Source organism: Humulus lupulus, chromosome 9 (assembly GCF_963169125.1).
Source record: "Humulus lupulus chromosome 9, drHumLupu1.1, whole genome shotgun sequence".
In the NCBI taxonomy this organism is placed as follows: Eukaryota; Viridiplantae; Streptophyta; class Magnoliopsida; order Rosales; family Cannabaceae; genus Humulus; species Humulus lupulus.
The window spans coordinates 151,611,665-151,683,753 of NC_084801.1; the positions used below are offsets into that span (position 1 = coordinate 151,611,665).

Sequence of the window (72,089 nt, forward strand, 5' to 3'; positions counted from 1 at the left end):
AGACTTTGATGAAACATTTGCACCTGTTGCAAGACTTGAATCAATTAGATTATTATTGTCTATTGCTTGCTTGATTGGTTTCAGGTTATTCCAAATGGATGTCAAATCCGCATTTCTCAATGGGATCTTGAATGAAGAGGTATATGTTAAACAACCCAAAGGGTTTGAAGATCCCCATGCACCTGATCATGTTTACAAATTGGAGAAAGCTCTATATGGTTTGAAGCAAGCCCCTCGGGCTTGGTATGAGAGACTCTCGCAATTTCTTGTTTCTCATGGATACAAAAGGGGTGGAGTAGATAAAACTTTGTTTATCAAAAATATTAAATCTAACATAATTATTGCTCAGATTTATGTTGATGATATTGTGTTTGGTTCTACTTCTGACAATGAGGTGCAGGTATTTGTGAAACAAATGAAAAAGGTATTTGAAATGAGCATGGTGGGAGAATTGACCTACTTCTTAGGTTTGCAAGTCAAGCAGTTAGATGAAGGCACATTTATTTCTCAAAGCAAATATGCTAAGAACTTGGTGAAAAAGTTTGGCCTAGAAAGTTCAAAGATTCCCAAAACACCAATGGGAACGACTGTGAAGCTATCCAAAGATGAAAATGGTGTCAAAGTTGATCCTACATTGTATAGGAGCATGATTGGTAGTCTTCTTTATCTCACCCCTAGTCGACCTAATTTAAGTTATAGTGTTGGTGTGTGTGCCAGGTACCAAGGAAATCCCATGGAGTCTCATGTTACAGCTGTCAAAAGAATCATTCGATATGTTCATGGGACTGCTGATTATGGTATTTGGTATTCAAAAGAAACTAACCCTAATCTAGTGTGCTTTAGTGATGCTGATTGGGCAGGTAACACTGATGACAGAAAAAGCACTGGTGGAGGATGTTTCTTCTTAGGAAATAATCTAGTCTCTGGCACAGCAAGAAACAGAATTCTATTTCTCTCTCAACTGCTGAGGCCGAATACATTGCGGCAGGAAGTTGTTGTGCACAACTTTTATGGATGAAGCAAATGATGATGGATTATGGGTTTGATCTTGACACTTTAACTATTTTTTGTGATAATACAAGTGCAATCAATATTTCAAAAAATCCTGTGCAACATTCCCGTACTAAACATATTGATATTCGACATCATTTCATAAGAGAATTAGTTGAAAATAAAGTTCTTGTCTTGGAATATATTGAAACACATAAACAAATTGCTGATATTTTCACTAAAGCTCTTGATTCGGTTCGCTTTGATTTCCTCCGAAAATCTTTGGGGGTTTGTTCTCTTTAAATTGTCTTGTTATAGTGTTATCCGCTTGATCAAATGTGTGTTATTTAAGTTTAAGAAAATTGTCAATCAATTTGAAAATTTTGTTGTGTGTCAAGCTGGATAATATGACTTGTGTTTATGAACCTCTGGTTGTATATTCTTGAGAGAAATTTAATCAATTCCTCCTAGGCATATTCGAGTAAATTAATCAATGTTTAATGTTTGAGCTTCCTTTCGTGTAGCATTGTTTCAAGCTCCTGTGAAAGAATAGAGCTACCTACATCAGTGTGTGAAAGCCGTCTTTTGAGTAAGTTGGAACTTTGTAATTCAGGGTTATGAAGAGGATACGCTACCATAGAAAAGGGCTACCACTGGTGTAGTGTGACAACGTCTTCATGGGTTACAATTATTTTTAATTTCGAAAAAGACTTATTTGTCATTGGGCAATGTTCCCTTGCATACACTATCACACACTTGTGCTTGAAACAATGCAATAATAAAAAAAAAAATTGTACACAGTTTATAAAAAATAAAAAATGTGTGTGTAAGTCTCATACATGTTGATTGATTCACTTAAGAATATGTGCTTGTGACTGAATTGTGGTTTATTTCTCTCGAATATTCTTTCTATTTTTTATTTTCACAAGTGTTCTTACCCATGGCATACACTAACACTTATTTTCATTTGCTTGATTTTATTCTTATCAGGATGACTCACATTGATCAAAGCAGAATTTTTTGGTTGATTTTCATTTTTGTGCATATATATAAAATGAAAATAAAAAAAATATAATAATAAAATCTTGTCAAGGAAATTCATGGTGGACCGAAACATTGTGGTAATTTTGTGAAATTATGCATTTAATTTGTGTGATTTAATATATTCTTTGTCTCCAAGGAATTTATTTTGTCATTTTTCTTAATTTGGAATACCATGATTTGTATCTTTATTGTTTTGTACCTTCTTTAGAATTGTTTGTTTTTAAAAACAAAAAGGGAAAAGGTCAATAGGCAGATCGTGTGGGGTTAATTTTTTTTTTTTGTTACCTTTTTTGGATTAGGATTTTATAAATACTCTATTTTTATAAAATAAAATTTAAAAAAAAAAAGGTAAGTTGTATGAAGATTGTGTGTATTAAAGGTTGTTTCCTTTTATTGTTTAATTAATTTTTTTTTTTAAAAAGGAAACCTTTTATTGCCGTGGGTGTACAAATTGGGTAAGTGTTGTATTTAAAAAAGCTTGCCATTGCCCTATTTCTTCTCACCCACGATCTCTCTAAGTCACTTCTTCTTCTTCTAATTTTTTCTTCTCATTTTTTGTAAGTGCTTTCTATTTTTCAGAGAAAAAAAATGGTGAGAACTCGTGGTGCTTCCTCTAAGAAGATCCCTGCTTCTCAATCCCGAAAGGTGCCATCTCCTTCGCCTCCTCCATCTGTGTCAACGGCGCCTCCATCTGTTCCAGCAGCTGCCACATCTGTTGGGAAATCTTGCAAATCCAAGGCATGCAATAAGGTGTTCTCTCTCTCTCTTGAACACCCCATGGTGTTTCCAGATATCTCAGCAGACATTGTCGATGTTGCACCACCATCTGAAGTGGTGGTGCCCTCTCGAGCCAAGGACCCATCTCCTCTTCCGATTGATTCGTCTCTGACGGCTAGGGCAAAATCAAAATCTGTTTCATCTTCTTCCAAAGCTGCTGCTGTTGGGTTACTCAAACTGCCCTTGAAGCTGAGCCAGTCCAAGAAAACTTCTGGGGCTCCCAAAAGGAAATTGGGATTTGACACGTCTGCTTCCCCCTTGACTGCTGCCAAGAAAAGATTGAAGGCTCATCCCCCTTCTCTGTCTTCCTCCAAATCTGACCCTGAGGAAGAAAAGTTGGAATCTGAAGCAACTCGTGATACCACATTGTCTAATGAAATGGTTCCTGACAATGCAGAATCAGAGGCTGAGTCTGATGAGCCAGAAAAAGAAGACATTGTCCCCTCTGAACAAGAAGTCGAATCTGACTCAGAACCAAGTGCAACTCCTTTGTCATCCAAGGCTAAAGGAAAGAGACCAATTTCTGATCCAACACCTTCTCCAAAATGTTCAGGTGTAAATTTCAAACCTTATTCTTCAACTTTTTGTTATAATGATAATGCTCGTGATATGGTTCTCTATGCTCAAAGGAAATTTATCATTGAGAGAAATTATGTCTTGAGTGATCATCGACCTTATGGTGTGCTAACAATGCTTCAAGATCGAAAATGGACAGGTTCTTTGGTTAAATTTACTGGTTTTGTGGATAGAATAGTCAAGGAATTCTATGCCAATCTTACTAATGAAATTATTGAACCTAAATCTTCTCTGTATAATAAAGTGTTTGTTAGGGGCCATTGGTTCTTTTTTTCTCCTCAAGACATTGCCCTTGCATTTCATCTTCCCCTTGATGTCGAGGATGATGATGATGTTGCCTCTCTTGACAAGGATACGGTTATCACTCAATTGGTAGGGCAAAAAATGGTATGGCCATCTAATACAGTCATCTCGGTCTCTAATCTCACCTACACTTATGTTGTCCTCCATAAGTTTGCCACAACGAATTGGAAGCCCACTTCTCACACCGCCACTATCTCTTTTGATATGGCTTCATTTTTGTACAAGGTGGGGACCGATCTTGGTATAAATTTGGCTTTGGTTATTCATGATCAAATCATTGGTTTTCGCAAAGGTAATAGGAAAAACATGAATCTTCCTTTTCCTCAAGTTATTTATAAAGTGTTGAGTATGCAGAAAAAAGATCTTCAACGTGATCAAGAAGATTTGGTGGATCCCACTACTGCTGCTTCCTACAAGGCCTCTGCTCCTCCTTCTGAAGCCACTGATGTTCCATCAACCAAGAAAGTCAAGCCCCAATCTTTGAAGTTTGCCTCGGATGACATTCCTCATGCGTCCTCCTCTGTTGCCACAGATTCCGGACTTGTTGCAACAGAAATAGCTGTTGTTCGAGCCTCTGTTGATTCCTTGGCTGCTCGAGTGATGTCAATTGAAGAACTGCAACATTCTGTGTTGGAGGCTATTCAATCTCTATCCAAAGATCCAATCGCTTAGTTTTATTTATTGAACATTGATACTCTCTTTTGTTCTTTTGCTTGATTGTTCTTTGGCTTTTTTGAAAGACACAAAGGGGCAGAGTAGATACTTCCAAAAACCTGCTTGTTTGTTGTTTTGTTTAACTCTGGACCTTCTTATTTTGAGGGGGAGTTAAGTCTAGTTTCTTTACATGTTTGTTATAAGTTAATGCATGTTTTCAGGGGGAGTTCTTTCTCTTTACTTATCACTAACATTTGTGTTGCAGGTTTTTTAATTAATTTTGTCTATCAAATTGCCAAAGGGGGAGATTGTAAAATCCTTTATTGGCATATTTGACAATATTGACAAAATTAATTAAAGGAGTATTTTCGAAATGGGTAGTTTCCTATTTTGTTGTGATATGTCTTTCTATAATCAAATTATTTTATATATGTTAATAAAATAAATATATAATTTCCAATAAAAGAATATCTTTTCTTGAAATGGAAATTATTGGTATTTATTTTATTTTTTGATCTGATTTATTTGTCCAGAAATCGTGTACAGCTTGCAGAGATAATGTATATATTGTTTCCTTATTTATTTAGGGAAACTGGGTTTAAAAACTGTCCAAGTTCAATGAATCTGTTTGAACGGATTGCCAGTCTGTTTGAACAGATTCTGACTTTCCTGTTTTGGAAGATTTTCCATTTATTGGCTGATTGGTTTCTGATTTGTTTTCCACGACCTAAAGGGGTTCTGAAAAGTATATAATCATCCTTAGGTCGTTGGTTTTTGATCATCTCTCTTAGTGTATTATTTTCCAAATATTTTTCAAGTTTTAGAGAGACTTTTTATTATGTGAAGAACTTGAGTCCAGCAAGTTCTTAGTGGTTTATTACAGTGTACTTCTATATTGTTTTCTTTGTGTTAATTGTGCAGGTTGAACAGACTTGGACATTGGTCATCAAGCTTCGGGAGAAGTTTTGTTCGTGAGTCACTTTTCGGGAGGAAAAGTTCAAGTGTTATGATTTGAAGGGAGTTCAAGATCTTAGCACTTCAGAGATTTGATTAGGAGTTTAGATTACAACAATTGCGACAAATTCAAGAGGGAGTCTTTATTTGTATAAGTCAATTTGGTTTTGTAATCGTTTAGATATTCTTATAATAAATTTCATTCTCTGGGCATGGCCTCGTGGACTAGTAGCAATCTGCAAAGATTGCTTATACCACGTAAAAATTCGTGTATTCTTTACCTTATGTTCGTTTATATCTTCTGGTCACAAACTGTTTAAACATATCTCGTTTCTGTTCAAACAGTCTTTGTGTCTGTTTTAACATTTCTGTAACAGTTCAACAATTAATTATTTAATTTTAATAATTAAGTTGGTAATCATAAAAAACAGAATTTCAAGTTACAATAAAGTAAAAGAACTTACCATATAGCTTATTAGCACAATTAGTATAGTTATTTCTTTTTGGTAATATAACTGATTCTATGATGTTTATGATACCGTTTTGTAACGTCCTGGATAGCCAAGACCGTTACACTGTGTACTTGTAAAGGTGCATGACTCGCTAATCAAGTCATTAATTTGAAAACGTGTCCCTAAACATGTAAGATCTATGGTTTAAAAGGTTTTGGTCTCAAAAGACTCATTTCATATAATTAAACTGTAGTAACGTGGGATCCCATACAAAACGAAGTTAAAGAAAGTTTACAGACTCCCAAAAATACATGAAGACCCACTAGCCATACTAAGGCCAAAACAGACAGTCTTTAGGTTCCGTGTCCTTGCTTAGATCTCAACCGTGGCGGCCGAGCACCTGGCTATGTACATTCCGCTCGCTGAGCTCTCCAGTCATGGCTGATCTAACTTGCCCTTGCCTTTACCTGCACCATGTAGCACCCGTGAGCCAAGGCCCAGCAAGAAAACATCACAGATAACTCAGACAATAACAACAGGCAAATAGCTCAGTAAGCATGTATACTTATCAGATATTCCACAACAGATAATCAGCATATACAATTCAAACTAAGACACATTCTATTTCATATAACGTTCATATCACATAATATTCAGGGCCGACGACTTAGGCCGCACCCTCTGTTTAACCCACTGACTCTAGCCCGCTTAAACCAAGCTCAGTGCATAATAAGTTGTCCTCGGCTACCAGTGGCCGAGCCGCGCCCTGTGCGCTAGTGAGATCCTTGGCACCCTTAGGCCGTTGGTCCACTAAATGGCTTGCATGGCATAATACCATATTTTCAAGCTTCTACAATAGGAAGCCCTTAGTCCCGTCACATATATATTCAACCGGGTGCAGTTTTCTTACCTTCAGTCTGTACGATTATCGAATTACGAGCAACGCCCCTCAAGCACGATTCATTCCCGAGCCTAAGCTTTTATCACCTAGCCACAACCAAAGCATAGGGTTTTATAAATAATCAAATATAGGTTCCCAATTACAAAACTAACTCCCGAGACTCCTAATTCCACCAAGTACGGTGGTGAAACCAAACCCAAGCACCCAAGACCACTCTCCCATGTTTAAAACCCTCAAAATCCCAAGTGTGCAACCAAGGGCTGCGGCCCCCAAAGCCTAGCCGAGGCCCTGCCCCAAAACAGAAACTAACCCTACTCTGAGCCACACACGCGCCGCGGCCCTTGCCTTGTGCGCCGCGCCGCGCCCCCCCTTGGCCGAACCTCCTTGCCTTCTTTGCATGCTAGGGCCGCGGCGCTCTAGAACAGAGCCGCGGCCCTCCCCTTCGAACCAAGTTTTTTCACCATTCTAGAGCTCAAAACCTTACCTTAAACCATCCCAAAACTCCCCAACTCTTAACCAATTAATTCCCAACCTCTTTAGCATGATCTAAACAGCATAATCCCCAATAAAACACAGCCTAACACACTCCAATCTCCTCCTTTCAATTTCTGAAACCCAAGTGCTACAAACACCCAAACCAGCCACCTAAACTCAATTTTAACCTCTAAACCAGAAGTTAAAACTCACCTCTGCTGTAGAACCACTTCACCAAGCTGTAGCCAAGTCAAGTCTCCAAATTCCCTTCTTTAATTCTGCCTTAAAACACCAAAACTGACTTGTTTCAACACTCAATTACAGTCCAGAATTCTAACCATAGAGAAGAGAATTAAGAGCTTACCTTAACCCTGTTTTGGTGCTTGATAAATCCCTGAGCTAGACCTTCAATTTCTCACCTCAAATCCCAGAATTCCAGCTTGTTTCCCTTTAATTCTCTGAGTTTTCTTCCCTTGGTTTTCCCCTTTGCTTTCCTTAAGCGTGAGAGAGAGAGCTGAGTCTAAATTAATTCGGTTTATATTTTTCTTCTAAAGGCTTCCTTAAGTCTGTCTCACGTGTTATGCTAATCCCGAGGCTCGGGGTGCCGGAACCGTCCCCGAGGCCAAAATGGTAAAATCCCTCATTATTCCCGCCTAGACATCTTAACCTCAAATATATCTCCATATATTTATTTTCATGTCCCGATAACCCAAATCACTACCCGTTATCTAAAAATATCCCCGATTTCTCCAAAGTCATAACTTAAACCCCATTGTGACTTTTCCCGCTATCTGACCCTAGAATCGTCTTGAGTCGTGCTCAACGAACTTGTCCACATAATGATGTGGTTCTCACATATATCACATATCATATTACCACATAATACAATCAATTATCATATAAACAGTATTAAACACATAATTATTCATTAAATCACCATTATTCCAGTAATGCCCTCCTGGCACACTAATCAAGGCCCTTAAGCCTTATTAGCGAATTTGGGTCGTTACACGTTTGGTTTTCCTAAAGATTTTTTAGAAACTTGATGAAATTTCTCTATAAAAAAAGCTCATTTAGAATACCATCTTGTAACTTTTAAATATGAAATAACAAAATGTTCTATAATAACCCATGGAGTTGGTTGGTATATTGAATTTTGTTTAAGTTTAAAGTTTGGTTAATAAACTATAAAATAAACAAAACTATTGCTTTTGATTCCGATCATCTTTACTATCGACGGTGAAAAAACGTATGTTTTCCATATATCAAAATAATCATCTTGAACAGTAGATCACGATGATACTACTCTTGAGCCCAAACAACCAGCGGTGTAGCTAGAAAAAAAAATTAAAGTGAAGGAGAAGATAAAGAAAAGAGAGAAGGAATAAACGTTATAATTTTTTTATATTTACTAAATGAGTAGCGATTGTACATTTAATCATATGTAGTATTGTCAGATTTTCTATTTTAAATATAAAACATTATTTTAATTTAAAAAACCACAAAATAAGCTATGAACAATTTTCTAGTATGAGAGACTACATTGTAAACAAAACTTCTCATTGGCTATGCGCTACCACGCAAGTACTACGAGTATGCACTGAAAGCGTATCGCACTTTAGACTTGCCCTACGGATATAGTTTTTAAACATTACATGTTACAATCCCTAATTCTATCAAAGTAACCCCGAAGTCGGGCACCGTCCTCCGACACATCTTCTTCAAGAGATTGCATAATTGATTATGCTATTCTTTAATTCTTACAACACATCATGCGGTATATACTGGGAGAAAAATATTGTCAAACAACTCACACAGAAGGGTACCTGATATACCACATATGCCTGTGTGTATGTGTAAAAAATGAATATGATTCTATTTAAACCCATGAGCTCATGGTAACAAATCCATGAGACCCAACCACCTATGCTAAAAGTGTTTGGGTTAATGTCGATTTATATATCTCTTCTATATAGTGTATGGATAACATAAATTTTTGGTTTTAATAGTTTTTTATTTTTTTAATGTTAATTTTAATAGAATATTTTTATATTTAATAGTATTTTGTAAACAATACTTAAACTTAAATAAAATAAAATAAATAATTATAAAAATTAAAATATGATATTTTTTAGATATTTTACCATGATGATTATTTAAAAATAGTAAATAATTAAACAAATTAAAATATGATATTTTTTAGATATTTTACAAGGATAATTATTTAAAATAATAAATAATCAAACAAATTAAAATAGGATATTTTTTAGATATTTTACAAGGGTAATTATTTAAAAATAATAAAATCATATGTTTTATTGGGGTCGTTTAGTAAAAAATTTATTTTTGAATTTTTTAAACACAAAAATAGAAATATTATTTTATTTTTGTTTCTTTATTTTTAAAAAATAAAATACGTTTGGTAATTATTTTTGTTTTTTGTTTTTAAAAACAAAAAATAATAAACTTTTTTCATAACTTTTATTTTTATTTTTTGTTTAACAATACGATGTGTTGATTTGAAGAAAAGAAGAAAAATTGAAAACAGTTTAAAAATAAATTTGAAAGTGAAAAATTTATATTTTCAAAATTTTAATAAAATTTAAAAAAATAATAAATAAAAATAAAGTTACCAAACACATTTTATCTTTAATTTTTAAATTTTTAATTAATTAAATAAAAAACTATTTTTTTAAGTGTTACCAAACAACACCTTAACTTAAATAAAATTTAATTAAACTTAAATTCACTAAGAGAATAATATCATATTAAACATATAATATAATCTACTGTCAATTAGCAACAAATTGTTTTTTTTTTTTAAAAAACTAGCAAGAAACATAAATTCAACATCCACGTATAATATTTAATATTACATTAAACATATAATATATAATTTGTTGGTGTCACTCCCAAATTCAAAAACTAGAACAAACATTAACTTAAAAAAAATTATTTAATTAAAACAGGATATTTATTTGAAATTTATATGACATTAATATAAATTTAATAAAAATAATTAATAAATTATATAAATAAAACTACAAAAATGTGCATTGGAAGTTACTTGTATCTAGTATATATATGGATGCACTCATAATGGTTACTACCTATGGATGGTTACTTTGATATTAACCATTAGATTAAGATCAATGGTCTATATTTATAGTTTTTAATTAAAATTTCTAAAAATAAATTGTGATTTTTTCAAATTTTTAGAAGAGTGACCTGATGACATGTCGGTCACATAATTATTAAATTAAAGAATTAAAAAAATCTTATCTAAACATTATATAGGAAATTTGCATTATATATTAATAAAAAAATTAACTCAAGTAGAGCGTGACGTTCCTCCTTCTCTCTGCCATGGCGCGGCGATGTAAGGTGGTGCAGAAGCTCCCTTCATCCACTGAAAATCCGACTGTCTTGCCTCCGTCCGGATTGGATTGTGAGAATGATGCTGTTGAGACTGTGCCCTCAGAGACCCCTGTGAAATCAGGTAAGGAGGCGTTTGATCCTTCTCAGGTAAACCAGTCTACTCCTGAAGTAAGATCCTCTTCGTGGGCGGAGGAGGTAGAGACCCAGTCTTTTCAAGAAGCTGCGAAGGCAACCTAGTCCCGATTTAAGGAATCGCTGCCTCTACAGGGGGGTACAAAATTGCAATTCAAGGAACCTCTTCAGAAGGATGGTCAAAAAATTGCTCAACTGGACATTGAGGAAATTGCAGTAGAAGATTCATTCTGGAAATCTGCATTGATTTGTGTGGTCATTGGAGCCAACCCGCCCTTACCTATTTTTGAAGGTTTCATCAATCGAATCTGGGGGAAACTTGGGATTGAACGAGTGGCAAGAATGAATTCAGGTTTTACTATGGTCAAATTCAGAGATGAGGCTACTCGTGACTTGGTTCTAGAATCAAGGGTAGTTCATTTTGACAAGAAGCCAGTTATCTTACGGCCATGGAAAACTGATTTCGACTCTTTGAAATCGATTAAATCAATACCAGTTTGGATCAGACTTCCCGATCAAGGTTTACAGTACTGGGGAACCAATTGTTTGAGTGCATTGGTTAGCACAATTGGGAAACCAATAATGATAGATAAGATTACCAAAGACAGGTCGATGATAAAGTTTGCTCGGATTCTAGTAGACATGGAGATATCAGAATCTCTACCTAAATACATTAGTTATATCAATGAGAGAGGTCAAGTAGTGGACCTATTGATTGACTATGAGTGGCTGCCTACGAAGTGTTCTCAGTGTAAAAAGCTAGGGCATACAGCTTCTTCTTGCAAATTTGTGGAAAGAGTGGTTTGGAGAAAGAAGGAGGTCATGACAGCTCCTGTACATGGATGTGTTGTTCATAAAGAATCTGATAGTCTTCCGAATCCAGTCCAGGCAATTTCAGCTCAGACTCATTCAAAGGAGGCAGCGGAATCCCACCATGTGAAACTTCCAAAGGATCAAGGATGGGCATACCCGAAAAAACCAGGTACTCAGAAATCGAAAAACCCAGCAACAGCTCAGAATACAAGTAATACTTTCAGTGTTCTCCAAGAACAGATATGGAAGTCACTGCCACCACCATAGGACACCTTAGGGTCAAGACTTCAAAGCCTAGTGTCGCGCACCTCCCATACTTTTCATTGTGCGGTATTGCTCTCATATACTTTTGTCATATTTAATTTTTTTTATCTATATATATATATATGTTTGTGTTTGTTATCTTGGACTCCTTGTTTGAATTTGATTTTGTTTAGCAAGTTTCGTGATATAGTTTTCTTGATCTGCTGTCCATATATTATTTTCATTTTATCAATTTTTCTGGGTTATTTTCTTATGATGTATCGAAGATATTGAATATTGATAATGAAATTTCTTTGAGTGTACGATTTTAATCTTCACTATCATCCTCATTTTCATTGGATTTGTAGGCATTATTTCAATTTAGTAATGCAAAGATAGCATCGTTAGCAAGAAATGGCTTGATGGAGGGAGCATATCTAGGTATCATTTAGTGAGATTTGGGAGGTATCTGAATTACTAGTGCAAGCATTTTGACTATGCGGATTGCAAAAGAAAATTAAGAGCTTAGAAGACTTCTTTGAAGAATTGAAAGAAACCAAAGAAGAAAAAGGAAAGCTCTATACTACAATTATGTATGTTGTTTTAGTCAACTTTTCTAAATATAATTACATACGTTTTATTTGTTATGTGTATTATGTAGATGTTTTGTATACATAAATTTATATTGTAATGAGAAAGAAAAAAAACATTTAATGAAAATATTATTTTTATTGTTATTGTTGTTTATTTTGGGTATTTTTACTTTTTTGTTTTCCATTATAAATTTCGAAATTGTATGAATTTGAGATATTTTGGGACTTATGCATTAAAAAAGTAATAATAAAAAAAATTTCTTATTGGTCAAATATCTCATTAAGGAATAGAATATATTTTTTTAAAGACAACCAAAATAATATCTATTATTTAATATAATTAATAAATTGACAATAATCATTAAGTCAATATTAGATTAGGGTAGAGAATAAGTAATTATTTAATTATCATTTCCAAATAAGAAGGTTTTCAATATTAAATTACTACTAATTAATATAAATATTACTAATTAATTTCAAAATTATGGGAAATTTTCAATAAATTTATTCTTTTTAATTTTTATTTGGAAATTTGAACTTAAAGGTTTATTTTAGAGAAAATTTTAAAAGTTAATAGAGCACATAGATTGTGTGGTTGAGAATTTAAAATTACAATTTATAATAACACACTAATTTAAAAATTCGAAAATAGGGTTCTTAGGGTAAAAATGGAAAATAAATGGTAAAAAAACAGTATGTTGGGTAATTTCTCTTCTTATTAATTAAAATATTAAGTGTTACCAAAATAAACTTTTGTTGTGAAAAAAATATTAAAGAATTTATAAGTTAAATACCACAGACTAAAAAATATTAAGAATTTTTTACAACAAATGCTATGAAAATAGTGAGATGCAATGAATTAAAATTCACTGAGAAAGCACAATACAATATAGAATCTTATTAGGTGACAAAACATTTACAATGTAACCAATCAATACTTATTTTTCTTGATTCTCAAATACAGAATGTAGAAGGAAAATGATACCAAAAAAGAAAAAAATATATATATTTCAAAATTCAAATGAAACCGACACTGGTGTTAGAATATACAGGTAACTATGGTAACTATCCACACAAAAATGGAGTGAAGCCAGTTTTTCTACATCTATCAACTATAGTAGAATCTATAAATTACCATAAAGTTATAGAGGGGTTCTAAGGCACTTATTAGTCTACTCAGTGTAGACCATTCGAGTGAGTAGCATTTCTATATCTATACTTATATGTTTGATTAATTAATAGTATGAGTTAACATGCTTCCCATTTAGTTTTGGGAAAGGATCTTACTTGCCTAAAAACCATAACTTTGTTGTTGCGAGCAAACTACCCTTTTACAAGATTATTGTGTATCAATATAGCCACAATGCACACAAAAGAATGCATATGATGATAAAATAGCCTACCGGATTAGCCATCAGCTATAGGTAATACATTGACAGAGAAAGGTTTTAGAGAGTTTTCATTAGCAAAATATAAAAGACAAAAGTACCTCATCCAGGTTCATGTATATCTTAAGCTATTTTAATGCTTTTACAATTATTTCCAACTTCAGTTGGTGTTCTTTAATTGGGTCCTTTTGTCTTTGGAGTAAGTAATTGTTTCGTAAGCATAACAGAAATTAATCTGGAAAAAGTCTTCCAACAAAATTCTCAATCAAATTAGAAAATTTGGGAAGTCACTTGAAAATTTACATTTTCTTTATAAATCTTTGGTAAACTTGGAGTTCTAGCTTCTCAAGAACGAGATATACACCTAATCTCAGGAACATGATAATATTCATACAAAATTTAAATGGACACTAAAATCAATGGCAACAAAAGAAAATTATATAATTAAATTTCACGAAAGTATTAGTGTTAAACAATATAATATTTAGTCTTGGATAGTGATTATGATTTTGGTCCAATTTGGTTTTTTTTCTCTTTTTCTATTTCTAAATTGAATAAAGAAAAACAATTTCAACAATTAAGTAGTTAAGTAAAAGATGTATAGTTTATGAAACTCTAATTTTCTAAACTTGTCATTTTTAAAAATCATGTTAATTTCCAAAAATAGCTTCTCTCTCATTGGTTAGGGTCACTATTCCTTATAGAAAAACAAATGTGAATTTAATGAGAAACAAAAAGAAACAAGAGAATCTTGACAAAAAAGAAAATTACTTGTTGGTAAATTGTTATACTAAGTCACTATTTTGTCATGTCATTATGATTGTTGGTAACCATTCATAGATAGTAACTATTAAAAAATTGTCCACATATATTTAAATTTACGTTTGTAGAAAATAACATTTTTATTTTTTACATTTAAAAAACGATGTAAAGGTTTTTTAAAAGAAAAAAAAATAGCATCGATGTAAGGGCTAGTATTTTTTCTATCATGAAAAAAATTATAGTGAGAGAGAACAAAATCTTTAACAATCTTTTACAAGTTGGCAATTGTTAAAGTACGTCAATTCTCTAGCTATATATTCATATATATATATATATATAGGCCAACGATGCCAAACCGCATAACATATAAGCGGAATGGCTTCCGCTCCTCTACTTTATTATACAAATATTATATATCAATTATTTTAATATAAAAGTGTTATGTAGGTGTTGTCCACAAGTACACTTCTGTGTACTATTTTGACAATTGATTTATAAGGTGAAGGTCTTTTTTTATTTTAATATACAATTTCAACTCATAATAACCAGTTTTGGTTACCGGTTGGATTTTTTTATATTAAAAAAATTAATTGAATAGGGATATAAATGTCTTTCCATATAAAATTAGTATGTTGAAATTGTTACTATGCATACAATGTAATAGCCAATTGCACATTATTTACAAAATTTAGCACAGAGATTTAATAAAAGTTACACAATTGTTACTCCAGGATTCACATTGATATATTTTTTTTTTTGTTGCTAGAACTCATGGCCTTCAACATTTATATTAATTTTTTTTACTTGAAAGATGATTAACAACAATTTATTTAGCTTTTTATAATTTTGGGAAATACATGGTTAAATTATTTTCTTAATAATGAGATTTTTTATTGTAAGCTTATTGTTTTAAAATTTAAAATTCTAGTTATTTAAAATACAATGTTAAAAATCATATAGGAATTTGGGTTATTTAAAAAAAAAAAAAATTTAGTTTATATTGTATGCAATATATTTATGAAACACATAGTGCTTAAATTTGACAAATCATTACACGCGACCGAGGCACTCATTAGGGTGATTACACAAGATCTGGACTTGTTTCGATTCACCGAGACACAAGTTCAAATCAGAAGTCCGACGCTGGACTCGTTCGGATGCGCCAAGCCATGCATTAGTGTGATTAACACCCTTTCAACGCTTTTTTGGGTGCATCGACTTCCATGCAAATCATTACGTGTGACCGAGGCACTCGTTAGGGTGATTACACAAGATTTGGACTTGTTTCGATTCACCAAGACACAGGTTTGGGTCAGAAGTCCGGCGTTGGACTCGCTCAGATGCACCGAATCACACATTAGTGTGATTAACACCGTCTCGACGCTCTTTCGGGTACACCGACTTCCATGCAAATCATTACGGGTGACCGAGACACTCGTTAGGGTGATTACACAAGATTTGGACTCGTTTCGACTCACCAAGACATGGGTTCGGGTCAGGAGTACCAAGCTAGACTCGTTCGGATGCACCAAGTCACACATTAGTGTGATTAACACCCTTTCGGCACTCTTTCAGATGCATCGACTACTATGCAAATCATTACAGACGACCGAGGCACTCCTTAGGGTGATTACACAAGATCTGGACTTGTTTCGATTCACCGAGACACGGGTTCGGGTCAAAAAGTCCGGCGTTAGACTCGTTCGGATGCACCGAGTCACGCATTTGTGTGATTAACACCCTTTTGACGCTCTTTTGGGTGCACCGACTTCCACGCAAATCATTATGGGAGACCAAGGCCCTCGTTAGGGTGGTTACACAAGATCTGGACTCGTTTCGACTCACCAAGACACGCGTTCAGGTCAGGAGTACCGAGCTAGACTAGTTCGGATGCACCGAGTCATGCATTAGTGTGATTAACATCGTCTCGGCGCTCATTCGAGTACACAGACTTCCATGCAAATCATTACGGGTGACCGAGGCACTTGTTAGGGTGATTACACAATATCTAGATTCGTTTCGCTTCACCGAGAAACGGGTTCGAGTCAGAAGTTCATCGCTGGACTCGTTCGGATGCACAGAGTCATGCATTAGTGTGATTAATACCCTTTCAGCGCTCTTTCGGGTGCACCGAATTCCATGAAAATCATTACAGCCCAACCAAGCACTACAACAAATGCAGGTAGTTACGGTGAGGTCATTAGCGGCGGGCTCAGTCCGCCGCCATTGTAGAGGTTATTAGCGGCGGACTATGCTATTCCGCCGCTAATAATATTTAATAAAAGTAAAATATAAATATGGATATTTATATTTTATTAGCGGCGGATATACGATTATTAGCGGCGGACAGTCCGCCGCCAATACCCATAATAAAAAGCCCGAGAATTTTTCATTTATTATTAGCGGCGGGTAATTACTATTATTAGCCGCGAACTACCCGCCGCTAATAATATTAGCCGCGGGTATTTACTATTATTAGCCGCGGACGGCCGCCGCTATTATTATTAGCGGGGGTAATTACTGTTATTAGCCGCGGACTACCCGCCGCTAATAATAATATTAGCCGCGGGGGAATAATAATAGCAGCGGGCCCCGCCGCTAATTCTCTTGAGCAGTTTAAATTTTCCATGCATCGCTTCTTCTTCCCTCGCGTCTCTCATCCCTTCATCAACCGTTCTCTCTTCTTCATCTCCAACGATTCTTCACAGTTGCAGAGAAGAATACATCCGAGACAAGTAAGTTTCTTGATAAAACTTAAACCATTTTCTTCTTCGTTGAGTTCTTCAATATGATTATGAGTCTTACATCTTCTCTTAATCATTCTTAGTCTCATTGTCTCTGTTCTTGCTTTCTCTGTCAAATATGTCCAGGTTCAGGGCTCTCTGCTCGCACTGCAATCTGATTCTCTCTGGTTTAGCTGCTTTCTACAAAGGTAAGCAAGCAAACTCCATTTCCATTTTCATATTCTAATTCTCAGATTAATTTGTCTCTGTTCTTGCTTTTGCCATGGAAAATGTGTTGATATTTGCTTACTTTTTACGTTCATATTTCTTGTTCCACGTATTAGTGTTAGATTTTTTATTTGGTGCTTCTTAGATTTGTTTTTAAATTTTGCTCATATATGTTAGTGAGACAGCTATTGACAGATTTAGGAAATGTCTTATTCTCCTATCTCTTGCACTATATTTACAAAAAGAAGACAGGAAAAAAAAAAGTTTTTGGATTGAGATTGTGTGTGTTGTTTAAGGTCGGGGGATTGAGATTGTGGGTGGACCGGGGGCATGGGTTTGGGGTTGTGATGTCAGGAGGTTTCGAGGTTGGGGTTGTGGCTGAGTGATGAGGTTGGTAGGGTATTAGATTATTATCTGTAAATTTTGTGTATAAGGTTTTAAATATTGTATTGTGGAAATATTAATTATATTTCATAAAAGTATAAAAAATTAAGAATAAATATAGAAATTGATAATTATATTTCATAAAAGTATAAAAAATTAAGAATAAATAATTATATATATAATAAATTATTTGTTGATTAATTTTTAATAATTTAATGAATTAAATAATAAAAGTTTGATATAATATTATCTAAATAAATAATTTAATTTAATTTGTTTATTGAATAATATTGTTAAATATAAATTACATGAATATAGAAATTGATAATAATATTTAATAAAAGTATAAAAAAAATAAGAATAAATAATTATATAAATAATAATTTAATTTTTTATTAATTTTTCATAATTTAATTTATTAAATTATAAAAGTTTGATATATTATTATTTAATTAAATAATTTAATTTAATTTGTTTATTGAATAATATTGTTTAATATAAATTACATTAATATAAAAATTGATAATTATATTTAATAAAATTATAAAAAATTATGAATAAATAATAATTTATTTTTAATTATTTTTTATTAATTTAATTAATTAAATAATATCTAATTAAATTATATAATTTAATTTGTTTATTGAATAACATTATCCAATATTAAATAGTTATAAATTACATGAATATAGAAATTGATAATTATATTTAATAAAAGTATAAAAAATTATGAATAAATAATTATATAAATAATAACTTATTTATTGATTAATTTTTAATAATTTAATGAATTAAATAATAAAAGTTTGATATAATATTATCTAAATAAATAATTCAATTTAATTTGTTTATTGAATAATATTATCTAATATTAAATAGTTATAAATTACATGTAAATAGAAATTGATAATAATATTTAATAAAAGTAGAAAAAATTAAGAATAAATAATTATTTAAATAATAATTTAATTTTTGATTAATTTTTAATAATTTAATGAATTAAATAATAAAAGTTTGATATAATATTATCTAAATAAATAATTTAATTTAATTTCTATTCATGTCAAGTTTTTATTTCATATATTTGTTGGTAGCTTTCATTTATATCAGCAATAATAAATTTCTTTATATTTTTTTTTATGTAACTTATCCATATCATATTTTATACTTTCATAAACTTAATTCCTAGAATTTAGTTACTCAATGTAATTGATTTTATTATTTTAATTTAAATCAAACAAGTGCATGCATTTTAAGCACTTGCAAAAGTTAGATTAATAAATTGACTAAAATAAATATACTTGTTTATGTCATTGTTGTAAGTGGTATAGAAACACTTGTTTTATACTAGCTACTTTTGTGCTCTCTCCTTTAATCATCTTCAATGGTGAATAATGGTGTATTTTATACTAGCTACTTAGTTTTATATTATTTTGGTTTGAATTTTTTTCGTGTATCTTTTGGTATTAATTTTTTTTTTATCAGGACAGCGACACACCCACGACCCCGACACACACACGACCTTGGCACACCCTCAACAGGTGTGGATATATTTTTTGTAATTAATATCTTTTGTATTTTTTGAATAATTTATTTTGTATTTGTTTAGTGTATAATATTTGAGTTTTGAGTCCTTTAGTTAGTATCCTTGGTATGCAAATCTTGACATCTATTGTTAAGATATATGTGTTTGTTCTTACTTTATTTTTTAATCTTGGTATGTAAAAAATTATAGGACTGTTTTGGTTAAAAATAAAATTTAAGTGATAATTTAAATTAATTTATAAAATATAATAATAGATGATTTATTATTAAGTAAAATATAGTGTTTTTGTTAATATTGAATAAAGAAGATTTAAACTTGATCAATCAGATTATTAGCACCCATATTTTCTTTATCACCATTTTATTAATTATATAATATTAATTAAACTAAGTGCTAGAAAAATATACAAATTCAATTAAAATTAATTTAAATTTTAAAATATTTTTTTAATGTTTGAATCATTTTTAAATTTTAGTAATAAATTTTGAATTATTTTTTATTTTTAAAAAAATTGTAATTATTTTTTAAATTAAAATTGAAACAAACTAATTATATCACGTCTGTGTTACTCCATTGCCATTATTAACGGCCACACCAAATTTTTTGATCTACTTGTTAATTATTGTAAAAAAAAAATGTATTTAGTCAAATAAGTGAAAGCTTTTATACTACTAACTAACTTTCACCGCAACTTGATATTTTTAATAGGGAAACTAATTTTGTTTAGATTGTGAAATTTTTTGAAACAAATTTAAGATACTTTATTTAATAAAAAAAGTGAGTATAGAAAAAAAAAACAACAATAAGTGCATATTATCATGTTATTTTATTCTTTTTTCTCCTTTTTGCTTGAACATATATTATTATTATTATTATTATTTGTAAAAATAGAACAAAAAAATTAATTAGTAGTTAATTTATTTTCTTAGTATCGGTATGTTTGTGATTGATGGTTGTTGACTACAACCATCAATTACATGGATATCGGCGCATAAATGATAAGTTTAAAATATTATTAATAAAATTTATGTAATTATTTAAAAATATAAATTAGTCTTAAAGTCAAATAATAATTAATTTATAAAATCATTATTATTATTATTACAAATTAAAAAATTATGAATAAATAATAATTTATAAATTACATGAATATAGAAATTGATAATTATATTTATTAAAAGTTTAAAAAATTAAGAATAAATAATAATTTTTTTTTAATTAATTTATAATAATGTAATTAATTAAATAATAAAAGTTAGATATAATATTTAATAAAATTTTAATAAATAATAAATTAGTTTAGGAAAAAAAAATTAATTTGTTTATAAATAACATTATCAAATAAAACATCATAAAATAGCATAAGATATTATAATATTGCATAAGATTTCAAAAATGATAACAAATCACCTTTGTTATCCATTTCCATTTACATTACTAAAACTCACACTCTTATAACACTTTAGATGGCGATTGACAAGACTTGGACAACATTGAGAAATCGTGGTTGTCAAGAATATTGGAATGGTCTGCAAGCTTTTTTGAGGATGGCGTCGGAACATAAAGATTCTGATGGAAGAATTAGGTGCCCGTGTGTGAGATGCAATAATAATAGATTTGAATCTTTGGATGTAGTTCGGGCACACGTATTCGATAGGGGTTTTCATCAAGCTTATGATAAGTGGATTTTTCATGGTGAGGTGGAAGAAATTGTTGCTGATGAGGTGGTTGATGAGAATGAAGACGATGAGATGATTCAAGTTGTGGAAGACTTCCTTTTACCGACAACTGAGGAAGTAGAAAGGGATCCCGGTGGGAGTCAGTATTATGACGAGTTATTTGAGGAGATTGAAGCGTAGTTGTATCCTGGCTGTGATTGGATTTCATCCCTGAACTTTTTAGCAAAGTTATTGCATCTAAAAGTTAGAGGGAAGATGCCTAACAACATATTTGATGAATTGCTAAAGTTGTTAAAGCTTGCATTTCCTAAGGAGAACAAAATCCCCGGATCGTACTACGAGGCGAAAAAGAGATTGAAAAAATTAGGGTTGGGATACGAGTCCATTCATGTGTGTCAGTATGATTGCTGCTTATTTTACAATGAGCATGCATCTAAAGAGACATGTCCAGTATGCGGAAGTAGTAGATGGATTACTTCCGAAATGACGAAAGGAAAAAAAGTGCCACACAAGGTGATGCGTTACTTTCCGTTGACCCCTCGGTTGAAAAGATTATACAGTTCAAGGATTACAGCAAAACACATGATATGGCATCACGCCGGGAAATCAAAAGATGAAGGGGTGATTGGACACCCGGTAGACGGCTCTGCGTGGAAGGACTTTGATGCCAAGCATCCTGATTTTTCAAGGGATCCCAAAAATGTTCGTCTGGGCTTAGCTGCTGATGGATTTAATCCATTTGGCAACATGAATCTTGCATACAGCATGTGGCCTGTGGTGTTGGCAAACTATAATCTGCCACCTTGGTTGTGCATGAAAGACAATTATTTCATGTTGACCCTCCTTATTCCTGGGCCAAAATCACCCGGTAAGGACATGGATGTATTTCTGAGACCATTGGTGGATGAGTTGAAGGATCTGTGGGTTAACGGAGTTGATACAAGAGATAGTACGACCAACAGGATGTTCAAGATGCGGGCAGCCCTTTTGTGGACAGTGAACAATTTTCCAGCTCGCAGTAGTTTGTCTGGATGGAGTGGTCAGGGATACAAAGCTTGTCCTACGTGTAATGAGGACACAACTTCCATCCGAGTGATCGGTAAAACTTCTTACGTTGGTCACAGAAGATTCTTGCCAAGTACTCATCGAATGAGAAGAGACAAAGAGTTCGATGGAGAAGTTGAGAGAAGACGTCCTCCGAGACGGTTTACTTGTGAGGATATACTAGAACAAGTTAATGCTCTTGCAGCACAAGTTCCAGGAAAACATGTCCAGTTTGGGGGTGTGAAACGTAAAAGAGGAGTAGATGAAGGTAATTGGAGGAAAAAAAGTATTTTTTATGAGCTTGAGTATTGGTGTACAAACAAATTAAAACACAATATAGATGTCATGCATGTTGAGAAGAATGTGTGTGATAGTCTCCTTGGCACCATCTTAGACAGTGATAAATCTAAGGACACCACTAATGCCAGACATGATTTGAAAAAGATGGGTGTGAGAGAATCATTGTGGATTTATGAAGATGAGAATGGGAAGCTGATGAAGCCGCACGCTCCTTATGTGTTAACTCTGGCGCAGAGGCAACAGTTTTGTCAGTTTATAAAAGGAGTTAGATTTCCAGATGGTTTTTGTTCAAATTTGAAGAAGAAAGTGTCTGAGAATGATACAAATATTCTTGGGTTGAAGTCACACGATTGTCATGTGATAATGCAACGATTACTTTCGCTCGGTGTTCGTAAGTTTCTTCCAAAATCTATATCGACCACTATTGCAGAATTGTGCAATTTCTTCAGGCAAATATGTTCGAGGACTTTAAATGTTAAAGATATGGAGGAAGCACAAAATGATCTTATTCAGATATTGTGCAAGATGGAGTTCATTTTTCCTCCAGCTTTTTTTGACATAATGATTCATTTGGTATTGCATTTGCCAGAAGAAGCAATATTGGGTGGTCCGGTATTTATGAGGTGGATGTATCCTTTTGAAAGATACATGAAAAAATTAAAGAATTATGTGGGAAATAAAGCTCGCCCTGAAGGGTCGATCGCCGAAGGCTATGTTGCAGACGAGGCTTTGACCTTTTGTTCAATGTATTTCAAAGGCATTGAAACAAGATTTAACCGTCCTGATCGAAATGAAGATGCAACTTATATCCCACGAAATCTTGCAGTTTTCCAATCTCAATGTCGTCCACTCACAAAGGGAACTTTGAAGACTCTCGATCATAAGACTCGTGAAATAGCTGAGTGGTTCATACTTGAGAATTCTCCTGAAATTGAGCCTTATTTAGAGTAAGTTTATTCTCTTATAAATTAGAACATGTGTGGTTATTATCATTTTTTTGTTATCAAGAATTGTAACACTATTCTAATTAACAGTGAACACCTACAAGAGATTAAACAAAAATACCCAGATGGTGATCATGATCGTTTGCATAGGAAAAATTTTCGTTCGTGGTTTCATAAAAAGGTAGCTTTGAACTTTGAACTTTGAACAGTGATTTTATTAATGATATATTTTGTGAATCTAATATCATTCTCTGTATTTAGATATATGACCTGCACAAGCTTGGGTCTTTGGATAACGGTGATGAACTGTTAGCTTTAGCATCTGGGTCAGATCATTTGTCAACATTTTACCAAGGTTGTATAGTCAATGGTGTTCGATTTATTGCACACGATCGAGACAAAAAGCGCACCACACAGAATAGTGGAGTGTCGGCTGCCGGAACCGAAGGTTTTAATTTTTACGGCACGCTTGAAGAAGTGGTGATACTTTCTTTCACTGGTGCATATTCAGTGGCATTATTTCGGTGCAAATGGTTTAATACAAATCCAAGAATAAAGAAAACAGTCATTGAAAATAATGTCACTAGTATAAACGTCAATGGCGAATGGTACAAAGATGAGCCGTACATACTTGCTACTCAAGCTAAGCAAGTTTTCTATCTCAATGATTTACTTAGAGGTCGTGATTGGAAAGTTGTAGAAGATGTGAATCATCGACAGATTTGGGACATTAAGGACAATTCTGATGAGGTTAATGATGTTATTGATGTTGTACATGAAACAAGTTCATCAAATTTTTTGTTGACTGTGGACCTCGGAGAGTTGATTATGCAATCTGATCAACCTGCTGCATATGTTGGAGCTGATGAAGATGGTGACGACGAAGCTGATATGTCAGAACATGAGGACGTTGCAGATGCAGAAGATGAATTGGTTGTTGAACTTTGTGAAGATGAAAATGTTTCTCCGATTACTGATGGAAATGATAATGATTACTCTGTTTAGTTTTTTTCTATTTGTGTAACAGAACTATGTATTTAAATATAATGAAGTGTTTTTTTGTAATTATAATATAAGATATTTGAGCTTTGTGAAGATGAAAATGTATCTCCGATTACTGATGGAAATGATAGTGATTACTCTGTTTAGTTTTTTTCTATTTGTGTAACAGAACTATGTATTTAAATATAATGAAGTTTTTTTTGTAATTATTATTATTATGAATTCAATGTGATATACTTCTATTTAATGCTAATTACTAACTAATAAATTTTAAATTGAAGTATAATGTCAGCTGATATAGCTACTTATCATGGCGGAGATGGTGGGGGTCAAGACCCGCCAGATCCTTCTAGGGTACCAACATCTTGCGAGTCAGGTTAAATATTGCATATCAAAATTATTTTTAGAAATTATATTGTTAGATAAATATAACATCAATACTAATACTGATTATTGTTAATAAATTTTAAAGCCCCGTCGACGAGAAGAAAAGGTCGTGGCCCTGCTAGTAATAATGTTCTTGAAGAACGAAGGAAAAAAGCTGGGAAACCATTGGATCTAGAGCTTGATCCTGTGACCAACAAAGTGGTTGGGCAGGAGGATCAAGCTTTTATTCGCATGTTGGGAACTCTAGTTTCCATGTTGTGTCCGGGGCATTATTTGGATTTTGCTGATGTACCTCAACAGTTTAAGGATCAAGTGCTTGATCGTATGAGGGTAAAAAAATTACAAATCTTGTACTTTTCATTATTTAATTCCATTATTTACAAGTTATCTAATATTTTTTTTCCTAATGCAGTATTACTATAATATAGACAGTCATCCACAACGTGAGTCAGTTCTGGCAACTCTCAACAAGGAGATGGGGGAAAGATATCGCGAGAGAAAGAACTATAGACATAGACACTTCAAAAATCATTATGCTGGACCAGAAGATTTGGAGAATGTCCTCTCTAAGCCACCTAACCATTGCACTAAGGAGGCTTGGAAGCTTATTTGTGAAATGTTTTTGAGCGAAAGATTTTTGGCTCGTTCCGCTAAAAATCAAGTAAACAGAAGACAAATGAAGTATGTAACAACACAAGGCACAAAGTCGTTGGCAGCTAAGCGTCACGAATATGTAAGTGAAGATGTTAATTTAATTTTATAAAATAACACATTCTGAAACATTTTGTTTACATTTGTATAGGAGAACCCGAATGCGCATGTTGTTGATACCTGGAGGGATGCTCATATGAGAAAATCGACAAAATCTTTTGTCAATGAGGCAGCTCAACAAGATTATGTAAGTGTATATTATTGTTTTCTTGTTTCTAATGTTTATAATGTTTCTAATTTTTGTTTATAATGTTATCTTTATACAGGAAAAAATGGCGGCTGAGGTTGAGAGGTCACAGAATGAGAGGCAAAGTCAACAGCAGAGTGAGGCATCTCTAAATGTATCTGGTGTTGATTCGTCCCTGGTCGATCAATACGAGATACTAAGTAAAGTACTCGGGGAGAGATCTGACTACCAAAGAGGAGTGGGTTATAGGGCGAAAGGGAAGGCAAAAAAGACATCCTCTAGCTCTACAGATCAAAGTCAGTCCCAAGCAAATACTGCTGCTTCGCCTAATGAAGATATGAGAGTTATGGCTTTGCTGGTGAAGGCAATTCGTGAGACGTTTGAGACTTCGACAACTGTGCATCCCAGTAAACTGTATAACCCAATGTTTGACAGTTTTCTGCAGAGGCATTTGCCACCACAATCCGAAGGTGCTTCGTCTTCTCAGTCTCCATCACAGCAGTATCAGCCTCCTTCACAGCAGTATCAGCCTCCTTCACATCAGCAGTATCAGACTCCTTCACAGCAGCAGTTCCAGCCTCCTTCACAGTATCCGCCGCAGCAGCTGTACCAGCCTCATCCAATGTATCCGCCACATATGTCGTCGCAACAACCTCCTAAGTATCAAAACCAATACATATTTGGACCCCATTCTCAGTCTCCTCCACAATATTTTAGTTTTACCGATTTTCCAGGAGGATCGATGCAGCCTCCGCCACAGCCACAGCCTCGAGATCTGTTTGGGGACCTCACGCTCGGACGATCATCACAACCACCATATATTCCTTCACCGCCACCGCCACGGCCGCCACCGCCATCGTCACAGCCATCGTCCTCACAGCCAGACCAAAATGTTGAAGATGAGGACAATTTTAATATTAATCTTAATGATTTTCTTTAGTTACTAGTTTATATATTTGGACTGAATTAATACTTTATTTATTTTTAATGACTATAGTGATATTTAATAGGTTGATAAATATTAAAACTATTTATATTAATTTTAATGTTAGTTATGTTTAAATTAATTAAATGTTTATTTTTATTAAATTATTTTTAAAAATAATTAAATTTAATAAATATTAATTTATTAATTTATTTAAAATTTAATTTTAAAAAAATTATAAATACAATAATAGCGGCGGACCCCGCGGCTAATACTAATGCATCGGACATAGTTATTAGCGGCGGGTTCCGCCGCTAATGTCCGCCGCTAATAATTGATTATTAGCGGCGGGTGCGTCAGTCCGCCGCTAATAATCATTATTAGCGACACCATTTTAGGCGCGGGGTATTAGCGGCGGAGGCCCGCCGCTACAGTATATTAGCGGCGGATGTGGCATTTATTAGCGGCGGAGTCCCCCGCCGCTAATAATAGAATTTGTTGTAGTGAAGGCACTCGTTAGGGTGATTACACAAGATATGGACTCGTCTCGATTCACTGAGACTTGGGTTCGGGTCAGGAGTTCCGCGTTGGACTCGCTTGGATACACCGAGTCACGCATTAGTGTGATTAACATCGTCTCGGTGCTCTTTCGGGTGCACCGACTTCCATGCAAATCATTACGGGTGACCGAGGAACTCATTAGGGTGATTACACAAGATCTGGACTCATTTCAATTCATCGAGACATGAGTTCGGGTCAGGAATGCCGAGCTGGACTCGCTCGGATGCACCGAGTCACGCATTAGTGTGATTAACACTGTCTCGATGCTCTTTCGGGTGCACCGACTTCCATGTAAATCATTATGGGTGACCGAGGCACTTGTTAGGGTGATTACACAAGATTTGGACTCATTTCAATTCACCAAGTCACGTGTTCGGGTCAGAAGTCTGGCGCTGGACTCGTTCGAATTCACCGAGTCATGCATTAGTGTGATTAACACCGTCTCGATGCTCTTTCGGGTGCATCGACTTCCATGCAAATCGTTACGGGTGACCGAGGCACTCGTTAGGGTGATTATACAAGATCTGGACTCATTTGGATTCACCGAGACACGAGTTCGGGTCAGGATTGCCGAGCTGGACTCGCTCGGATGTACCGAGTCACGCATTAGTGTGATTAACACCCTTTCAGCGCTCTTTTGGGTGCACTGACTTCCATGCAAATCATTACGGGTGGGCAAGGCACTCGTTAGGGTGATTACACAAGATTTTGACTCGTTTCGATTCACCGAGACAAGGGTTCGGGTTACGAGTGCCGAGTGTCGAGCTGGACTCGCTCGGATGCACCGAGTCACGCATTAGTGTGATTAACACCGTCTCGATGCTCTTTCTGGTGCACCGACTTCCATGCAAATCATTATGGGTGACCGAGGCACTCGTTAGGATGATTACACAAGATCTGGACTTGTTTCGATTCACCGAGACACAGTTCGAGTCTGGATTGCCGAGCTGGACTTGCTCGGATGCACCGAGTCACACATTAGTGTGATTAACACCGTCTCGGTGCTCTTTCGGGTGCACCGACTTCCATGCTAATCATTATGGGTGACCAAGGCACTCGTGAAGGTGATTACACAAGATCTGGACTCGTTTCGATTCACCGAGACAAGGGTTCGAGTCAGGAGTGCCGAGCTAGACTCGCTTGGATGCATCGAGTCACGCATTAGTGTGATTAACACCGTCTCGGCGCTCTTTCGGGTGCACCAACTTCCATGCAAATCATTATGGGTGACTGAGACACTCGTTAGGGTGATTTCACAACGAATAAACTAATAAAAAATCTTATTGATTTTCGTGAGGCATAACCAAACCAAATAGACATATAGTTGTAAGACAACTAGTTACATAGATCATTTCTTAAATGATATTTTCTTTTTTAGGATCTATAGACTATTGTGGAGTATGTTATCCATACATTTAAGTCCATTTTATACCTTAATTTTTGCAAACTAGATCGTGAGTATGTTGGTTAAATTTTAAAAATTGTATATAATAACATGAAACCAAAACAAGAAAAAAAAAATGATGGGGTTTTCTTCCTGAGAAGAGGGTTATGAAAATAATATAATTTTAAGAGAGATAATGGAGATGGGAACCGGCTCTCTCTCTCCAGCAATACCATTGTGGAATTGAAGCCTTACCCCTACTCCCTAGTCTATAATTGTGAAATAAGTGACAGTTGCACAATCTCTTTGCGCAGTCCACTCTCCAACCAATGATTATATAAAAGGTGAAGATTAAAATAATATGGAAGCATCATAACCATTGGATCATTTTAATTGTATTGGACGGCTGAGATTCTCAAACGAAATTTCTTCCGTTGCCGTACCGAGTGGGACTGAATCGTGGTCCTCTATATATATATATATATATATAAATGGGGAATTCTTCCATCCCTCGGTTTGTTTTGAAGGACTTAGTCCTGTGTTAATTTTGAGCCTTTGGATTTATTGTTTTAGAAAATGGATGGTCAGATTTAGTTGTTGCGTTTATTGGGTGTCAAAGTACCGTTATGCCCTTCGTCATCCCTTAGTAACCAATCAACTATTTTTTTTTATTTGTGTTTTCGCCCGTTTAGGCCATTCTTCTCCTTTCAAAAGGGAAAGTCCCTCCGAACCCAAACAATAACTTTTTGGAAGGAAAATTCCCTCCCATTTAGTCCATTATTCTCCCTGAAGAATTCGAGGTAGATTTTTTTGTTTGGAGTAGTGGGGATTTCGATTGAGCTTGGTAATTTTTTCCGGTGTGGTTTGGAGGTGTTTGATTCTACATGCGATGTTGTTTGCCGTGAGTTTGAAGGACCGAGTGCCCACTTTTATGATGTAAAGCATAAATCCCTGCATCTTTGTGTCTAGTTCTTCGGGTAAGTTCTTATAGCACATTTACTCAATATGTTTTGGGCATTAGCTATTTAGTGCCCGATCATATATAATAGTGACCACCTCATGTTTGAATTTTTGTTTGAGAGAAATTATAATAGCAATTCCGTCAAAATGGAAGTCAAAATACATGAAGAAGAAAAACGTCAAAATGGAAGTCAATTCCGTCTCCGTTCTTATTTTTCTCAGGTACCGTGCTCCCAAAGGTCCTCCCACGTAATACCACTCACAACTCACGTGACCATGACATGCTAAAACGCAAATTCTAATTCTTCCCACGTAATACGTGACTGCTTCCTTATGTTTATAAAAATAGCATACTTTATGTAATTTTGACTGATGTACAACCCTATTTTTGATAAGTGACAGTGCATTAACAACTCCACCATTTACAGGAAGACCTCACCTTACACTTACTTGATCCACTCCTCCATGCTTGTGTTTTCTATATGTATATATATATATATGTGTGTGTGTGTGTGTGTGGGGATCGTGTTGACCTCAATTCAATCTCTACCATCCTACATGTATACTTGTCTATCCTCATTTTCTCTCTAAAATGGGCTCCATACCTTTCCCAATGAATAGCATCGTTAACCTCCCATCGTTTGATGACAATCATCTTGAGCAAATGCAATACATTAACCGAATTGTGCATGACAACGTCAGGCTGGCCACCGAGCGGAACGAATGAGAGAGGAGATACAATGCGTCCATCATCCAGAACACTCTCCTTAAGTCTGACCTACAGTCCATCGAGATGTTTCATTTATTCCCCAACAATCAAGCAAGCAAGCAAATACTGACTCTCCTAATTAATCAACCATCTAAATAATATTTTTTCATACCTAATTGAGTTAGTGATTCATTCATCCCAATATTGAATAAATGAAACTTCTCCAAGGAAAAAAGTTTAAAAAATCTTATAAAACAACTATAAAATATATATCAGTTTTACTTACGTGGTTATTGTTGCGTCTCACTCAACATAACATATAAATCACTTGGCGGAAGCACAATGCTTACGTTACCAAAATCGTAAATATCTCTCAAATTCATATTAAGTTTACGATTAAGTCCTCAACTGTACATATTTTTGGACAGGAAATTACTTTTTTGCCCCTACTTTTTATACTCACATCACCAGCAACTTTCCAACCGGTTCACACAACCGGTCATTGCAAGTCAAAAGCAAATGTGAAAAAAAGACTTACTCCTACAAAATTTGGACAATTGGCAAAAAATTGGACCCCACACTGAAGAACTGAGTCCTGTGAGGGACTGAAAAATTCGCCTATATAAATATATATAACATATATAAAAGTCTCAACTCATCATTTTATTTTGTCTTCTTGTTTTGGTTCATGTATTTTGTTTTTTATACTTTTCCTTAATAAACTTGCTATGCCTTATTCAAGTAATAATCTCACTCCTCTAATGTAATTATTCTTTTTTTCAATCTTTTTTATTCTGCAACTCATTAAAAGTAAAATGCATTACAATATAAATTTTAAATCATGAACATTACTCTATTTTTAATTATTTAAAAAAAAAGATTATAGATAAAATTTTAATTAATAAAAATATATTATTCTAAGAGTAAAGAAATATAAAGTTAACATATATTGTAATATTCTCTTGTAAGTATTTTCAAATAAAAAGTATAAGTTGTTATTATATAAAATATTTTATTACATAAATTTTGTCTAATATACAAAAATAAAATAGCAATTGATTATGATAGGAAGTTATTACTCTTATTAGCCAATTAATCCTCACATTGCAAAGGGTTAACTACGTATGCATTTACTATTTTTAAGTGATACTTTTATTCATTAAGTAAGATTTTCTTGTCTTTTTTTTCTAGAAAAAAAAAATTATAACAAGTACAAATTGTGTCAAGCACAATATATGAATTAATATAGATAAGTTCTATAAAAATAAATTTTTACCATATATATAAACTGTACAACTATATTAGTATTGTACTCAACACTTAAGTTTTGAAGCGACCTTTTGATAAGAATAAATATAACATTAATATGTAATTTTATAATATTTGCCATTTTATATAACAATATTATATGATATATATTAATCATAATATAATTAATGACTTATTCATTAGTTTAATATATACTGTGCCATTTTATGTGCAAAAATTATTATTTATTGTTTAATTTCTGAATATACTAATGAAACAAATATTTTAATGTAAATAATTATATATTCTTAATTCATTTTATCAAATTATTTTACGAAACATGTGCCAATGGCACGTGCCGACTCCAGTATGGAAGACTTCTCAATAGTTACTAACCATAGATGGGTACTAACAATTATGATGATATGTCAACATAGTGAGTTGGTATAGCAAGTCACCAACTGGTAAATATTTTTTTTCTACATTAATTTCGAATTTAGTTTTTTTTTTTGCCATAATTAATGTTGTTTTCAACCAATGAAAGACACTAGTTATATTTAGAAATTGACACGTCTTTGAAAAATGAAAAGTTTACAATATTATATTTTTATAATAAATACACATTTTTTTTCAAGTAACCCTTCCAAAAATTTGAAAAAATCAAAATTTATATTTAGGAATATTAATTAACAACTATAAATATGGATCATTGATCTTAATCCAATGGTTAATATTAAAGTAACCATACATGGGTAGTAACCATTAAGAGTGCACTCATATATATATTTATATATATTGGGAGCAATTACAGAGCATTCAGTTTTTTGACAACACCGGTTTAACCAGTTTGTGTTTTATACACCTCGATAATTTTTTTTCCAATTTTTTATATTGAAGTGTATATTGTAATCATGTAAGACACCATTCAAATTTTCAAGAAATTTTGAATAATTTACAGTGTCGAAAACAAGGTTCAAACAATTGATTTTTACTCGCGTATACAAAAAAATAAGCATATGTGCAACAAGCTGTTTGAACCTTGTTTTCGGTACCATAATTTATTCGGAATTTCTTGAAATTTTGTAGGATCTTCTAGAAAAATCTAAAATGTACACTATCATATAAAAAAATTGGGATTGTATCTATCCAGGTGCCGAAAATAGAAAAAGAATCTACCGGTGTTGTAAAAAAAGTGGATGCGCTGCAGTTGCTCTCTCTATATATATGTGTGTGTGTGTCTTACATAATGTATTCATGTGTGTCATTTTTCTCACCATCAATCACTTACCTAATGGGAAATTTCATGTTCTATGCATCATAATATACCTAAATTAGAAATTTTGGAAACATTATTAGGCATCCCAAAACTAGGCAACAAGCTGTTTGAACCTTGTTTTCGATACCATAATTTATTCGGAATTTCTTAAAAAATTTGTAGGATGTTCTAGAAAAAGCTACAATGTACACTATCATATAAAAAAAAATTGGAATTGTATCTATCCTAGTGCCGAAAATAGAAAAAGAATCTACCGGTGTTGTAAAAAAAGTGGATGCGCTGCAGTTGCTCTCTCTATATATATGTGTGTGTGTGTCTTACATAATGTATTCATGTGTGTCATTTTTCTCACCATCAATCACTTACCTAATGGGAAATTTCATGTTCTATGCATCATAATATACCTAAATTAGAAATTATGAAAACATTATTAGGCATCCCAAAACTAGGCATTTTTGTAAAATTTTGACAAAAGTACCCACCACTACTACAAAAATTGGCTTTTATGACACTTTTTTAGGGCACTCACCTAAATACAAGCCCTAAAAACAACTCCTAGACTTTTTAGGACACTCAGAGAGAGTCATTCAGAAATAGTTTTTAGAAGATGCAGTGCGAGCCCTAATTACTTATGTAAGTCCTAAATGAAGATGAATAAATTTGAGTGAGTGGGGACTTTTAAGGACACACTTTGAGTGTCCTAAAAGAGTATTGAGGACACTCAAAGTAGCTAGACCCTAAAAAAATAATAATAAATAAACATATTATATAAATACATTCCTAAAAATATTATTAATTAATAATTTGGAACATGGAATACTATTAGTTAAAAATTAGTTTTTTAAAAAAAAATTACTCAAATGATTGTCTATTTATTTTATAATTTGTAATATTAATTTTTAATTAGATTAGCTATTATATATATGCAAATAGTTGTCTAGATTTTATTTTTCTAAAATTTTCTAATATTATTAAGGAAAATGTTATAATTTTTAAACTCTGTAATGATTGTCATTAATAGGATAAACTTTGTAATAATTTTTAAAACTCTACAAGTTTATTAGTTGTAATTTTTTTATTAATAATTTGTATTTTTAAAATTAGTTAATTATATTTTCAATAATTAGTAAAAAAACATTAAAAATACTTTCTATGTGAATAGTAGATAATTTTCTGTTTGAAATAATTATATATGTGAACATTACATTATTCTACTGTAATGCCATATAATTATTTTTAGTATCATTATATTTGTATTGACATAATTTAATAAAAATATCTAATAATATAGAAAAAAGTATTAATTAATAATATGTAATAAATTAACAATAAGTTATTTAAATAATTTACCTAAATTATTAATATATTTAATATTAGTTATTAATACTTATCTATTATATTATATTTTTAATTAAATATGTTTTATATAAATATTTGTTTAATAGGAAAATCTATAAACAGATAAAATAATATATAATATATTTATTAAACTAATAAAAATTACTTATTCAAGTACTTCTTAAGTTTTTTGAAATTAAAAGCCCTAAAATTTTAACCTTCTCTCTCTCTCTCTCTCTCTCTCGTTAGTTCTATCAGGTGCCTCCCTCCTTACCCTCACCATCACTCGCTGTCTCTCTTTTCTCTCAGCCTCGACCACAAACGCCTCCTCCTAACGTCATCCCTCTCGTCTTTGGTCCTACGTCCCCAAGATCCACTCGACTCTCCCCTTCTTCTCCCTCGAAAACGGTGCTCTCCTTCCGACGACGCTGACACACAGAGCGACTCTTCTTCTGTGGTCTCCATCTCCAGTAACCCCTCACGCCACACAGGCAGCGAAAATCGAACCCAACAGGTAATTTGGAGGTAGTTCTCTTCTTCCAAGTTTGAATTTATTTTTAACAAACACCTCCTAGAATTTATATGACACTAATTGCGAGTCCTCAAAGAATTTTTTTAGGACACGCGGTGCAAGCCCTAAAAACTTATGTGTGTCCTAAAAGTTTGAATTTTAAAAAATCTCAAATTCCCTCAAATCACTCAATAATATAAAACAAAACACACACAAAAATCACTCAAATCACTATCTCTCTCTCCTCGGTTTCTCTCTCTCTCCCGAAACTCCCTCTCTCTCTCTCTCTCTCTTTACCTCATCTCTGCCAAGGTCAAACGACCGTCTTGCCGTTGCCACCCAACACCACGTGCTGCCCCACTGGACGTGTCGCCCCCTGAAACCCCCAATCCCCGGAGCTCAGCCCCTCATGCGCGGCCTAAGGCCCTCAAACAGCTTGTCAAAGTTTCAGCAATTTTGAGTTTTCCCAAACTTTCCGACCACTTTCAGGCCACCTCGAGCCACCACGAGATGAACTACCACCACCACCACCACCATATTCCTTGCATCTTGGGCTTCAAAACCCACTAATGAATCAGACCCAATGGCCACCGTGGAGTGGTGGCGCCACCACTTACTCCGGCTATTCTTTTAAGGTTCGCGTCACTTCTTTGTGAGCCCTAAAAACATTGTTGGCAAGTCCTAAAAAATCTCAGTTTTTAAGGCTCTCAAATAGAGGACTTGCCCCCCTTGAGTCGTAAAAACTTTTGCGAGCCCTAAAAAGTTTTTTTTGTAGTAGTGTTCATTGGATGGTGCTGTTAAATTATCTGCTTTTGGCCAAACTTTTTAGTAGTTAAAACTGAGAATTAAATAGACCTAGCTGTCTTTTTTATATATGAATATATATTGTATTTTACTATATTAATTTATATATATATTGATTTTTTTAAGGTGAGGAAGAAGAACTAAAAGTCAAGGGGATTGAGCACAGTGAGCAGTGAGCCTACTTATTGAGGAAGAGGCCCTGATATTTTTTGAAGTGAAGAGCTACTTTGAAGTTTGATCTTTGATATGAAATTTAAATATGATATTGATGTTTGTGGTATGAAGTGATGAGTTGATGCTTATGGGTTTATATACATTTCATAAAATAAAATAAAAAGATTAATTAATTTATGTGTAAAAATTGAGTTTAGTTTAGTCAAGGAGGATGAAATTTATGAGTAAAAAGTTGTTATTAACTACTCCATAATTGTTTGGTTGTATTTTCATATCTGAAATGAGTTTAGATTCATTAGCTTGATTACCAAAGCAATTTTGTTGGTTACTTGCCCAGTTAAGTGAGCCATCGTCCGTTCTCAAATAATATTAATAAAATATTTTGAATATAATCAATATATATCTATATCTATATATATAAATATATACATATATCGTTCTGTTTTTGTCTACATTTGTGTCTAATGTCGCATTCTATGCTTGTCTTTCAATTTGCTCTGTTGTTGATGACTGAAAGATATCCAAGTGAGTAAGCACAGTATATTTTGTGGAAAATATTCTTAACTCTGAGCTCATTGGTTCAAATGAAAATAAGTTTTTAAAAAATTAGTTTATGCTGAATTTTATTTGGTGATGAACAACAAACCCGTTGTTATTGACCAACTTGAAAGAGTCACTACACCAAAATGTCTCTTTTGTGTCAGTCAAACGCGTTTGTCAATGCAGTTGCCATTGACTGACGCCATTGACCGAGATTGAGCATTTGTGTCAGTTGGGTACGACCATAAATGCAAGGGTATTTGTGTCAGTACTAACACTGACGGCGTTAATGAGGAAAATTTGCGTCAATGGCAATATGGCGCTGTTAATGGGGACATTAGCGTCAGTGCCTAACTGACGCTAACGGAAGGTTTGCGGCACTGACGCAAACATCTAAGTAAAACGCATGTTTTACTTAGACATTTGTATCAGTACCCCACTGACGCAAACCTTCCATTAGCGTCAGTTAGACACTGACGCAAACGCTGCTAGACTCCAATAATACACAGCTTCGTCCCCAATTTCCATTTGACCTAAACATTTCTAAAAAAATTCTATACGTGAAAACCCTCCACACTAGTGGCGCCTCCGACTTGCTTGACCCATTTGGGTGAGTTTTTAAAAAAAAAATTCATATTTAAGGTTAAATTGATAAATATAATATGTTTATGAAGCTTATACATGGTTTTTTTTTACTCTTTTGTGTAGATTTTTTATTCTTGATGGGGGTTGGGGTTTGTTTCTTTTTTTTTCTCTGCTTCCATGTCGTTTTGCAGGAGGCACTTGGTGGTGGTTGCGGAGGTCTTCGGGGTCGTGGGGGGTGGCTGGGGTCGTGGGAGTGGCTGGGGTCGCGGGGGTCGAGAGGGTGGCTGAGACCAGGGGTCGCATACGGTGGCTGGCTGGGAGCTGGGTTAGTATTTGCGTAGCATTTTTTTTATTTATTTTAATGTAGCATTTGCGTCAGTGCCTAACTGTCACAAACGCCAGTTTGGTTTGCGTCATGAGATTCTGCCTCACATATAAAACTGACGCAAAAACTCAATTGTGGCAATTAGAAATTGACGCAAATTCCCTTTTTTGTAGTAGTGAGTGTGGCCCGCTTGCGTGGGTGGCGGTGCACGACATGGTTGGTGGTGCAATACGGTTTATGGTGTTTTAAATATGTCGTCAACCCGGTAGTCCCGTTGCTTGGTAGGAGTAAGAACCACCTAGTCTCAATCTTCCATCTCTCTCTCTCTCTCTCTCTCTATATATATATATATATATTTTGTTTCCTTTGTTTCTCAATAAAATTGTTGCGGCAATGGGTTGATTTACAAGTTTGTATGGATATGTACTAATTATTTGCAGGGTGTTACATAACTTTAGTAGTTTATTCCAATTTCTACATGCCAAAATTAGATATAATTGGGAGTTTGAATGTTGAGGTTGCTCGTGGGTATTTGATTATACTTATCTAAATCTTTGATTTACACTCCCTTGAATTTGTTCTCCGTGTAAAGTGGCTAGAAAATTTGTTGTAATTATATCACACTATTATTAAATTTCAGTTTCAAAGGGAGCACTTGTGCTTATTGTCTTGTTGTTTAATATTGTTGCTCAATTTTGAATTTTATATTTTATTTGTTGTAGTATGCTCACAACTTTCATTCTATATTATCTTATTTTCACTGGTGTATGAATTTTTTTTAAGATCCTTTAAACTTTTTCTGTTAAATTAGTGGAATATGTCTAAATTCAAAGTTGTCTTTGTATATTTACTTATCTCTTAAATAATGTAGGGACTGGTGGCTTTTGTTGAAAATGGATTGATGATCAGATGGTGGTCTCTGGATCAGTTTGGTGGGACATACTGATCAGTGGGAACTTAGTCCCTGCCTAGTGTACCAAATTGATCTTTGTGTCTCCATGGGAGGGATTCTCACCTAATTCTTCTAGGTCAAGCATAATGGCAAGCGTAATGGAACATGAAAAACAAGTAGATTTTTAGGTAGTCCACCTTATAACCTTAAGTTCTGAGATTACTATCTACTGTTATAACTTCTACTTATAAAGTTTTATCATTTTTTTTATGTTATGAGATTTTTTTGTTTGTATTATAATTCTACAATCTTTTTTCTTGGTTTAGTTTGTGTGATGTAGAAGTAAGAGAGAAATGAATTGAAAATGGAGGAATTTAGAGAGAAACATAGAACAATAGACAAAAAAGTAAGAACTAGAGAGTGAGAATTAAAATCAAAACAAAGATAATTTTATAATTCATTGTCTTCTCTGATTATTTATTGGTAGGAAATTGAGCATAATAAGAAACATGGAGTTTGCTGGATTATTATGCATTCTTATTTAATGCTTGGCTGAGTTTTGAATTTCTTAAGGTTTTCACTGTTTGCATATAGCTAGACTAGTTACTATGGATCAATTTTATTTGAAACTACTTCTATAGTTGATAATGCATATTATATTTTCTATTTCAGTTTCAATCACTTTATATGATTTCTTTTAGTTATGAATTGCTTTGGCTTTTATCCTTTGTTATGCATCTTATAAAACTGATTTTATTATGTATCATTTTTCCCTTCTTTCACTTGATCTCTCTTTTTGTTTTCCTTCTTGTTCACCCTCTATTTGGTTTAAGAATTAACAAAGGGAAACTGTAGTGGTTTTTTTGTTTTGGAGTCTCTAAATTTTTCCAGTAAAAAATGGTAGTTGTATTTTTTTTTGGTTGAATCCCTGAAGTGGTGTTTTAGAAAATGTCTACTGGTCAATCATGATTGATTTAGTTTCCCTTTGTTTGGTAATATTAATGTTGCCTTTAGCTTTTCAATAAATCAATAGTACAGAAGAAAATGGTGTTGGTTTATATGGTTGTGAAATATGATGTCTTTTTTCATTGTCTTAACATACCTACTCTTTTGTTAATTTTGGTGTATCTTCATCGTTTTTCAGATATTTGATTTTGGACTAGCAAAATAGCTGCCATCTTAATGGACTGATCATTCAATTGCTCTTAATATTTCTCAGGCTGACCTTATCACTAACAAGGTATATTGTCATATTATGATCTCATTTTCATTATATCCATATATGCTTACCCTGTGTTGTATGCACAAGCAGTAAGCTACACTATTTTTCACTCTTGGATTGTGTGCAAGAGCATTTGTTTTTGTCTTGCTACTGCCTGCTGATAAATTATTATATATGATGTGTGTTTTAGTTACCTATAACCATTGATGTTCAACAGAGTTTGTGTTCAATTATGCCTTTGTGACATCTTGTTTTGTATATTGTTTAGAGAAGATTTGAGACAAGCAATGACTGTTTTCTATGGATTCAGATTAAATAAAAATTATGGATCATATCATTATTTTGTGGAGAATCATTTTTTAGTTTATTTTTGTCTGAGATGGCTAAAAATTCTTTTTTGAGTTTAATTTTATTTGAGATGGCTAAAATGAGAGACCTTTATATTGCATTGAGTTAGATAATAAGATATTTTTGCACTTATTTAAAATAACATTTGAAAATGGAAAGCCCTCAATTATTAATCTGATATTCTTGTCCTTATAGGTACTTAAATAGAACAGATTTTGATATTTAAATAATGAATAAGAAAGTAGATGAGTGTGGAGTATATACTATGTACGTATTGGTTGATGTTATATTGTAACAAGAATTAGTTAATAAAAAAGATTTGGCCAAACATGAAATAATAAGCGAATTCCAATTTAGAAATACTTGGAAAGTTAAGAATTATATTTTTTGTCATTATTTAATATATGATCTATTAATTTAATGCTGGGATATTTGATCAATTTTTGTCGTGACCAATTTATGGCCAAAAATCAAGTTTTCATGATTGCATTGCAAGAGCATCGAAACAACATTGATTTTGGATTGAAAAAATATAGTTTTGACAAAAAATCAAGTTTTCGTGATTGCATCACAAGAGCATTGATAAAGCATCAACATTTCATTAATATTGCATCGGAAAATCATTGTTTGGCCAAAATTCAAGTTTTCATGATTGCATTGAAACAACATCGATTTTATATAAAAAAAAAGCATCAAAAAATCATTGTTTTGACCAAAAAATTAAGTTTTCATGATTGCATCGCAAGAGCATCGAAACATCACCGATTTTGCATCGAAAAAGCATCATTTTGGCAAAAAAAATCAAGTTTTCATGATTGCATCGAAAGAGCATTGATTTTGCATTGAAAAAGTATAGTTTTGGCCAAAAATCAAGTTTTCATGATTGCATCGAAACGGCATCAACTTTGCATCGATTTTTAATCGAAAAAGCATCAATGTTGGCCATAAATCAAGTTTTCACGATTGCATCGCAAGAGCATAAAAAAAGCATTGTTTTTGTACCAAAAAAATAATGAAAATGGTGCAAGTTTGATGCTTATTCGAAGTAATTGCGATGCATCCACAAAAACTTGATTTTACAAGTTTGATGTTTTTTCGATGCAATCATGAAAACTTGAATTTTTTCCCCAAAATATCGATGCAATTTCGATGCTCTACACTCAAATTTGACGAAATTTTTTGGAGATTCATATATTTTCATTCAAATGTCTGTTTCAGATGATTTTTGTAAAAAGAAATGGTAATTTTTTGAGATCTACAAGCTTAGATCATGTAAAATTTTAAAATTTGTATGCAGAACATACAATTTTGTTGATTCATTCAATGAATGCTTCAATGGTGGTATCAATGGTCATGGTACTTCAATCCAAAGGGATGATCATGGGTAGAGATTAGAAGAAGAAATGATAGGGATGAATGATTTGTGAGCAAGAAAAAGAGCTTCAACTTAAGGTAGTGGTGGTGGTGGTAGTGCCACATTGGTAGAGAGAGATGTAGAGTCCTAGAATTTACTTAGCTAGTTAGATAGTAGTAGTAGTAGTAGTAGTAGCTAGTAGTAGTTATATTATATTCATTACTGTGGATTTTGGCTCAAGCCGGGACTTAGTTGGAAACTTGTAGCAACACATGTAGATTTTATAAGTTTGGCCTATAGTTTAAGAATATTAATTATAACATAAGGTTTGCTTAATATAAGCTGATTGTAAAGATGTTATTTATTATAATATAAGATTTAGATAGAATTAATAAGATCAATACATTGTGCATGTTTATTTAAGGATTTAATTATAGTTTAAATAAAAGAAAGTTCAAGAAAGCTCTAAAATCTTCCAAGACCATTATGAGCATGGCATTTGTCACAATCTTGTTTATTTATGGATTAGGTTGTTATTTAGATAATTAAATAGATTTTCCCGTAACTTTAGGGTTCTGTAGCTTCCGATCTATTTTTGACCCAGTTATATTATGAATTTCGAAAAATAATGTTTCTAGAAAGTTGTAGATAATTGAATTATATTTCTAACGGTATAAAGATGGTCTAAATCGGAGTTCTACAGCTCCAGTTATGTTGATTTTACTACAGGTGAGTTTAGAGTTACGGGATTTAGGAAGTTAGAAATTAGGATTCTATTTTATTTAAATTTAAATTTGGATTATAGTTAGAATGAAATTAAGTATTTTTTTTAATAAAAGAAACTCTAGAACCTTCCAGAACCACTAAGAGCTTGACACTTGTCATAATCATGTTTATTTAAGGATTTAAGTATTTTTTTTTAATAGGATAATTTCACTCCTCAAACTCTATGAATAGGACTTAGAACCCAGCCCTTCCACTCACTCTTCAAGTTGTGATCAGACTCCAAGGTGCTAGTGTGACCATAGAGTGCTAAACACTTGGGTTGGGGAAAAGCTTTGCCATTCTTAAGCTTTATAAAATACTTGGGAAGTGAGGTTTAGTGTATTTCAGTATTAATTGGAGTTAGACCAATCCATAAGGTCAACTAAGGTACTCTTAGTCTTTAAGTTCAATCCTTTAAACTCTTTAGCTTTCTTTAGTCATTTTATTCAAATCCTAACTTTTGATATTGGTTTGTGATTAGGCTATTGAAAATTAAAGATCTTTCTTCGTAAGTTTCATCTTGAAGGTTTAGTTTCCATATTTATTCTTTACTCTTTAGAAATACTCACTATTCTATTGTTGGTTTTAGGAGTGTTCCAAGTCCTGCATTTGTTCTCAATTATTCCAGTTTTGGTAAGGAAAATAGGATAGTTTCTATATGCTTATGTGTATTTTTATGTATAATATGTTTATGCTATAGTACGCTATGTTATGTTTATCTGGGGCTCATAGTTGCTTAGTGCCCTAGTGTTTATCATTTTTATGTTTATAGTTATGATTTACCCTACCTCAGATATTAGACAGGGGACCTAGATGGGTTATCATATACTATCATGTGATCTACCATACCCCAGATATTAGACAGGGGACCTAGATGGGTTATTATATACTATCATGTGATCTAACCTACCTCAGATATTAGACAGGGGACGTAGATGGTTTATCACATGTTTTAATGGCCATTAATAGTGTAGTACTATTGGTATACGTCTTTATAGTCATATGTTCATATGTTTATGTTTATGATATATGTTTTTATAGTCATATGTTTTTAGTGTATGCTTATGATTTATTATGTATGTTTTAGATAGTATTATGTTTTATAGTATATGATGTAGTTTTATGCTCATGTATGTGATGTATGTTTTTAGTAGGGTTTCCTTGGTGGGCAGTAGACTCATTCCTTTATTTTTAGTGTGATGCAGGAAAATGAATATGGAAGGCGGAAGGATTCTTGGTAGCTTGGCTTGTGTGTTGAGGATGGATGGAATGTGTGGACTGCGTGTCGATCAAGGATGAAGTTAATTATTTTTAGTCTTTTAAATCATGTTTTTCCGCATTTAGTTTTGTAAAAAAATTTCTTTAGTTTAAAATTATGTTTGGGTACCCATGCCATATTTTCTATTATTATGTATTTGATACAATATTTTGATATTTAATAAAGTTATATTATTTCTTATGTATCTTTCCCAAAATAGTAGCTATGTATAGTAGATCTAATGGTCCAAGGTCTTAGAAATAGTTGGGTCATTACAAGAGAGTACGTGAAAGACAGGTTATGAGAGAGAGAAGAAGTAATGGCAAGGGTACTATGGTCAAAATTTTACATAATTGCCTATTTTTGGGATGCATAATAATGTTGTCATATTTTTTAATTTAAATATATTTTTTTCCCTAACTAATTTACCATTTTCACTACATATTTTAGGGGAAATTTCCAGAAAAAAAAATCATAGAAAACTCGAGGCCAAGAATGCCTATCAGAACCGTCTTAGCCACTAATAAGGGAACATCCCTTTCCTGCACACCAGAACCTCTAACAATCAGATCATTTGCAATACAATGTGCCACACAATTTGCAGCTCTAGCTAGTCACAAGAAAAAAACCCGAGCAATTTCTTCCAAGGCTGTCCTCAATGATTCAATCTAAAAGTATGAGAAATATTTATGGAAAAAGAAGTCTTTTTATTTAATTTCGCTTTGGGGTCAATCCTTTTTTTTTTTTTAATTTTAAAAAAGTAATTAGAATAATGTAATGATGGACTACACATGAAATTATATTTATATATATATATATATCTTTTATATAATAGGTGTGTAGATAACAGAAATTCTTAGTTTTAACGGTTTTTTATTTTTTAATGTTAACTTTAATGGAATATTCTTATATTTAACAGAATATTCTTATATTTAACGGTAGTTTGTAAACACTTAAACTTAAATAAAATAAATTAAATAATTAAAAAAATTAAAAGAGGATATTTTTTAGATATTTTACAATGAAAATTAATTTAAAATAATAAATAATTAAACAAATTAAAATATAATAATGTTGACCCACGATTTGGCCAACTGGCACGGAGTCAGAATATGCTTGATATGAATGAAAATAATGAGAAGAACGTAATGACAAAAGTAAATAAGACAGTATTTTATAGTGGTTCGGCCCCAGGATCTGGTAATGACCTACGTCCACTTAGGCTGATATTGATATAAAAATCAGATGAGTGATCAAAGAACTAGGGTTCAATGAGTTTCACTAATCTCTCAAGAACAATACAATATTACTAGGAGAATTACTATAGTCTCAAATGATTCAAAAGCCAAAAGTCCTCTCCCTTGAGCTATCTCTTGCTATTTATAGGCTCAAGGGGGATTACAAAAGATTGTTACAGATATTCTTTCATGAATAATCGGATACTCAGGAGATTGTGTGAGATAAATTCGGGATTTTACAAAGATCTTCCCATTAATGTTGCCTTGTATGCGGAGCTATCGACCAGATTGGTCGCAGGTAAGACTGGTTCGCACTGCTTCTAACGTGCCTTCTGGTCGATACTCTAGCAGAACGTTTCCAGGTGTCAACCATGTGTCCAGGAATCACTTGCCACGTCACCAATGCTAATTTTTTGGATAACATTTGCCCCCCAAGTTTATTTATTACGAGCAGTAAATAAACTTTTGAACGAACGACTCTTCGGTAACCCCGCCTGACGTGTTAGAACCCTTCGTGTGTTCTTGAAAAAAGTAACCCACTTCTGTCTAATCATGTCCTTTCGGTTCCCCAGAAAATATTTTGACGGCCATCCCGCTTCCCTATACTTTGAAAAAAGGGAAACTGATGATTACATCTTTTTAATGCCACAGACAAACTTATATAAGACATTCGAAGTCTTTATTTTCTTTTTACGCATGCCATCGTCTTCACCAGAAAACCTAAAATCCAGAGCTTTTATCGTTCCCGAAGACCGTTCCCTCTGTACTTTCAGGACCCCGTCCGAGAGCTCCTTGATCTCCGAAGACCCTTCTTCCATCTCCACGATTACTTTTCTTGGTAAGTTTTCGAATTCCCACGCTTCTAATTTTTTGTGGTGCATGCTTCTGAATGTGTACTGTTTGAGTTTATCTGTTTTTGGTTTGTGACGCTTGTAGACAGAATATTTTGTAGGCAAAAAAGAGTTACGAGTTAGTTTAAAATCCAGGATCATGCTTTTTAGGACGTAAAATCGAAGTAAAAATTCGATCTTTAAGCTAGTTGAAAAATAAGTTTTCCCGTCCTAAGGGTAGTTGAAAAAACTTTTTCAGAAAACTTTTTACTTTCACCCTTTGATCCGTTTTTCAAACTATTCGTGTAGAAAAATTTAGCTTTTTGTTAGAATGCTGTTGTATAAAAGCTTAACTTTTATACTCGATCAGCGTTATTCTAAAAAGCTTTTAAAATTCTTCTATCCTCACCTCCCCATTCTTCTGTATGCAGACTTTAATGCCAGATTTGTGGGGAGGTGAAAGGCCTATTGACGACGACCTTCTCGCCCAGCTGCTCGAGGGAGAAGAACAACCAGCTGATCGTATCCACGAGATCCCTTTTTCGCGATCCTCTTCCAGACCCCATCCTTCTCCTCCAATGGCCCGTTCCAAATCTTCAGGCAAGAAAAGGCCCGAGTCTGAAAACAACCCAAATTCTCCTGCCCGGCCTGATTCGCAGGCAAGGGCTCCCTCGACCAGTGGTCGAGAAAATCTTGTTCTTGACCCAAATATCCAAATTATGGCCTGCCCTCGCCATCAGAACCTGCCTGATGTCGAGTGGTATACTTCCTCGGCCAGTTCAGTGACTCTTCGGATGGTTGCTAACTGCTTCAGGAAATTCCCTCTCATAGGGGTTTCCATTATACGTCCTGCCGCAGACCAGAGGGCTAACCTCCCCAGAGGTGTAAACAGCGCCTGGTCCCGGTATCACCTTGAGGCGGGACCTTATCTCCCTCTTCATCCCTTTTTTGAGGGGGTGGCCAATTATTTCGGTGTCGCCCCCTTCCAAATAACTCCAAACGGATATAGAATGCTGGCCACACTCTATATCCTATATAAACTTAAGAAATGGCCAGAACCTTCGCCCCACGAGGTCAACTATCTTTTTGACCTTAAGTCTAACCCGCAACAACACGGAACAGGTTTCTTCCATTTTTTTCACCAGGAAACCAATCGAACATTCATGAGTGACACTACGCACATCTCGAATGTGGGGCAGTATAGTAAGAAGTACTTCCTTACTCCGAGCATAACCAGCAATAACTTGGCCTTCGCTCGAGGAGGTAAGTGCTTGTCTTCGACTGGTCGATACTTTTCATCGATGTGTTCATTTTAATTTTTCTTAAACTGTAATTCTGTTTTTTAGGCCCCTAGTTACGTCCGACCCCAACACCAGACATGGTGTTGAGGTCCAATACTTTGGCCAGGATGTCCGACGCATCAAAAAGCGTCAAGACCCTGGTGAATGAAGAAAACTTGAGGCTGTCTGGCCTCCTGGCTCCTCGCCATGAAACTAGAGGGTCCGTGGTGGACGAAACCACTACCGAGGGGGTTCCCAAGCAGCAACCTCCTGCGTCTCCTCGGAGGAGGAGGCCAACGGGGATTACTATTAGGGAGCCCACGGGCAATCCTTCCGCAAAAAGGCCTTCTGCTCCCCAAGGCAAGGGGAAACAAAAGGCCAAAGAGCCAGTTGTGGACTTGGAAGAGTCTTCTGATGAGGACGGTAACACTATTTTACTTTTAAATGGTTTGCCAATTCCCTGTCATTTGTTCAACGGGGAAGGTAACTTTACATATACTCCAAAATTAGGGCCAGACTTCTTCATGCCAGATAATGAGTATATGACTAATAGAGTCAATAGTGTAACGACCAGTAGTTGTAGCTCGGGTATTCACTTTGTTACCTCTTTTCTGTTGTATGATGGCTTTTCATCTACCTCTTATCTTATCATTTTCCTATGTTTACTTGTATGCAGACATGGCCACTCCCAACATCTTTGACATGTATCAGGCTGAGGAGGAGGAGGAAGTTCCTCAACTCCACCGGAGGTCCAAGAGGAGAACTGGTGAATCCAGCCGAGGTCCTCCAGCCAAGAAGGGTCGAACAGAAGACCTTCCCAAGGACGCGCCAACTGGGCAAACTTCTGCCCATCCACCAGCTCCTACTGAGAAGCAGACCCCTCTTGCCCCGCCAAATCCTCCGGCTGTGCCCACCAGAGAGGAAATTACTCGTGAAGAAGCTCTCGGGGCCAAACTCATGAGCCGTGCCCTTCGATCCGCCAAGGATCGCCTTGAACGCATCAGTAAAAGTGACCGCGTCAAGGATGCAATGGTCGAGGCTGAAAACATGGGGGCCGACCAGGTTCTGAACAGGACCCTGAATGAAATCTCCAGTGTGAGTACTTCTTCACTTCTTAAGCCTTAGTATTTTATTCTTCACGGCAGGCTCTAACTTTTTCCTTTATTCATAGGCCTTGCTGTCTGCTATCACTGCTCGTACCCGTGTCCAGACTTCCATTGAGCAAGCTAAGGCAAAGGCCACTGAGAGGCATCAGGTGAAGGCGGCTGAGGAGCTTTCGGCTACAGAGGCTAGGCATGCCAAGGAGTTGGAGGCAATGGCTCGAGAGAGGGACGCTGCGGTGACTAAGCTGTCAGAGGCTGAAGCTGCAAAGGAAGCTGCAATAAAGTCGCGGCAGCAGTATCGAGATTCCAGCGTAACCCATCTTCACGAAATCAAAAGGCTGGAAGAGATGCTCAAGCCCAAGGATGAGGCCATTGCCACTCTTGAAGGCAAAGTGAAGCAGTTGGAGCTTGACAATTCCAAAAATCTGGAGAGGTACAAGAGGACGACGCTCTGATGTTTCTACAACTTCTGGAAACATAATCAGGGTGCCGACTTCAGCTATCTTTCGGAGGAAGTCAGGACTGCCGAGTTGGCCCGCTGCACTGCCCAACTGGCCGAAGGGAGGCAAGAGCGAGGACCCCCGCCTCTCCAAGCATTGTTGCTGTAGAAGAAGAAGAAGTTGTTGAGGACGCAACCAACCAGGATGCTGCTCAGGACCCTCCAGCCCCAAATGCCTCTTAAACTTTTCCCTTATTTTTTTCTTTCGTTTTGGCTACACGACCCACGGGTCGTGATGTAAAGACAATATATTTTTGTTTTAAACTTTGTTGCATGGGCAGTAAATCTTTTTCTTTTACTTGAACGATTACATCCAAGCAGCGATGCTTGCGGTGTAAAGGCTTAAATCTTGATGCTATAATATCTTTATTTATTATAACATTTGTCCGTATGACCGAACTTAGCATAGTACTTTGGCATGATTTAACAAAACATAAATTTTGAAAAATACTCTAAGTACTGTAGCATGCTTTCACTCATTTTGTTCATGTGTTTACATACCTTGCGAGTATGCTTTGCTATCGATGTGCCTTATATGCCCCCCAAGTGATCGAGGAGCTTTAGGTCCTTGGTCACTTGCCCTGACCATGGCCTGTTCGTATGAAAATTGATACTTGTAATACAGCAAAACAACACACGTAATGAACAAATACTTGTAAATGGAAATTCACAATGGTTGGCAAGAATGACTGGCTGCGCACAGTCCCTTATAATCTCGTATTAAAAATGGACTAAACATGTCTTTATGAATGATTCTATAATAGAGCCTTACATATACGAGCAGTTAGCCATACAACGTGGCTAACCCTCTTTGCAAAACTTGTAAAAATTGAAATTTAATACAAGCCAGTCCTTTAAAAAGGACTGTTTACTGATAATACTTGCACAGGTGTTCTCCATTCCAATAGCGTGGAACGAGATCTCCATTTAAGCGTGCAAGTTTGTAGGTGCCTGGATGAAGGACTTCTTCAATCTGGTAAGGTCCTTCCCAATTGGGTCCGAGTATTCCAGCAGTAGGGTCGCGGGTATTTAAGAAAACTCGTCGTAGCACCAAATCTCCGACGTTGAATTTTCTTTCTTTAACTTTGGAGTTAAAGTACCGGGCGACTTTTTGTTGGTACGCAGCAACTCGGAGTTGAGATTTCTCTCGTATCTCATCGATTGAGTCTAGGGACTCCATCATTAGCTGGCTGTTCTGATCCTGGTCGTAAGTCAAATGCCGATGTGAGGGGGGATCTAACTCAACAGGCAACATAGCCTCATACCCATAGGCTAAGGAAAATGGAGTATGTCCTGTCGCTGTTCAGTGAGACGTTCTATACGACCAGAGGACTTCAGGCAACTGCTCTGGCCATGCTCCTTTAGCTTCCTCATGTCTTTTCTTCAGGGTGTCTATAAGAGTTTTGTTTACGGCTTCGACTTGCCCATTCGCCTGGGGGTGTGCGACTGAAGAAAAGCTTTTAATAACTCCATGTCTTTCGCAGAAATCGGTGAATAAATCGCTGTCAAACTGGGTCCCATTGTCTGAAACTATCTTTCTGGGCAAACCATACCGACAGACAATGTTTTTAATGACAAAGTCGATAACTTTCTTGGTCGTGATGGTTGCGAGTGGTTCAGCTTCGGCCCATTTGGTGAAGTAATCAACTGCCACAACTGCGTATTTTACTCCGCCTTTCCCTGTAGGTAGGGATCCAATCAAATCTATCCCCCACACTGCAAAAGGCCACGGACTCTGCATTTGTTTTAATTCGTTTGGAGCTGCTCGTGGAATCTTGGAGTACCTTTGACATTTATCACATCTTCGTACAAACCCCATCGAATCCTCGTTCATCATTGGCCAAAAGTAGCCCTGCCTTAGAATCTTTTTTGCCAAACTCTGCCCCCCAGTGTGATCCCCGCAGAAGCCTTCATGCACCTCTTTCATGAGTTCCTTAGCTTTTTCTAGTGTAACTCACCTGAGTAGCGGCATCGAATATCCTCTTCGGTACATTACATCGTCGACCAGTATGTACCTAGCAGCTCGTCTTTGTAGAGTTCTGGCTTTGTTTCTATCTGTTGGTAGCATACCATTTGTCAGATAATCCAAGTAAGGTGCCATCCATGTATCCTCCATTCGAATCTCCATACTGGACTCAGCTGCTTGTATGCTCGGCTTACTCAGTCTTTCTACTGGTACAATGTTCAAAGTGTCAGCATCCTTCGCGCTTGCGAGTTTGGCTAAGGCATCTGCGTTTGAATTCTGGTCTCGCGGGATTTACTGGAGGGTGTACTTCATGAACTAGGCTAACAAGTCTTTTGTTTTAGTTAAGTAGGCCACCATTTTCAAGCCTCGTGCTTGGTATTCTCCCAGAACCTGATTCACTACCAGCTGTGAATCACTGTAGATATCAAGCGTCTTTATGCTCATATCCTTTGCCATTCTCAATCCAGCGAGGAGTGCTTCGTATTCCGCTTCATTATTTGATGCAGTGAAGTCGAACCTGATTGCGCAGTGAAATCGATGCCCTTCCGGCGTTATCAATATCACTCCTGCTCCAATGTGGGATTCGTTGGACGAGCCATCCGTAAACATCTTCCACGAAGGAGCTTTCTCTTGAGGCACGGGCGCTTCAGGCAGTTCCACTGCTCACTGTTCGGGAGTTCGGTGAATTCTGCAATAAGGTCGGCCAAGACTTGTCCCTTGATTGCTGCTCGCGGTGAATAGGTTATATCGAACTGCCCTAGTTCGACTGCCCATTTTAACAATCGCCCAGCCGCCTCAAGTTTTTGGAGGACTTGCCAAAGGGGCTGGTCAGTTAGAACTGTGATAGTATGGGCTTAAAAGTAAGGACGTAACTTCCTAGAGGCTAGAATTAGGCAATATGCTAACCTTTCGATTGGCGGATATCGTAATTCTGCACCGATCAGCCTTTTGCTAACATAGTAGACTACTTTCTGTACGCCTTCTTCCTCCCGTAAAAGTACCGCGCTAGCAGCAACTTCGGTAGTCGCCAGATAAATAAACAAAGTCTCTCCTTCGATCGGCTTCGACAAGATGGGAGGTTGTGCCATATGAGCTTTCAATGCCTGGAATGCTTGCTCGCAGTCTTCTGTCCATTCAAACTTCTTATTCCCCCTAAGTAGATTGAAGAATGGGACGCACTTGTCTGTTGATTTCGAAATGAATCTACTTAGGGCTGCGATCCTCCCGGTTAAACTTTATACATCTTTGATCCTTTCTGGCGACTTCATGTCGATCAGGGCTTTTATCTTGTCGGGGTTGGCCTCTATTCCTCTTGAATTTACGATAAACCCCAAAAACTTCCCTGATCCGACTCCAAAGGAACACTTGAGGGGATTTAACTTCATTTGGTACTTGTTTAACACATCAAAGCACTCTTGTAAATCCCTCACATGCCCTTTTTCCTTCTTAGACTTTACTAGCATGTCATCCACCTATACCTCCATGTTTACACCGATTTGCTCCTTGAACATGTGGTTGACTAGCCGTTGGTAAGTTGCACCTGCGTTTTTCAGTTCGAAGGGCATTACTTTGTAACAATACAAGCCCGTGTCGGTCCGAAAGCTGGTGTGATCCTCATCAGGGGGATGCATGCTAATCTGGTTGTAGCCTGAATATGCATCCATGAACGAGAGGATCTCGTGTTCTGCAGTTGCATCGACTAGCTGGTCGATCCTTGGGAGTGGGAAGCAGTCTTTTGGGCAGGCTTTATTGAGGTCTGTAAAATCCACGCAGGTTCTCCATTTGTCGTTAGGCTTGGGAACCAGCACTGGATTAGAGACCCACGATGGATAAAATGCCACCCTGATGAACCCATTCTCCTTTAGTCTTTCGACTTCTTCTTTTAAGGCCCTTGATCTATCTTTATCGAGCAGCCTTCTTTTCTATTGCACAGGTGGAAATGTTTTGTCTATATTCAGGACATGGCTGACTACTGCAGGATCTATCCCAACCATGTCTTTATGCGACCAGGCGAAAACCTCCTGGTTTTTTCGCAAGAATTCCACCAGTGCGTGCTTCGTGGTAGGCTCTAAGTTTTTCCCAACCTTTATGACTCTGGTTGGGTCTTCTTTGTCGAGTTGGACCTCCTCCAGGTCCTCAACGGGTCCAACATTTTCTTCAAAATCCCCAAAGCGAGGATCCAAATCTCCATCCTCTCTTTGGGCAACACCCTATTTGGTGACTTCATCACCGGATTGGGCTTGCGTATCAACTGCCATCTGCAATCTATCTGAGGTAGTGCTCCTCGGCGTTCCACTTTTCGCCTTTGTGATCGAGGCGTTGTAGCACTCCCTGGCTTCCCTTTGGTTTCCCAAAATGCGTCCTACCCCCGCGTCTGTGGGAACTTCATGGCTAGGTTCCACATAGAGATGACGGCCCGTAGATCAACCAGTATGGGTCTTCCAATAACGGCGTTGTACGCCGAAGGACAATCGACCACTACAAAAGTGGCGAGTAATGTCCTTGTTGTAGGCACTGTACCCGTCGTTACTGGGAGTTTGATCAATCCGGCTGGGGCGAGTCCTTCTCCAGAAAAGCCGTATATCGTTTGATTGCAGGGCTCCAAGTCCTTCACGGACAATTTCATGCGTTCCAGTGTTGATTTATACAGGATATTCACTGAACTTCCTGTATCGACCAGTACCCTCTTCACCATCATATTGGCCATCTGGATGTCCACGACCAGCGGATTGGAATGTGGGAACCTGACGTGTTGGGCGTCGTCATCAGAGAAGGTTATCTCTCCTCCCTCTGACCGAGCCTTTTTTGGTGCACGGTCCTCCACAGTCATCATCTCGATGTCCTGGTCGTGGCGCAGAGTCCGAGCATATCGTTCTCTGGCCTTTCCGCTATTTCCCGCGAGGTGCGGGCCTCCATAGATGGTTAAGAGTGTTCCAACCACGGGGGCGGGCTGTAATGGTGGCGAGCGTTGGCGTGTGGACACCTGCTCGTTGCCACCCGGAGCTTCTCGTTGGGAATTTCCCGAGGCCAGTACGTATCTTCTCAAGTGTCATTGTCTAATAAGGAACTCAATTTCGTCTTTTAACTAGTTGCATTCATTAGTGTCATGTCCGTAGTCATTATGGTAACAATAGAACTTGGTGGTGTCTCTTTTCGAAATGTCCTTTCGAATGGGCCCAGGTTTCTTGTAAGGCACACTGGAACTTGTGGCCTGGTAAACCTCTCCCTGAGACTCGACGAGGGCAGTGTAGTTAGTGAACCGAGGCTCATAACTATTACCCTTGGCTCGTTTGTTGTCGGAGGTGGAAGGCTCGTTATACGGCCATTTTCCACCGTTCTTGCCATTACCGTTGCCGTTCCCGTTGCCTTTGCCGTTGCCACTAGGTTTGGACCCATTGGCGGCCTTGGCGGGTTCGGAAGCTTTCTTATCCTTGCCTGGGGGCTTTCCATCGTCGGCAATGGCTTCTTCAAGCTTGATATAGCGATCAGCTCGATCCAAAAATTCTTGGGTAATTCTCACCCCTTCCTTTCGGAGACTCTTCTAGAGGGGAGAACGACGTTTTACTCCTGCAGTTATGGCCAGCATCTTCCCTTCGTCCCCGACCGTCTACGCTCCAGCTGCCGCTCGCATAAAACGTTGGATGTAATCTTTCACTGACTCCCCATCTTGTTGGAGAATTTCAACCAACTGGTTCGCTTCAGTCGGATGCACACGACCTGCGTAGAACTGTCCGTAGAACTCCCTTACGAAAATTTCCCAAGAAACTATGCTTGCAGGAGGGTACTTAAAAAACCATTCCTGCACAGCTTCAGAAAGTGTTGCAGGGAAGATCCTGCACCGAGCGTCTTCGGACACTTTCTGAATATCCATCTGAATTTCAAACTTGTTGACATGGGACACTGGGTCCCCATATCCGTCAAAGTTTGGGAGCGTAGGCATCTTGAATTTTCTGGGAGTTTCGGCGTTAGCTATCCTTTGCACGAAAGGAGTGCCTTTCCTCCTATCGTGGTCGATGTAAGAAGTCCTTCCCCCGACCAGCTGCTGCACAGCCTGGTTGAGGGCGTCTATCTGGGCCTGTACAGCGGCAGGAATTGCTGTGGCCTCTGTTGTCGGAGGGACATTCTCGCCATGCCACTCACGGCGATCATTGAGTACATCTCTCAGGTCCTCTTCTCTTCTCCGCTGCTCGCTACCCCCGAGCCGGTTGAAGACATTATTTTGCCTGGGCTGCCCCCAGCATCCTGTCTATTTGGTTGGTCATCTTGAGGTACCTGGCTCCTGCCTTTACCTCTTTCTTCATTCCTCCCCTCGGCATTTCCTTTGCCCGAGTCGGCCTCATTATATCCGTGGCCATCTCTGAACCTCGACTGGCTTTGGTGAGATCGACTGTTCCCTCGATGTCCGTTCCTGGCTGAACCGTCCCGAGCATTAGAGGGTGGCCTGCGCTGGTCGTGGTGTCCCCGTGCATCATCGTGCCATGGGGGGCCCCGGACTACAGAGCCTAACTTTGAGTTTCTCCTATTGCCAGGAGGGTACTGACTTCTGTTCGGTAGGTTCGGCCCATCGTCCCTACGGCGTCTAGGGCTGCGAGGCTGATGCTCGGCCCTATTCTGCCTCTGTTGCGGGGGATTATCCCGAGCAGCTTGGGATGGTGGCTGTGCCTCAGGATCCAGTGGGACATCATCATGGGGTATCTGAGGCTGCTCGAGCCTTTGCGGACTCGAAGGCTGGATCGGTGGGCTTGGATTAGGACCCCTCTGTGGTGGCCCATTCACAGGTTGGTCAGGCTGCGAGGCAGGTGCAGCCTGATTTCTCGCCAATAGCAAGGCTGCCTCGAGGGCTGCCATGGCTTCGCTCTGGCGGCGGTCCACCTCCGCCTGCCTTTCGCTCAATTTCGCGCGCTGCCGTTCAATCTCCTGCTGCTGCCGCGCCATAACTTCAGCGGCAGTCTCCAGACTGGCTCTCAGACTAGCTAGTTCTTCCTGCAACGCGCCCAGGGTACTCTTCAACGATGCATCATCCATTTCCTCCTCCTCAAAGTCCAGTTGTGGCTCATCCTCTGCCATGCTTGCAGGAGGAGGAGGAGGTGGCGGGTTTGATGGTGCAGCGGCGGCCGCCTGTCCAGTTTTCTTTCCAGCTTTCGCAATTAGTTTTCTCAACAACGATAAATCAAGCTCTCAATGAGAGCACCCGAATATTGACCCACGATTTGGCCAACTGACACGGAGTCAGAATATGCTTGATATGAATGAAAATAATGAGAAGAACGTAATGACAAAAGTAAATAAGACACAGTATTTTATAGTAGTTCGGCCCCAAGATCTGGTAATGACCTACGTCCACTTAGGCTGATATTGATATAAAAATCAAATGAGTGATCAAAGAACTAGGGTTCAATGAGTTTCACTAATCTCTCAAGAACAATACAATATTACTAGGAGAATTACTATAGTCTCAAATGATTCAAAAGCCAAAAGTCCTCTCCCTTGAGCTATCTCTTACTATTTATAGGCTCAAGAGGGATTACAAAAGATTGTTACATATATTCTTTCCTGAATAATTGGATACTCAGGAGATTGTGTGAGATAAATTCGGGATTTTACAAAGATCTTCCCATTAATGTTGCCTTGTATGCGGAGCTATCGACCAGACTGGTCGCAGGTAAGACTGGTTCGCACTGCTTCTAACGTGCCTTCTGGTCGATACTCTAGCAGAACGTTTCAAGGTGTCAACCACGTGTCCAGGAATCACTTGCCACGTCACCAATGCTAATTTTTTGGATAACAAATATATTTTTAGATTTTTTACATGATAATTGTTTAATAAATAATTAAACAAATTAAAATATAATATTTTTGAGATATTTACAATAATAATTATTTAAAAATAATAAAATCATTTTATAACTTAAATAACATTTAATAAAATTTAAACTCACTTATTAGAATAATATCATATTAAATATATAATATAATCTACTGTCAATTAGTAACAAATTATTTAAAAAAAAACTAACAAGAAACTTAAATTTAAAATCCACCTATAATATTTAATATTATATTAAACATATAATATATAATCTCTTTTTGTTACTCCCAAATTAAAAAATTAGAACAAACATAAATAAATTATTTAATTAAAATATAATATTTATTTGAAATTTATATAACATTAATATAAATTTAATAAAAATAGTTAATAAATTCTATAAATAAAACTAAGCAAATGTGCATATTGCCGTTTCTTGAATCTAGTATATATATATAAATATGATATGCCATGAAAAATAAATTGTAGAAAGATCATTTCACACATGGTGACTTAAATGATAAATCGTACAAATAATAAAGATTGTATATGATATAAACTCGTAAAATTAGATTTTTATTCCTTAATAAAAATTAAGATATTTAAGCTAACTTAATCATTACCCTAAAATATTTAATAATAATAATTAATTAATTAAAATGGGCAAGAAAAAAATAACCAATGGGTCCCACCAGAATATACTATATCATGTCTAAACTTAAACCAAGTGAAGGTAAGAAAATCTTCATTCTTAATTTTGAACTTCATCAAGTAATATTTTGTCTCATTAAAAAAATGCATTAATTTTGTTCATCTCACAGATTTTGTTAAATTGATGGCGGTTATTAATTGATGAAGTATAAGTGTATTAAACCAATCTCACGATACATTAAAATTTAGTCTAAATATATAAAACAAAGCATGGAGTACATAATAAGACATTTTTTTTTAATATCCACAAAATCCAATAATAATAATAAGCTATATATTTTTGTGAGACCCAGATTGCAAAATAGGACTACCAAATATACGAAATTTCAAACCAAGCGCCACACCTCTCTCTCTCTCTCTCTCTCTCTCGACAAGAACAAACGAACCAATAATATGTACACCGAGGCAATTAATTAATTAGAACAATGCTATTTTAAAGCACAACTACCAACGAATAACCCTCTCCCAAGTCTCGACCCCATCTTTTTACAGCCTATAAAATAAGCAGCTTGAAAAGACCACTCTACCAACAAATTACTACGTACCTACTTCTAGATCAATCTAGCTACGTACTAAATCAAACACAGCTTCATAATAATATTGCTATTCAGTCCCTCATCATTACCATTATGGCCAGCTCTTCAGTTGTGGTCATGGCCATGGTGGTGGCTGCACCAGTAGCAAATGCCATAACATGTGGGCAAGTGTCTAGCAGCGTTGGGCCATGCATCAACTACCTCAAGAGCGGCGGCGTTGTCCCTGCCGCATGCTGCAATGGGATTAGGTCGCTAAATAGCGCAGCCAAGACCCCGGCTGACCGCCAGACTGCATGCAAGTGCCTGTAGTCGGCTTCTAGCAGCATCAAAGGACTCAACTTAAATCTCGCCGCTGGACTCCCCGGCAAGTGTGGTATCAACATTCCATACAAGATCAACCCCTCCACCAACTGCAATAGGTAATGTATATTTGATGATTAATAATCGCTCAATCAATCGAATCATTCATTTGATTATTATACTTATAATTAATACTGTCAGCTTATCTAATTACGATAAAAATTTTCTTCTTAATTAATGCAGTGTGCAGTGAGCTTTTTGAAGAATATACACGAGGTGATTTTCTAGCGTAGCATGATATATATATATATATATAGTTCTATAGAAAAGAATAAAGAGTGTGTGGGTTTATATCCGCACACGTGCATCTCTTGCTATATAAGGAGTAGCTTTTTTTTATTTATAGCTGTAACATCATGTACTTTTGATATCATGAGTAATGAATTGTTATAGCATATTTTTATGATTTTGATGTGCTTCTTCACATATCTATTCGCATATTATCTTGAGGGAAAGCAGTTGTCGGATTAATAGTCCTTTCTTGGAGTTTTGTTATTATTGGAAAATCACAACCTTTGAAAATAAATTTATCATAATTAAACAGAATATAAAACAATGACCATCTTTACCAGCAACATATAATCACATGATGATCATTTTTTACATATACAAACCGATCGATGTAAAAATTTCGATCAGTTTTGTACTAAAATCGATGTTATAGCCGAACTTTTTAATTCGGATTCAGTACAAAACCAATGTTAAAGGATTATTTTTTAAAAAATTATTATTTATTAAACTGAAATAAATTTCATCATAAAAACTACCCTATGATATTTAATGAGTTATTTCTTTAATTCTACCCTAAGTTTTTTTTTTGTTTTCTCACATAACACTTTTTCTTGCAATGATACATCTTATATGATTTTTTTCACATAAGATCTATTTTTAAGTTATGAATAGATTTACAAATATGAACATAACGGTTTATGGCTTTTTTAGAACCTTTTCTTTTGTAGTTACCAGTAGAGAAATTTCACTTTTTATACATACTAATATGTACAATTACAAAAAAATCTTAAGCACTATTAACTTTTTCAAATAGATGCTAAACTTTTCCCTTATACTCAAAATACCCTTCTCATTTTTCTACACTCAAAAAATTCAACCTCAGCCTTCTCTCTCTATACACTCTCGGTTTCTCTCTCTCATTCTCACAAAAATCCCCAAAAACCATCGAACCCCCACCTCCATCGAGTCGTCGAGCCCCCATCTTCGTCGAGCCGTCAAGCCTGCATCTCCGTCGAGTTGTCGGGCTCCCACCTTCTCTGTGGAGCCCCCACCTTCTCCCATTTCTCCATCGATCTCGAGACCCACAGCAAACTCGTATTTCTCTGTCGAACTCGAGACCCACGGTGCATATTTCCTTCAAAGTTTCAAAAACAAAGATAAAATCTTGAACCCAAGTCTATATTTGCTTTATATTGTTGTTGAATTTGTGATTTGTGGAATGGGTTCATCGATTTTGTGGGAAAAAATTTCTGGGTTTGAACTAGTGGATCGATAGGTTCGATAGAAGCTTGATTAATCTATGGAAATATATTAAACTAGCTCGATAGGCTCGATTATGGTTCGATAGTAAGCTCGATAGGGTAGTTTGAATAGTTCGATGGTGGATCGATAGAAGCTCCATGGATCTGTGGTATTAGATTACAAAGGCTCGATAGGTTCGATAAAGGTTCGATATTAGATTTGACTGTAGCTCGATGGTTATTTATGTAGACAGATTTTGCTTAGCTCGATAGGCTCGACACTGGCTCGATAGTCTCGATAGATTTAGGTTGTTGATATTGCTCGATAGTTGCTCGATAGGGTATGTTGCAGCTCGATGACAACTTATTTCATGAAATTTTTTTGATTCTGTTTAACATTTTGTTTTCTTACCAATTTTTTTTCATGTGTTGTTGCATATGCCTAAGTTGCTTGTTCCGTTCAGTGATCACTTTCCTGGTCGAGTGACATATCGGGGTAGTACCACTTTAAATCACATTAAGACTAGCTTTGAGGAGCTCAGGCTGCTTGAAAGGGCTAAGGAATCCCCTTTTTCAAGCAGTTCTTTTTCGCTTCGGAGTTTAATTTCTCTGGAGCCTTGGTCCATCAATTGCCGTTGAGGAAAATCGCCAGCAACAACGAAGATGAGGTGCATTTCTTCTTTGGGTCGAAGTCTTGTAGATTCGACATGGGAGAGTTTTCCCTAGTGATGGGGTTGCATTTTTGTACCTTCTCGTCACCAAAAGAGTTGGAAGAGCGTAATCTCAGCAACCGGCTTATAAAGTAGTATTTCAACAATAATGCTGAGAAATTAAAGCTCTCACAGGTGAACCATGCTTTCAAGACTTGTACTATTGTGGAAGATGTGTACAAGCTTGGTCTATGTTTGTTGGTTAAGGGAGTTATGAATGCCATAGTAGGCAAGTTGCACATATGGCGAGATATTCTGAAAATTGTTGAGGACGTAGAGTACTTCTTCATCTATCCATGGGTGAAGTACTCTTGCAGTCTTGTAAGAAGGACACGGCTATTGCAGTCTTGTAAGAAGGACACGGTGAAGAAAAATGCTAACTATGACAACAAGAAGGATGCCAAGGTGCAGCAAGAGTCCAAGTACAGTATGTATGGTTATGCCCCAGCCTTACAGTACTGAGCATATGGGGCTATCCAGAAGCTTGCGACAGAGTTTGTTGTGAGCTCAGGCAACATGGTCCCAAGGATGCTTAGTTGGTCGCGTTGGAGGAACAAGGATTTCACCAAGTCCGTCATCTCATTGATGTGATCGAAGAAGAATGTACGTTATATTTGATTAACATTAAACAATTATTTTATATATATTTATGCTTATTTTTTTTATAATTATTTGAGTTAACCAAATATTTTATGTTGTTTGCAATTGATCGTCCTTCCAATGTTGAAGCCTCGACCAGCAGAAAAAGACTATTATTTGTCGTTGACAAAGGGAGATCTTCCTCTTTATCCCGGGCTTGTCCAGGATCACTAACTGGTTCTTTAGAAGGGTCTCCTGTCGACCCTCGGCTCTGTCCAACCGCTCAATCAAGTCGGCGAGCTCAGGGGCTGAGGCTGGTGTTGGGGTTGGTATTGGGACTGAGGCTGGGGCTGATGTTGGGGCTGAGGCTGAGGCTGGGGCTGAGGATGGGGCAACAAGAGGAGTGGTACCTGCAACCTCCTCCTCCAGGGCAACATCATCAAATATCTTGGTTGCCTCGGCTGCTTGAGAAACTATCTCCACGATTTTCTCAAAAGTGGCATCCTCCTCCTCATCAGCCTCCGAGGGTTCAAACAATTGACTTTTACACGTGTATACAAAAAAATAAGCACACGTGCAACAAGCCGTTTGAATTCAGTACAAGCCCTAAAAACTTATGTGTGTCCTAAAAGTTTGAATTTTAAAAAATCTCAAATTCCCTCATATCCCTCAAATAACTCAATAATCTAAAACAAAACACACACAAAAATCACTCAAATCACTATCTCTCTCTCTCTCTCCCGAAACTCCCTCTCTCTCTCTCTTTCTTTACCTCATCTCTGCCAAGGTCAAACGACCATCTTGCCGTTGCCACCTAACACCACGTGTCGCCCCACTGGACGCGCTGCCCCCCGAAACCCCCAACCCCTGGAGCTCTACCCCTCATGCGCGGCCTAAGGCCCTCAAACAGCTTGTCAAAGTTACAGCGATTTTGGGTCGCATACGCTGGCTGGCTGGGAGCTGGGTCAGTATTTGCGTAGCATTTTTTTTATTTTTTTAATGTAGCATTTGCGTCAGTGCCTAACTGTCACAAATGCCTGCTTGGTTTGCGTCATGGGATTCCGCCTCACATAAAAAACTGACGCAAATTTCCTTTTTTGTAGTAATGAGTGTGGCCCGCTTGCGTGGGTGTGGCGGTGCACGACATGGTTGGTGGTGCAATACGGTTTATGGTGTTTTAAATATGTCGCCAACCCGGTAATCCCGTTGCTTGGTAGGAGTAAGAACCACCTAGTCTCAATCTTCCATCTCTCTCTCTCTCTCTCTATATATATATATATAAATATTTTGTTTCTTTTGTTTCTCAATAAAATTGTTCCGGCAATGAGTTGTTTTGCAAGTTTGTATGTACTAATTTTTTGCAGGGTGTTACATAACTTTAGTAGTTTATTCCAATTTCTACATGCCAAAATCAGATATAATTGGGAGTTTGAATGTTGAGGTTGCTCGTGGGTATTTTATTATGCTTATCTAAATCTCTGATTTACACTCCCTTGAATTTGTTCTCCGTGTAAAGTGGCTAGATAATTTGTTGTAATTATATCACACTATTATTAAATTTCAGTTTCAAAGGGAACACTTGTGCTTATTGTCTTGTTGTTTAATATTGTTGCTCAATTTCGAATTTTGCATTTTCTTTGTTGTAGTATGCTCACAACTTTCATTCTATATTATCTAATTTTCACTGGTGCATAATTTTTTTTAAGATCCTTTAAACTTTTTCTGTTAAATTTGTGGAATATGTCTAAATTCAAAGTTGTCTTTGTATATTTACTTATCTCTTAAATAATGTAGGGACTGGTGGCTTTTGCTGAAAATGAATTGATGATCAGGGGTGGTCTCTGGGATCAGTTTGGTGGGACATATTGAGTGGGAACTTACTCCCTGCCTAGTGTACCAAATTGATCTTTGTGTCTCCATGGGAGGGATTCTCACCTAATTCTTCTAGGTCAAGCATAATGGCAAACGTAATGGAACATGAAAAACTAGTAGATTTTTAGGTAGTCCACCTTATAACCTTAAGTTCTGAGATTACAATCTACTGTTATAACTTCTACTTATAAAGTTTTATCAATTTTTTTTTATGTTATGAGATTTTTTTGTTTGTATTATAATTCTACAATTTTTTTTCCTGGTTTAGTTTTTGTGATGTAGAAGTAAAGAGAAAGGAATAGAAAATGGAGGAATTTAGAGAGACATAGAACAATAGACAAAAAAGTAAGAACTAGAGAGAGAGAATTAAAATCAAAACAAATATAATTTGATAATTCATTGTCTTCTCTGATTATTTATTGGTAGGAAATTGAGCATAATAAGAAACATGGAGTTTGCTGGATTATTGTGCATTCTTATTTAATGCTTGGCTGAGTTTTGAATTTCTTAAGGTTTTCACTGTTTGAATATAGCTAGACTAGTTACTATGGATCAATTTTATTTGAAACTACTTCTATAGTTGATAATGCATATTATATTTTCTATTTCAGTTTCAATCACTTTATATGATTTCTTTTAGTTATGAATTGCTTTGGCTTTTATCCTTTGTTATGCATCTTATAAAACTGATTTTATTATGTATCATTTTTCCCTTCTTTCACTTGATCTCTCTTTTTGTTTTCCTTCTTGTTCACCCTCTATTTGGTTTAAGAATTAACAAAGGGAAACTGTAGTGGTTTTTTTGTTTTGGAGTCTCTAAATTTTTCCGGTAAAAAATGGTAGTTGTATTTTTTTTTTGGTTGAATCCCTGAAGTGGTGTTTTAGAAAATGTCTACTGGTCAATCATGATTGATTTAGTTTCCCTTTGTTTGGTAATATTAATGTTGCCTTTAGCTTTTCAATAAATCAATAGTACAGAAGAAAATGGTGTTGGTTTATATGGTTGTGAAATATGATGTCTTTTTTCATTGTCTTAACATACCTACTCTTTTGTTAATTTTGGTGTATCTTCATCGTTTTTCAGATATTTGATTTTGGACTAGCAAAATAGCTGCCATCTTAATGGACTGATCATTCAATTGCTCTTAATATTTCTCAGGCTGACCTTATCACCAACAAGGTATATTATCTACTGGATAGTGTGCAAGAGCATTTGTTTTTGTCTTGCTACTGCCTGTTGAGAAATTATTATATATGATGTGTGTTTTAGTTACCTATAAGTATTGATGTTCAACTGAGTTGGTGTTCAATTATGCCTTTGTGACTCCTTTTTTTGTATATTGTTTAGAGCAGATTTTAGACAAGCAATGACTGTTTTCTATGTATTCAGATTAAATAAAAATTATGGATCATATCATTATTTTGTGGAGAATCATTTTTTAGTTTATTTTTGTCTGAGATGGCTAAAAATTCTTTTTTGAGTTTAATTTTATTTGAGTTGGCTAAAAGGAGAGACCTTTATATTGCATTGAGTTAGATAATCACATATTTTTGCCCTCATTTAAAATAACAGTTGAAAATGGAAAGTCCTCAATTATTAATCTGATATTCTTGTCCTTATAGGTACTTAAATAGAACAGATTTTGATATTTAAATAATGAATAAGAAAGTAGATGAGTGTGGAGTATATACCATGTACGTATTGGTTGATGTTATATTGTAACAAGAATTAGTTAATAAAAAAGATTTGGCCAAACATGAAATAATAAGCGAATTCCAATTTAGAAATACTTGGAAAGTTAAGAATTATAGTTTTTGTCATTATTTAATATATGATCTATTAATTTAATGCTGGATATTTGAACAATTTTTGTCGTGACCAGTTTTTGCTCTTCTTTTGATGGTGACTCTCTGTTGCAGCTGCTCTTAGGCATGCCTTTTTTTTGTATTGTTTTCTTTAGTGAATGTGTACACCTATATATATTGCTATATGAAGATTTTGGAGTAGTAAATGATTAGTGATTATTGTTCAATAAAAATGTATATAATATTTTGGATTAGTGAAAGCATATTTGTTTATGAATTCTATTCTTTTCTATTTGAATTTTTTATTCATTATTAATTAGTGCAAATTTTTACTTGGGTGGGGATGACAATTGTGATGACAAGCAGGAATCATGAGGAAAGTTTTCCATGGAAATAATTGTACAAGACCAAAGAGTTGACCAATGTTCAGATCCCAATCAAGTGGCCAAAAAGCAAATATCTAGTTATAATTTTTTTATGGTCAAGATGATTATGTTTATAGAGAAGGATATATGAATTTTGAGTTATGTATAGTAGTGTTATATTTGTTCCAATTTCTTTTTTAATTAGATTTGTAACTATCTTATTGAATGTATAAGTTTTGTTATTTTAATCTATAAGTTTTCATATTTGTATATAAATGCTTCAATTGAATCATAATTTTTAATTTAAAATAAATATAAATTAACTTTTTAAAAATTAAAAATATAACTTTTAAGGACACACATTGCGAGTCCTAAAAAAGATTCTTTTAGGGCACGCGAAGAGAGCCCTAAAATCTTTATTTTAAGGTACTCAATGCGATCTTTCAGGATACACATTGCGAGTCCTAAAAACTTTCTTTTAGGGCTTGTAACGCACGTCCTAAAGTGCGAGCTCTAAAAAACTTCATTTTTAAGGCTCTAAAATAGAGGGCTCGCGATTGTACATACAAATTTTAAGATTTTACATGATCTAATCTTATAGATCTCGAAAAAAATACTAATTTTTTTTTTTAAAAAAAAAAAGATCATTTGAATGAAAAGATATGAACCTCTACAAAGTTTTCATTAAATTTCCATGCATAGCATCGAAATTGCATCGAAAAAGCATCGTTTTTGCCAAAAATTAAAATTTTATGATTGGATAAAAAAAACATCGTTTTGACAAAAAATCAAGTTTTCATGATTGCATCCCAAGAGCATCAAGACATTATCGATTTTACATCGAAAAAATATCATTTTGGCACAAAAAAAAACAATCAAGTTTTCATGATTGCATCACACGAGCATTGAAACAACATCGATTTTGCATCGAAAAAATATCATTTTTGCCAAAAATAAAATTTTCATGATTGCATTGCAAGAGCATCGAAACAACATTGATTTTGGATTGAAAAAATATAGTTTTGACAAAAAATCAAGTTTTCTTGATTGCATCGCAAGAGGGTCGATAAAGCATCGAAATTTCATTAATATTGCATCGGAAAATCATTGTTTTGGCCAAAAGTCAAGTTTTCATGATTGCATCGAAACAACATCGATTTTGTATAAAAAAAGCATCGAAAAATCATTGTTTTGACCAAAAATTAAGTTTTCATGATTGCATCGCAAGAGCATCGAAACATCACCGATTTCGCATCGAAAAAGCATCAATTTTGGCCATAAATCAAGTTTTCACGATTGCATCGCAAGAGCATAAAAAAAACATCGTTTTTGTACCCAAAAAATAATGAAAACGATGCAAGTTTGATGCTTCTTCGAAGAAATTGCGATGCATCCACAAAAAATTGATTTTACAAGTTCGATGCTTTTTCATGCAATCATGAAAACTTGAATTTTTTCCCCAAAATATCGATGCAATTTCGACGCTCTACACTCAAATTTGACGAAATTTTTTGGAGATTCATATGATTTTTGTTGAAAAAAATTGGTAATTTTTTGAGATCTACAAGCTTAGATCATGTGAAATTTTAAAATTTGTATGCAGAACATACAATTTTGTTGATTCATTCAATGTATGCTTTAATTGTGGTATCAATGGTCATGGTACTTCAATCCAAGGGGATGATCATGGGTAGAGATTAGAAGAAGAAATGATAGGGATGAATGATTTGTGAGCAAGAAAAAGAGCTTCAACTTAAGGTAGTGGTGGTGCCACATTCGTAGAGAGAGTACGTGAAAGATAGGTTATGAGAGAGAGAAAAAGTAATGGCATTGGTACTATGGTCAAAATTTTACATAATTTCCTATATTTGGGATGCATAATAATGTTGTCATATTTCTTAATTTAGATATATTTTTTTCCCTAACTAATTTACCATTTTCACTACATATTTTAGGGGAAAATTCCAGAAAAAAAAATCATAGAAAACTCGAGGCCAAGAATGCCTATCAGAACCGTCTCAACCACTAATAAGGGAACATCTCTTTCCTGCACACCAGAACCTCTAACATTCAGATCATTTGCAATACAATGTGCCACACAATTTGCAGCTCTAGCTAGTCACAAGAAAAAAACCCGAGCAATTTCTTCCAAGGCTGTCCTCAAAGATTCAATCTAAGAGTATGAGGAATATTTATTGAAAAAGAAGTCTTTTTATTTAATTTCGCTTTGGGGTCAATCTTTTTTTTTTTTAATTTTAAAAAAGTAACTAGAATAATGTAATGATGAACTACACATGAAATTAATATATATATATATCTTTTATATAATAGGTGTCTAGATAACATAAATTCTTGGTTTTAATGGTTTTTTATATTTTAATGTTAATTTTAATGGAATATTCTTATATTTAACAGTAGTTTGTAAACACTTAAACTTAAATAAAATAAAATAAATAATTAAAAAAAATTAAAAGAGGATATTTTTAGATATTTTACAATGATAATTATTTAAAAATAATAAATAATTAAACAACTTAAATTAGAATATTTTATAGATTTTTTACATGATAATTTTTTAATAAATAATTAAAAAAATTAAAATATGATATTTTTGAGATATTTTACAATGACAATTATTTAAAAATAATAAAATCATTTTATAACTTAAATAACATTTAATTAAATTTAAACTCACTTATTAGAATAATATTATATTAAATATATAATATAATCTATTGTCAATTAGTAACAAATTTTTTTTTTTAAAAAACTAGCAAGAAAATTAAATTTAAAATCCACCTATAATATTTAATATTACATTAAACATATAATATATAATCTCTTATAGTTACCCCAAATTCAAATATTAGAACAAATACAAACTTAAAAAAAAAAAATTATTTAATTAAATTATAATATTTATTTGAAATTTATATGACATTAATATAAATTTAATAAAAATAGTTAATAAATTCTATAAATAAAACTAAGGAAATGTACATTTGCACATTGCTTACATCTAATATATATATATATAAATATGATATGCAGAAAGATCATTTCACACGTGGTGACTTAAATGATAAATAATACAAATAATAAAGATTGTATATCATATAAACTCGTAAAATTAGATTTTTATTCCTTAATAAAAATTAAGATATTTAAGCTAACTTAATCATTACCCTAAAATATTTAATAATAATTAATTAATTAATTAAAATGGGAGAAAAAAATAACCAATGAGTCCCACCAGAATATACTATATCTTGTCTAAACTTAAACCAAGTGAAGGTAAGAAGATCTTCATTCTTAATTTTGAACTTCATCAAGTAATATTTTGTCTCATTAAAAAAATGCATTAATTTTGTTCATCTCACAGATTTTGTTAAATTGATGGCGGTTATTAATTGATGAAATATAAGTGTATTAAACCAATCTCACGATACATTAAAATTTAGTCTAAATATATAAAACAAAGCATAGAGTACATAATAAGACATTTTTTTTCTAATATCCACAAAATCCAATAATAATAATAAGCTATATATTTTTGTGGGACCCAGATTGCAAAACAGGACCACCAAATATACGAAATTTCAAACCAAGCGGCCACACCTCTCTCTCTCTCTCTCGACAAGAACAAAGGAACCAATAATAGGTAGGCACCGAGGCAATTAATTAATAAGAACATCGCTAATTTAAAGCACAACTACCAACGAATAACCCTCTCCCAAGTCTCGACCCCATCTTTTTACAGCCTATAAAATAAGCAGCTTGAAAAGACCACTCTACTAACAAATTACTACGTACCTACTTCTAGATCAATCTAGCTACGTACTAAATCAAACACACCTTCATAATAATATTGCTATTCAGTCCCTCATCATTACCATTATGGCCAGCTCTTCAGTTGTGAAGCTTCTCTGCATGGTGGTCATGGCCATGGTGGTGGCTGCACCAGTGGCAAATGCCATAACATGTGTGGGCAAGTGTCTAGCAGCGTTGGGCCATGCATCAACTACCTCAAGAGCGGCGGCGTTGTCCCTGCCGCATGCTGCAATGGGATTAGGTCGCTAAATAGCGCAGCCAAGATCCCGGCTGACCGCCAGACTGCATGCAAGTGCCTGCAGTCGGCTTCTAGCAGCATCAAAGGACTCAACTTAAATCTCGCCGCTGGACTCCCCGGCAAGTGTGGTATCAACATTCCATACAAGATCAGCCCCTCCACCAACTGCAATAGGTAATGTATATTTGATGATTAATAATCGCTCAATCAATCTAATCATTCATTTGATTATTATACTTATAATTAATACTGTCAGCTTATCTAATTACGATAAAAAATTTCTTCTTAGTTATGCAGTGTGCAGTGAGCTTTTGAAGCATATACACGAGGTGATTTTTCCAGCGTAGCATGATATATATATATATAGTTCTATAGAAAGTAATAAAGAGTGTGTGGGTTTATATCCCCACACGTGCATCTCTTGCTATATAAGGAGTAGCTTTTTTTATTTATAGCTGTAACGTCATGTACTTTTGATATCATGAGTAATGAATTGTTATAGCATATTTATATAATTTTGATGTGTTTCTTCACATATCTATTCGCATATTATCTTGAGGGAAAGCAGTTGCCGGATTAATAGTCCTTTCTTGGACTTTTGTTATTATTGGAAAATCACAACCTTTGAAAATAAATTTATCATAATTAAACAGAAAATAAAACAATCACCATCTTTACCAGCAACATATAATCACATGATGATCATTTTTTACATATACAAACCGATCGATGTAAAAATTTCGATCGGTTTTCTACTAAAATCGATGTTATAGCCGAACTTTTTAATTCGGATTCAGTACAAAACCAATGTTAAAGGATTATTTTTTAAAAAATTAATATTTATTAAACTAAAATAAATTTCATCATAAAAACTACCCTAAGATATTTAATGAGTTATTGCTTTAATTCTACCCTAAGGTTTTTTTGTTTTGCTCACATAACACTTTTTCTTGCAATGATACATATTATATGATTTTTTTCACATAAGATATATTTTTAAGTTATCAATAGATTTACAAATATGAACTGAACGGTTTATGGCTTTTTTAGAACCTTTTCTTTTGTAGTTACTAGTAGGGAAATTTCACTTTTTATACACACTAATATGTACAATTACAAAAAAATCTTAGCACTATTAACTTTTTCAAATAGATGCTAAACTTTTCTCTTATACCCAAAATACCCTTCTCAGTTTTCCACACTCAAAAAATTCAACCTCAGCCTTCTCTCTCTATACACTCTCGATTTCTCTCTCTCATTCTCACAAAAATCCCCAAAAAACCATCAAACCCCCACCTCCGTCGAGCCCCCATTTCCGTCGAGCCTGCATCTCCGTCGAGTTATAGAGCCCCCACCTTCTCCCATTTCTCCGTCGATCTCGAGACCCACAACGAACTCCTATTTCTCTGTCGAACCTGAGACCCACGATGCATATTTCCTTCAAAGTTTCAAAAACAAAGGCAAAATATTGAACCCAAGTACATATTTGTTTTATATTGTTGTTGAATCTGTGATTTGTGGAATGGGTTCATCGATTTTGTTGGAAAAAATTTCTGGGTTTGAACCAGTGACTCGATTGGTTCGATAGAAGCTCAATTAATCTCTGGCAATATATGAAACTAGCTCGATAGGCTCGATTATGGTTAGATAGTAGGATCGATAGGGTAGTTTGAATAGTTCGATGGTGGATCAATAGGAGCTCGATGGATCTGTGTTATTAAATTACAAAGGCTCGATAGGTTAGATAATGGTTCGATATTAGACTAGACTGTAGCTCGATGGTTATTTATGTAGACAAATTTTGCTTAGCTCGATAGTCTCGATAGATTTAGGTTGTTGATATTGCTCGATAGTTTCTCGATAGTTGATCGATAGGGTATGTTGCAGCTCGATTATAGCTCGATGACAACTTATTTAAGTGTTTTCATGAATTTTTTTTTATTCTGTTTAACATTTTATTTTCTTACCATTTCTTTTTCATGTGTTGTTGTATATGCCTAAGTTGCTTGTTCCGTTCAGTGATCACTTTCCTGGTCGAGTGACATATCAGGGTAGTAGCACTTTATGTCACATTAAGACTAGGTTTGTGGCGCTTGGGCTGCTTGAAAGGGCTAAGGAATCCCCTTTCAAGTAGTTCTTTTTGGCTTCGGAGTTTAATTTCTCCGGAGTCTTGGTGCAACAATTGCTGTTGAGGAAAATCGCCAGCAACAACGAAGATGAGGTGCATTTCTTCTTGGGGTCGAAGTCTTGTAGATTCGACATGGGAGAGTTTTCCCTAGTGACAGGGTTGAATTTTAGAACCTTCCCGTCACCAAAAGAGTTGGAAGAGCGTAATCTCAACAACCGGTTTATAAAGGAGTATTTCAATAATGCTGAGAAATTAAAGCTCTCACAGATGGACCATGCTTTCAAGACTTGTACTGTTGTGGAAGATGTGTACAAGCTTGGTCTATGTTTTTTGGTTGAGGGAGTTATGAATGCCATAGAGGGAAAGTTGCACATATGGCGAGATATTCTGAAAATTGTTGAGGATGTAGAGTACTTCTTCATCTATCCATGGGTGAAGTACTCTTATAGGAGGCTATTGCAGTACTATAAGGACATGGTGAAGCAAAAGGCCAACTATGACAACAAGAAGGATGCCAAGGTCCAGCAAGAGTCCAAGTACAGTATGTATGGTTATGTCCCGGCCTTACAATACTGGGCATATGAGGAACTTGTGACATAGTTTGTCGTGAGCTCAGGAAACATGGTGTAATGCCCTACTTCCTTAGAGCCGTTACTAAGTGAGTTTAAAAACGTGCTTTCATGTCGCTAATCGAGGTTTTAGATCAAACAGTGTAATTAAGCTATAAACAAAGGAAAAACCTTAGAAATATTAATTTTCATAGAAAATCATAAAAGGTTTACACTTGGGATCCCAAAATACAGTTTAGAAATGTTTACAACATATTAATTAAACCAAGTCGACTAGACAAAAAAATCAGAGTTTATGTACAAGCATCTCCCAAAATCCTCTGGTCGTGGCGGCCAAGCTGGCCAAACATGTACACGCCGCCTCACGCCTGCTGTACTCATGGTTGGTTGATCACCTCTGTACCCTTTACCTGCACCACAGAGCATCTGTGAGCCGAAGCCCAGCAAGAGAACCCACAAGCAGATAACATATGCAACACATAAATCGAACATATAAACATGCCACCAATGGCTAAACACGTACGGCCTAGCCGTCCCAGGCATTTACCAAGCCCTGGGTTCGCGGACCATGCCGTGAGGATATCTCAGGTATCCTTCTGGGGACTCGCCCTGGCAACTCGCACTCCATGTGCTCAACGCTACTCCCGGCCCCTTGTCGTTCTCAGCCTTGCACTCAACGTGCCTAATGTCGTTCCCGGCCCTTCGCCGTTCTCGGTCTACACCGTTCCCGGCTCAAGCCGACCATTCACATCATAATACACATAGTATAACAAGCAAGTATATAACTCTAGCATAATCAAATAAAGGGATACGCCCCGCAGTTCTAACACATTGGGCTCGGCCCTGCACACAAGCTCTATGGGAACAAGGGTTCTCTTACCTGAGTTCCGAGCTTTCCAAGCACCGATGTCCCGAGCACAGTCCTCAAACTAGAGCCTCTTCGAAATCCCTAGTCACAACACATTAACAATATCCAGTCATCAAGTTCTAATTCAATGAATAACTTCGAGCCACAACCCAACCTCCGAAACCTTGAATTCTAAAATCCATCCCGAGCCTTAACCATCGAATTCCCAAGCCTAAACACCCTTAAAAACGCATACTGGCACTAAGGGCTGCAACTCCACCCTCAAGAGCCGCGGCTAGCCTCAAAACAGAGGCTAGCACCACACTGACCCCCACGCGGGCCGCGGCGCGCCCACCAAGCGCCGCGGCGCGCATGAACCTTCTCGGCCTCCCATGGCCGTGCGCGCACACGGGCCGCGGCGCACCCCTCCTAGGGCCGCGGCGCTCCTCACCGAACCCAGAATTCTTCATCAATTTCCTACCTTTTCTTCAAGCCAATCCTCACCAAAACTCACCTATCTAACCTAGATATTAAACACATACTCCAGCTCAATATCAACACTAAAACCCCATCAAAATCTACTCCAAAACCC

At 35.5% G+C, this 72,089-nt stretch overlaps 2 protein-coding genes, 2 long non-coding RNA genes and 1 pseudogene across 4 annotated transcripts; all 5 read left to right on the plus strand.

Annotated features, from left to right (window-relative positions):
• Positions 1-2,622: 2,622 nt before the first annotated feature.
• LOC133800187 (uncharacterized) lies at positions 2,623-4,362 on the plus strand. The gene is made up of 2 exons (XM_062238141.1): positions 2,623-3,364; positions 3,566-4,362. Exons 1-2 carry the CDS (start codon positions 2,623-2,625, stop codon positions 4,360-4,362), a joined length of 1,539 nt encoding a protein of 512 aa, XP_062094125.1.
• An 18,761-nt stretch (positions 4,363-23,123) lies between these two features.
• LOC133800643 (uncharacterized) lies at positions 23,124-23,821 on the plus strand. The gene is made up of 3 exons (XR_009876554.1): positions 23,124-23,285; positions 23,373-23,463; positions 23,544-23,821. It is a non-coding gene; the product is annotated as an uncharacterized LOC133800643 (long non-coding RNA).
• A 1,688-nt stretch (positions 23,822-25,509) lies between these two features.
• On the plus strand, positions 25,510-40,759 carry LOC133800188 (uncharacterized). Its single transcript, XM_062238142.1, has 3 exons — positions 25,510-25,569; positions 25,649-26,157; positions 40,669-40,759. The coding sequence occupies exons 1-3, from the start codon at positions 25,519-25,521 to the stop codon at positions 40,757-40,759; spliced, it is 651 nt and encodes a 216-aa protein (XP_062094126.1). The 5' UTR covers positions 25,510-25,518.
• Positions 40,760-56,715: 15,956 nt separating this feature from the next.
• LOC133802199 (uncharacterized) lies at positions 56,716-57,486 on the plus strand. The gene is made up of 2 exons (XR_009877185.1): positions 56,716-57,139; positions 57,264-57,486. It is a non-coding gene; the product is annotated as an uncharacterized LOC133802199 (long non-coding RNA).
• Positions 57,487-67,680: 10,194 nt separating this feature from the next.
• On the plus strand, positions 67,681-68,466 carry LOC133802201 (non-specific lipid-transfer protein 1-like; annotated as a pseudogene).
• Positions 68,467-72,089: the final 3,623 nt, after the last annotated feature.

Excerpts from the sequence above, each read along its gene's own strand:
- LOC133800187 (XM_062238141.1), top strand. The coding sequence starts at position 2,623 with ATGGTGAGAACTCGTGGTGCTTCCTCTAAGAAGATCCCTGCTTCTCAA. Across the intron at positions 3,365-3,565 it reads ACCTTCTCCAAAATGTTCAG|TCAAGGAATTCTATGCCAAT; the intron begins GTGTAAATTTCA and ends TGGATAGAATAG.
- LOC133800188 (XM_062238142.1), top strand. The coding sequence starts at position 25,519 with ATGAGAAAATCGACAAAATCTTTTGTCAATGAGGCAGCTCAACAAGAT. Across the intron at positions 25,570-25,648 it reads AGGCAGCTCAACAAGATTAT|GAAAAAATGGCGGCTGAGGT; the intron begins GTAAGTGTATAT and ends ATCTTTATACAG. Across the intron at positions 26,158-40,668 it reads CAGTTCCAGCCTCCTTCACA|AACATACAATTTTGTTGATT; the intron begins GTATCCGCCGCA and ends ATTTGTATGCAG.